The sequence below is a fragment of the Centropristis striata genome, chromosome 13 (assembly GCF_030273125.1).
Source record: "Centropristis striata isolate RG_2023a ecotype Rhode Island chromosome 13, C.striata_1.0, whole genome shotgun sequence".
In the NCBI taxonomy this organism is placed as follows: Eukaryota; Metazoa; Chordata; class Actinopteri; order Perciformes; family Serranidae; genus Centropristis; species Centropristis striata.
The window spans coordinates 4,002,694-4,066,192 of record NC_081529.1 but is presented as its reverse complement, the minus strand read 5'-3'; the positions used below and the strand labels follow the sequence as shown (position 1 = coordinate 4,066,192).

At 39.1% G+C, this 63,499-nt stretch overlaps 2 protein-coding genes, 2 long non-coding RNA genes and 4 other non-coding genes across 11 annotated transcripts; 6 read left to right on the top strand and 2 right to left on the bottom strand.

Moving 5' to 3' along the window:
• Positions 1-15,121: 15,121 nt before the first annotated feature.
• LOC131982902 (sphingosine kinase 1-like) lies at positions 15,122-38,067 on the bottom strand. Its single transcript, XM_059347495.1, has 5 exons — positions 37,435-38,067; positions 25,986-26,135; positions 20,575-20,669; positions 19,452-19,567; positions 15,122-17,901 (listed from the first exon to the last, which is right to left on the bottom strand). The coding sequence occupies exons 1-5, from the start codon at positions 37,859-37,861 to the stop codon at positions 16,992-16,994; spliced, it is 1,698 nt and encodes a 565-aa protein (XP_059203478.1). The 5' UTR covers positions 37,862-38,067; the 3' UTR covers positions 15,122-16,991.
• A 3,125-nt stretch (positions 38,068-41,192) lies between these two features.
• On the top strand, positions 41,193-43,139 carry LOC131982904 (uncharacterized). Of its 2 annotated transcripts, none has more exons than XR_009395431.1 (5): positions 41,193-41,343; positions 41,951-42,022; positions 42,201-42,252; positions 42,448-42,508; positions 42,706-43,139. It is a non-coding gene; the product is annotated as an uncharacterized LOC131982904 (long non-coding RNA). The 2 variants fall into 2 exon arrangements; XR_009395432.1 differs by having other exon boundaries at positions 42,445-42,508.
• On the top strand, positions 42,294-42,370 carry LOC131984197 (small nucleolar RNA SNORD49). The gene has a single exon (XR_009395542.1). It is a non-coding gene; the product is annotated as a small nucleolar RNA SNORD49 (small nucleolar RNA).
• Positions 42,540-42,609, top strand: LOC131984194 (small nucleolar RNA R38). The gene has a single exon (XR_009395539.1). It is a non-coding gene; the product is annotated as a small nucleolar RNA R38 (small nucleolar RNA).
• LOC131982891 (fas-binding factor 1 homolog) lies at positions 42,796-60,415 on the bottom strand. Of its 2 annotated transcripts, XM_059347479.1 has the most exons (32): positions 59,934-60,415; positions 59,817-59,847; positions 59,032-59,079; positions 58,894-58,939; positions 58,742-58,811; positions 58,041-58,091; positions 57,807-57,951; positions 57,604-57,687; positions 57,455-57,502; positions 55,937-56,080; positions 55,706-55,838; positions 55,322-55,476; positions 54,265-54,358; positions 53,718-54,176; positions 53,560-53,625; positions 53,435-53,478; positions 51,791-51,958; positions 51,637-51,689; positions 51,502-51,549; positions 51,265-51,396; positions 50,496-50,596; positions 50,175-50,381; positions 49,221-49,328; positions 48,925-49,064; positions 48,666-48,784; positions 47,341-47,463; positions 46,651-46,827; positions 45,446-45,622; positions 44,558-44,695; positions 44,348-44,447; positions 44,133-44,263; positions 42,796-42,975 (listed from the first exon to the last, which is right to left on the bottom strand). In XM_059347479.1, exons 1-32 carry the CDS (start codon positions 59,934-59,936, stop codon positions 42,892-42,894), a joined length of 3,627 nt encoding a protein of 1,208 aa, XP_059203462.1. In that variant the 5' UTR covers positions 59,937-60,415; the 3' UTR covers positions 42,796-42,891. The 2 variants fall into 2 exon arrangements, with proteins under 2 accessions (XP_059203462.1, XP_059203464.1); XM_059347481.1 differs by lacking the exon at positions 57,455-57,502 and having other exon boundaries at positions 57,831-57,951; positions 59,934-60,414.
• Positions 60,416-61,583: 1,168 nt separating this feature from the next.
• Positions 61,584-63,116, top strand: LOC131982905 (uncharacterized). Of its 2 annotated transcripts, none has more exons than XR_009395433.1 (5): positions 61,584-61,731; positions 62,134-62,214; positions 62,389-62,440; positions 62,633-62,696; positions 62,893-63,116. It is a non-coding gene; the product is annotated as an uncharacterized LOC131982905 (long non-coding RNA). The 2 variants fall into 2 exon arrangements; XR_009395434.1 differs by having other exon boundaries at positions 61,585-61,731; positions 62,636-62,696.
• On the top strand, positions 62,482-62,558 carry LOC131984195 (small nucleolar RNA SNORD49). Its single transcript, XR_009395540.1, has one exon. It is a non-coding gene; the product is annotated as a small nucleolar RNA SNORD49 (small nucleolar RNA).
• LOC131984193 (small nucleolar RNA R38) lies at positions 62,728-62,797 on the top strand. Its single transcript, XR_009395538.1, has one exon. It is a non-coding gene; the product is annotated as a small nucleolar RNA R38 (small nucleolar RNA).
• Positions 63,117-63,499: the final 383 nt, after the last annotated feature.

The window sequence follows — 63,499 nt, the reverse complement described above, 5'->3', positions numbered from 1 at the left end:
AACATTGTGTAGTTAAAAAGTAAGGGCAGTAGAGTAGAGCAGATAAGTGTTAAAGTTAAGAGTACGCTTCAGTAAACAATAGTGTTTTTAGTCCTTGGTTAGAAGAGACCCAAGAACTGCAAAAGTTTTATTTAGGATGAATATTTTGCATATGCCAAAAAACTAAATATGCTATATGAATATTGTATCACTAAGGAAGTAACGTGTTAATGTGGTTTCTTCCTCTCCTGTAAGACACAAGTGTGACAGATGGTGGAATAAAACTAAATTCATATAGTCATATAGACATCAGATGAAATATGCTTTATGAATAGTTTTCTGGGTCACACATCCAGATTTAGAATGAGTCAGACACTGTCGAACACACACACACACACACACACACACACACTGATATCACACAAGGAGGATACGAGGGGAGCAGTGATTGAGATGCAGGAAGCAGAGCGATAGAGGAGAGAGAGAAACAGAAATCCCTCCTTATCTGAAGTGACTGAGAGGAAAAAGGCGAGGAACAGAAAGGAACTGCGAATAAAGCATGAGGTGGGAGAAGATGGAGAGACAGATATACAACAAGAGACACAGGAACATGAAATTTGCAAAATAGACTGTTGACTTCAGCATCCGCAGACTGGCTCCTTCACAAGTTTACCTTTCAGCTTTCCTATTTAGACTTGCTATGCAACAATCAATAAGTAACCCTCACAGTACCTTCTGCCTGTGGCTGTCAGGCCCAACGCCACCTGAAGATGTAAATCTTAATGTCAGAAATATATAGTTTCATTTTAAAAAATGTAAGGAATAATGATTTCTTAAAACAGCTGGGCACTGTAGGTTTCATTGAAAGCTCTTCGAAATGGAGCCAGTTAACATTTGATGGGGACTATAGTTTCAGTGAAAGCTCTCAAAATCGAAGCCATGTTACATTTGATGCAAACTATTTTTCAACTGTGAATGAATACATACTTGGAAATCTCATGTTTGTACTTGTACCAAGTAGAAGTAATTCATTAATTTGAATAGTAAATTTAAATGTATATTTAAGATAAGCATAGTTTCTTATGGAAGTAGTTGTAGTTATTCAACTAAAAACATTTACCACAACAGTGGTAGTTTCCTTTTTTCTTCTTTTTTTTATTTAAAAAAAAAAAGCTAAATTATTTGTTAAATCCGACGGGCACTGTAGTTTCAGTGAAAGCTCTTATAATTGGAGGATTAAATGGGAACTTTTTTTTGCTGTGGATGAATACACACTCAGGAAGTTGTTCTCATTCACAAAGAAGTGTAATATAATTTGCAGGTTTTTCACCAAGTTGACCTCCTGCAAGGCCAAAGCAAAGTTTTTTTGTTTGAAAAAAAAGTATTATTAAGATAACTACTACATCACATGGCTAGGTAAGGAAGTAGTTGTAGGTAATAAAAGGAAAACCAGTATCTTTTTTCTAAACCTAATCAAGTAGTTCCATTTTCACAACTTTAAGCATGTGTTTAAATCAGCAAATGATTTGGAAAGTTAATAAAAAAACTTAAAAAATGTCCTATTTCATAAGACATCATATGAAGAGTTGTATGAGGGTTTGTTGCATTTTTAGTGGTATTTGCAGCAGGAGGGACTGTGTATGTGAGACTATGTTTATGGTAATGAAAGAACATGTACCAATTAACTGGTTTTGGAAAAATATGGAACATCACCAATCCTATAATGCTTTGTACAGTTTCTAAAAGCTGACATGCTTGTGAACACAAAACCCTGGGTAATAAAAGCATGGCTGACTTAATTAACAGCAGCAGCAACAAGAAAAACATTCACAAACATTTTCTGATTGTAAAGAAAGACACGTGTAACATCTGTCATTTCACCGGCTGTTAAAGCTCCGTGTACCTGCCTGGAGCTTGTCTTTACTGCTTGCTGTAATCTTATCTTATTATTATCTCGGGTGGAGCTTCAATGGTATTTAGGTGGGACAGACAAGCAGCAACCTGAAGGGAAGAAAAAAAGAAGCCATCTGTAGCGTGAACGTGTGCCAGACGCAGGTAACCTGTTCTGTCAAACCTGTACAGTCAGCGAGTGGTGCCGGAACTCAGCAGCAACACACTGCGACACTTCATTACCTCACCTGCTCAAACATCATGCAAATCCCTGTACCAGTGAGACACACACACACTCGAGGCCATGGTAGTCTTGTGATGATGGCTTTTTTGTGTGTGGGGATGATTGGACTGTATGATAGTGGTGGCTCAGTCCCAGAATAGCACACCACACACATACAAACAGTCACATTTAAATAGAAACCATCCCCTCTCCCTCAGGCCATTTATATGGAGATGAGAGAGTTGGTTACCACAGAACACACACACACACACACACACACACACACACACACACACTGTGGCTCGTAGGGCTCATCGTAACATCATCCGTTCAGCTGAGCCCTCCAAGCTCATCATAAATGATAATGCCAGACTTCCACTCAGCCTCAGGGGTCACAATACAGACAAGGATGACACAATGAGCTCACACACACACTGACACGCCACACACACACACACACACAAAGCGGTGACTCAGCCATCTTTTGGGTCTCTGCTTTGTGGACAGCCCTTTGGGTCCCTCAACTGCCAAGCAACTCATGCACTTATGGCGGACACACACAATATAAATATAGGCACTGGTTGCCTTGCCGATGGATGCACAGACATAAGAGATTTGTGTGTATGTGTGTGTGTGTGTAATAAGTGAAGGTGTACTGGGGGTTTAGTCAAGACGTCCTCTGATGTCAACAATTTCCGACACAAGACGTGAGTCATTCTCTAATTAGCGTGTTTTAATGCTCACTTGGTCCTCTGGGTAATGAAGTGTCCCATTAGCCTGTGTGGACTTGATTAAAGATACACACGTGTCTGTTCAAATGTCTTAATGTGACATTGGGCGGTGATAGAAGATGAAGATATTAAGTGTCATGTTCATTCTTTGGATGGATGATTTGTGTGACCAGAGACTGATAAAAAACAGAGACCAGCTACACTAAATCTCTCCCAACTCATCACAGACGCTTCGTCAGGAGCCCCTGATGTCACTTTCTAACGCACAGGGTTTCCCTTTAGTGTTGTCCCACAGCGTGCAGGGCTGTCTAATGTATTGAGATAATGTAGTATAAAGAGTGCGTGTGACGTCAAAGGTCCCTGAGTGACGAGTTGGGTTGTCAATGAGTCAATTATGACTTTGCTGCTGGGTTTGCCCTTGGTTTAGTTCTGTTGTCTGATAGAAAGGCTAAACACATCCATGTGTTATTATCTGGTGTGTTTTACCTTTGCTTAGTGGTTTTTACCCCTTTGTCACAACTCACCCCAGAAAGTAGATAGACGTGTGACTAAGATATGATCCCTCACTGGCTTCCCACCTGTGAACATTTGCTAGTTATAAGAGGCCAGAAACCAATTATTCCACATTTACCCCTTTTCCTTTTCATTTCCGTTCCACATAATTCTTTTTGAGCATTTGGACCTAATAGAAATTGTTGTGGAGCCTGAAAAGTTGCTTCCCAGCTGGAACAAAAAAAAATAGCAGGCTTTTCCTGACCTGTACTTCCAACTGTGATGACATTGGTGGACTTGCCAAATTCTACAGGCTGGACAGAGAGGGCGGGGAAAGCAACAGTAGAGTCCAGTGAGAAAATGTCCAAGAAATCTGAATGGAACTAACTGAATAACCTCAGCTCATTTGGTGGGAAAATGGTAAATGAGGAGATGCAAAATTCACCAATATTACATATTTATCATTTGAGAGAAGTGTCGAAAATATCAAAGAAAGTAGTACATACAGAGTTGATAATCACTATATTATCAAATCCCTTGTATCTTGGCGTCTCCATTGGAGAATTAAGTTTGAGGAGTTGCAGCATGCTCATATTTCTTTTTCAATTTTTGAAAATGTTGAAAATATGTTTGTTTTGCTTCACTTGATGTAAAAGTATGACCATACATATTATTATACGTCTTGATTTTTTTCTATTATTATTTTTTTTATTATTTATCTCCTGTATTGCTGTTTTTTTTTTTCTATTGTGAAGTATTTTAGATGTCTAATGGACTCTGAGTTTGCTGATAAAGAAATACAATAAAATACAATATTATGAAGTACTGATAACACACAGAAATGAAAGACTGGATAGAAAAGTGAGTTATTTACTCTCTGGATCTTAAACCAACAAAAGCATGTAGGCTCCAGTTTTAAAGAATTCACACACAGACAGCTTGCAGTGAACAATAATTGAGGTAAAATATTGAATACATGTATATAATAATAGAACAGCTTTGAAAATTAAATAAATAAATTGATCATTGGTTGTTGCAATCTGGCGAGAGTAGCAAAGAAACCACTGAAGCAGCAAATTTTAGCATCTTGGTGGAAAACCAAGTGGCTAAAATGTGATGGTGTCAGCTTGCAGGAGCTGCAGGGCTCGCCCTGTTACACAAGTGTACTGCTGTACAATAGTGTGATCACCTGCTGTGGGTGCAGTTTGTCTGCTTTCCTCTGGGAGCAACAAGCACAAAGCAGAGTGGATTCAAATGCTAACTGCACAGACTTTGTGAGAAACAACTCTCTCACGGTCTCATGTTCTCTGGAGGCCTTACAGTTCATAATACCAGCTGACAGGGTGTCCAATAGAATTAGAGAGGGAATACATATGTGGCATTGGATCAGACAAAAAAAAAGAGAGACAACAGTCCCTGCAGCGATAATAAAATGGATTTTAAGCAGTGTGACTGAGCTGCTCCTCACTCAGGTGAATTATGTCTGGATCTGCAGGGAGGAAGAATGTGAGAGGCAGTTTACATATTTCACAGGGCACTCAGGTGCACAGGCTTGTTTGTGGCCTTCTAAAGAAGTGTGTCAGAGTGTGGCGCCAGCTACGCTTGTTTGACTTTTAAATGTCATATGTAATGAATGATTATCTGTTTTATTGTTGTTTTACAGGAGGAGAATTCCATTTAACTATTGGAATAACAACCATTAAGACACTGAATTCTGATGAAATGAACCTCAACAAACAGAAAACAGGAGCCAGCAGTATGGTGACAACCAATTTAATTTAATTTGAGTAAGAATAGCCCCTTCTTTAAACAAAAGAAAATTAACTATAGGCTAATTGTGACGGCACCTTGGTACTTTAGTGTAACCAAATATCATTTTTAAAAAGTAACACTTTATTTTCACTTTAAGTCATACTGTCCATGGCTGCTGCACCTTTATTCATTCTCTGTCTGAGACACTCGCCGTTGCACTTTAAGCTCCTACCAGCAGAATGCTACACTGCAAAAAAGCCAACTTGTATTTTTTGGCCTAAAACAGTGATTTAATTTGGTAAAACTTGGAAATATAAATAACTGACATTTAGGGCAATAATGTAAGTTAGCACAACAAAGGAAGCCAGTTGTCTGCTCAAAAACAAGTTTGTGAGTTGTTGTTACTTATATCTTTAAGTTGGGATTCAAAACAAGGGACAATAGTTCTGCTAACTCCTATTTCTTTGTTAAGAAATTTGGTCATTAGCGAAAGCTAGCGGCTAACTGATGCTAGCGGCTAACTGATGCTAGCGGCGCTGCTTGTTACAGCTACAAGAGTAGCCATTAGCGTATCAATGCTAACTCAAAATTGTGGTCACAACACTAGCTGACATTTCATAGCGGCGTTACAATCGTGCCAGAGAAATTCAGAGTTGAGCAAACTCAAAAACAAAACTTAAAATATTCAGTTTAATTGTCCAACTTAAAATTTTATCGAAGTTTGTTGCCTTGAAATTTTGAGTTCACCCAACTTTTCTTTTTTTGCAGTGTACTCTGTTATTATTGTTTAGTATTTCCAGGTCTTCTGCATCTGTGCTCTTGGTGTTAGTGACTGTATGAAGAGAAATGGATACAGCGTTGGAGGGAGGGCCCCATTCATTTCTAGGAAAGTTGCTTAGAGGCAAACAAAGCAAAAAAATTTCAGCTTCCATGCAAAAATGACCCCAGAGAGTATACTCTTAATTTATTAAGGTAAAATAAATCTCTTCCACACTTTACAAAATTATCAGACAGCAAATGTATCAAATTGAAACAGATTGAAACATGTCATTTTATAGGAGTTGTGACGCTCCAAAAATGTGTCCACTAATTAACTGACGTCTCTTTCACAATGTCAGTTGGCACATAACAAACCTGGAAGTTGTAATTCCAAAGTTTGGCCACTATGTTATGTGTTATGTTCTTCAAAGCCAGGTGTAGCATTGATGATGTCATTTTTATGTTCAAAAATCATGATGAGCTTTTGACCTTTGACCCAAAAAATGTAGTTATTGCACTCTGATTTTGTATCGCTGTAAAAGGTTCTAATAGTAATGATAAACACAGTGCAGTAACTACAATGTTAATGTCTTCTTTCAGCTTTTATATTTTGTTTTCAGTTAATAAACATTTTCAAATTGATTTTCTTATGAGTGTATTTAAGTCTTAAACAAACCTTTTTTAAAGAGTTGTGTGTTTTAGACTTAATATTATAATGTAATGTTATATTTTCATCTTAATATAATTATACCTTACTTTTTTACTTCATCGCTATCTAGATACGAATTTCCTTAACAAATAAACTTATAATTTCTATTATTCTAGTCTTCACTATTCAACACAATGAAGAAATACAAGGCTACACTGTATCAGACCGCTTGCTTTGTTTTTATGTTTAAATTTGTGTGTGTGTATATATATATATATATATATATATATATATCCAAAGCAGGTGGTGGTAAGTGCAATTACTGCTGTCTGCTTTGGTTTTGAGTTGGATTTTGATATCACTATTTCTCTGTAATAAAGCAAAATTGAAACCTAAAACTTTGTCACAAGATAAAACAGACATCAAGGAGTTCATTTTTAGTTATAACTCAATTGCGACCAAAATTATAGTTACTGCAGTCAGGTTTTGTAGTGTAGTACAGTCTGGGCTAGTCCAGAATATAAGTATATGGTGGGCTAACCCACTTTAACCTCGGGTATAGTCTGGGAGGGTGTATATTTTGGGCCGTTACACCAGAACTCTTCCTAGGGGCTTCTCGTGTACTTCTGCCGATTTGTCACAGCTCTCATTGTGCGAGTCACTTTTTATTTTTCACATTATACATATGACAAAAAATAAACTGGTACTGGGGTTAAGTAGCTTAAATAAATGTAAAAGTTTTAAAAAACAAGTCCTGGTTCAAATTTGGCGCAACACAATGTATTATTTAAACATGATTTATTGTATCTTAGAGATTATTGTTGAAACTCCAGGCTTTGATTTTTAGAATAGAGCCATTGAATGACTGACACGTCAGCCCTGAGCTGCATAAAGTCACACTGGCACTTTGTAGACACACCTGGTTTTACAGGATGGAGAGTATTAAGCCTGCTCTGACATCTAGAGACTGGCTCAGGGCAAACTGGCAAATTTTGAAAGACACTTGTGATTATCTTTATTGTTGTTTCATTCAAAGTGTGATGTTGTTAAAGGATATTTCAGCCTCAGTCTCACAGCAGATGGGACACCGGAGCTCTGCAGGCTGCCCTGCAACCAATCAGGGAAGACACGGAGACAGAGACAGACTGTGGGTTTGGATGTGTTGAGGCAGAGCAGCAGGGAGGGTCCTGGAAAAGAAAAAAAAGAGCTTAAGGTCACACACACACACACACACACACACATACAGACACACAGACCATCATCAGACCCACTCCCTCCTCTGGCATGCAGCTGATTGTTGGAGTGGCATTTAATTAATCCTGTCAGAAAAGGTTAAGGAAAAGAAGTAAGAAAGGAGAGAAGAAAATTAAAGACACTGACACTGAAAAACACAATTTCACTGAAGCAATTGAGTTTGTCTCCAATTGAATTTGGTACACCTGAACACTCATTTGGCTTAATTTGAACTTTGTTTGCACGCCAAAGAAGAAGGCTGGTGAGGGGTAAATGATGGAAATGCTATAAACTCTCAGACGTGCTATTAATCTGCAGCATATCATTAAAAGTGACATTCACGTCCTGGGTTTCTCGTTACAGGTCGCTGCTTCAAATCCAGGTGGAACCCCTCCTTCTGCAGCTATTATCCAGCCCTTGAGCAAGGTATTCAACCCCTGCAGAGAGGCACAGGAGGAGACTTGTTGTAGGTGTGAAGATATGTCACAAGTTGTTTTATGGAAGGAAAAGTTTCATGCACTGTGAATGAAGACATTTTACTGCTCTGCAACATCTGGAGATGATAAGGTCATTGATTTACTCATCAGGACCTAAGCGTTCTGTCTTTTAACTGAGTTCAGGAGCTGCATCAGGAGACATTTGAGCTAAAGGCAGCTCTAAGTGGTACCAAGTGGGGGGCCACCCTAACTAAACTGTCTTTCAGAGGCTGTAGCAGGTTCAGTCTTAACACTGCAGGGAAGATACTGATCTCATAAGAAACTAGAATGGCAAATGGTAAATGGAGTGCACTTGCTTTTCTAGTCTTATCGAGCATTCAAAGCACTTTAAAATTACAGATTTCGCTTAACTCAAAATCCGTGGAATAGCCACGGAATCGCTCAAATTTCCGTGAAACTGACACGGATTTCGCTACAATGCAAGTTAAAGACAGTCATATCCCGTGGCTATTGGTTTGTTCCAAGTCACGTGACTTTCAAGGTCCCGACGGTCAGAACAAAAAACATGGCGGACAGTTCTCTCATTTTAGTGAAAAAAGGTTCTGCATAAAAATGGATTTTGATCACATTTCTAGCGAGAAATATATGTTTTATTTTCTAAATATTCACTCAGTGAATGTACATAATCACTTTGTATGTTGGAATAGCCACGGGATATGACTGTCATTAACTTGCATTGTAGCGAAATCCGTGTCAGTTTCACGGAAATTTGAGCGATTCCGTGGCTATTCCACGGATTTTGAGTTAAGCGAAATCCGTGGCTATTTCACGGATTTCTGTGAGACCATGTTGCACATTCCTACTGGAAGCCGAGGCTATCCTACATGGTGCCACCTGCCACCATCAGGAATTCATCCACACATCGATGAACGCAGCATTGGGAGCAATTTGGGGTTCAGTATCTTACCCAACGATACTTTGACATGTTGGCTGCCATGGTCAGGGATCGAACCACCGACCTTCTGATCAGTGGCCGATTTTTCTGCCAGCTTTTCCGCCCCGGAAGAGAAGAATCCATTGGCCCCAACCCTGGCATGATATCTTGTCATGAAGTAATGAAAGACTGTTACAAATTTTGGCGAAGAAAAAATAGACATGGCCATGTTCATTGCGGCCCTTGACCTCTGACGTCAAGATATCTGAATGAAAATAGACATGCCCACTTTATGCTAATCCCATTCAGTTTGGGGAAAAAAAACATGCTGTTTTTTTTCATGCAGTATGTGTTTCTTTCGCCTATGTATTTCAATAATTCTGCAAACTGAGGTGCCTGGACAATGTTGGAATTGCATAAATTGGGCATGACTGGAAAGCTGAGACCTTTGTGGATTGCGTGCGGATTTTATTTGTATGTGTGATCATATTAGTCCCATAGTAGCATTTCATTGTCGTGAGACAATTTCTTGAATCTTGACCTCACTACATGAAATGACCTGCTGTGACCTCTAGGATAATCACAGCCTCAGGACACTTTATCACCTCAAACTAGTGACCTATGGTATTCAGATCATGCATGGCTTTCCAAGGTATATTGACAATAATTTGGTCCTCTAAAAATAATTTGAAATGGTCTAGAACCGCTCCTTGTGGCTGATTTGAGGCTGGGCGTCAAGACAAAACAGGAATAATAAAACAGCATTGCCATGACAGGCAGTTGTTTGCATTGGGATATATTACCTCTTCTGACACGCCAGTGATCTAATTATCCAAATCCAATGCAACTTCTTTGTTTACACAGTCTATTGTTTAAATCAATTCCAGGCTGCTGTCTTCAAGTGGGATAAAATGTGAAGGTGCAGCAGAGGTTAATAAAAGTCATAGATTACTTAGTTCTGCTAACACGTGTGCATAATGTGTTAAAAGTTGGCTTATACTGTATGCTGTTTACTGTATGCATTTGTATGTTTGAGACACAAGCAGCTTAGAGGTGACCTTAGCTGTGACTCATGCTTGTGGCTGTCAGGAGTCAGTGACAGCGGACGCAGAGCGAACACGGCGGAGACAAAGACAGGACACGCCACAATGCTCTGCGGCTTCCTGTGGAACAATACTTCTACAGCCTTTTCAACAACTGCACAGGGGCTCTAAATGAAATACCGGTACATAAGTCCCTGTTATCCCCTGCTCATGTTCAAACTTTTACTACTTAGACTGTAGTGCCCTCTGCAGGCCATCAAGTGGATGTTATGGCTGGAAATGTGTGTGAGTTGCCTGTTGATAAGAATTGGTAATTTAGTCAAACAGTCCTAAAAATCATAACTCCATGAATGGTCGAAGATTTGTTTTTTTGTTGAAACTGTTCATCGGTTTTAGGGTCAATTTAATTTTAGTATGCTAGTTGCTGTAGTTGCAAACAAAACTGCAGCCACCAAAATTGTGAACTTTACTAAGTAAACAATATTGTGCAAAACTGTACATTCACACACATAAGTATAAAGTCAGGAAGTGAATTTAGTGCACAAGATATTTATCTAGAATAATCCATATATTTTATAAAAAAAAGATTAATCACTCTATCTTTGCTCATGGTTTGACAACAGAAATGTTTTAAGTGTTTTAATCAATCAATCAATCAATCAATCAATCAATCAGGCATTTAAGCAAAATTAGTGTATAGAGAGGAAACAAAATTACATATTTTTGTAGGCCAGCCTAGAAGTAACATATCCATGGGGTCTACTGAGAATTATCCTATGGGATTTTTGCATTGGATTTTGGATCATTGCACACAAAAAACATGCTCTGTGGCAAACACGTTTCTAATGCTTACACGTTTTGTTCAGCAGGATAATCTTGACAAATGAACACCGCTTTTATGATGTTTGATGAAGCGTTAATGCATCCGACAGAAGTAAAAAGATAACTTTATGCTAGTGAACTACTCCACAGAAGCATGACTTCAACGTCACAGCCGTTCAGACAGTTTCCAACAAGCCAACCAGCATTTTTGACAAGCTAGCGAAACTGTAGCCAATTAAATAGTTTATTAACCTAATCTACAATCTACAAGAGTTTACAAGGGCAATGAAAAACAGGACTAGAGGCTGTAAGGTGAGAGAGTTCCTGTCTGTGTCCAGTGTGATGACGTTTAATGTCGCCGACAACCACTGGAGTCTCATTAAGCTACTTGTTAGCAACCGCCTTTTTAACGACGCATAAAAACTTTAAAATTCACAAGTGGGAGTATTTACTAACTGATTTTATGTTGTACATCTCTTCAGCTTGTAAGCTGAAGAGATGTACAACATAAAATCAGTATTAACCACAGACCTTATTTCAGGCATCTAACCACCAACCCATTAAATACCCTCATTGAGTTTGAGAGGTTAGAATGCTAAAATGCTTACTACCTGGTTTAAGAACTCATTTGTGTGTTTTACATACCCTATAAGGGTGAATGCATTGCTACGCTCAATAATGTTTCAAAGTTGTTTCAGTCATTTTTAGGTTGATATCCTTTGTTACACAGACCAGTACAGTGCCCATAGGAAATGTGTATTCGTATAGTGCAAGATTGTATTTTGTAGGTAATGCTAATGGCTCTTACTAGTGTAACCTTAAATAACACAGAAACGATATCTTTCTGTCCGTATTTTGCTTAGCTGTCAGTTGATAAAGTTTTATTTTTACTCTTTTCAATGGATCAAACATGCGGAAGAAAGGGCTTAAATCTCCGCTTAGCATGCTAATCATGAGATAGCACATTACGCAGTATGCTGCACTAAAAGTACATTAACATGAACCCAATTAGCTGATATACTATATTGCATGTAAATATCTCATATCAAACGATTATGGGCATTACGCTAAGCAACATGAAAGTCATCTCTGAATTACATAGTAATACAACATAAGCGAATAAAGCTAAATCTCCGTTTAGCATGCTAATCGCGCTATCACAACATCTGCAACGCCATAAAACACTTACTTTAAACAAGGTACTCACGCCATCCAGCACATACACATTGAACATTGATATTCGCTGGAAACTAATCAAATATTATTGGAAAATCGGATCTTGTAGCGTACTTTAAAACTCCAAAGAATAGGTAAGCTATATAGACGTACAGATGAGATGAGTCAGGGTGGAAATCCAGAGTGAATTGTGTTACTGACCAGGTGTAGGCCTATCACACAATGGGGCGGAGCTCCCCTGAAAGGCGTCTAATCGGAAACAGTGCAATGCCGCAACTCGTCCTACGTAAATAATGATATTTTGAAAAATGAATTCAAAAATCTTCAAAATCGAGGATGCACACTTTCGTGCCATGTGCAAGCCACAAACGAAATCTTAGGTCAGTCTGACTACCGGTCAGCGAGATATGCCCTAGACACACACACACACACACACACACACACACACACAAACGCTTCTTGCTTTTATAGATAGTTAATTGATAGAAGAAAATTAAGGGGTTAAACCTCTTACTTGTGGAAAAAGTAAAAAATAAAACAGATAGTACATCAGGAGTTCAGACACAGTCTGTGCCTCCATCTGGTGGAGGAAGAGCTGCACTACGATGACCACAACCTGATGTCCTCAGAGACATCTGTATCCAGGATGCACACTCTGCTCACACCTGCTCCTTTAAATTTGAGATTATTCCTCAGCTCCAGCGGTCAGTTATTTACCTGATCAGAATTTATTATATATGTGAATAATAAGGAGTTTTGACGCAGTCTCTTCCAGATGACCTCTGTGTTCAATATTATGAGCTTTGTATGGATATAGAGACCTGCTGCAAGGACTCATTTATTATGAATGTTAATGCCTCGTGTCTCTTAGTAGATGTATATTTATGTAGCAGTTATCAACTGCAGTTATAAACTACTGTACTTAAGTGTGTTACCATACTAGATATAGAACCCACATCAATCCTTTCAATATATCAGCACCATCATCTTTTTTGTTTTCATTAATCATCCAGATGTTGTTTTATTTTCCAGATGTTAAAGAATGGTGCCAACGCTCACATATGCCTCCAGATATACAGCATTATTAATAATCATCACAAAGAAGAACACGTTTTTTTCTATATGAATATCTTTATTGGTCGTTTTTTTAAAAAGTCTATAAACAAAGAATTACAAGAAAATAAAAGGAGATGATTGATGAATACCTGGTTGTCACCAGCCAGTTCAATGCATGTAATCACAACTTTATATGGATGTTAAATACTTTAAACCCAGTCAACCCCTTCTTCCAGAAAGCTTCACGGATCATACACAATACTGGATATAATAGAGAATCAGTGTAAACACTCAATTAGTTTCTCAAAGAAAATTGTTTTCTCTGTTTTCTTTTTTTTTTGTCTCTGTGCACCACCTATCTGCTGTCTTGGGTAATGGCTAAGGCACTCTGGAGAAACTTTTATCCTTATTTGCACTTACTTCAAAGTGAAAAGCTGCAAATACGTGGCACACAATTTACTTTTTTTTAAACTAACATGGACAGGATAACACATTCAACCATATCACGTGGATCCCCTGATCTACTGCACTAAATGAAATGAATAAAACATTCATATCTTATCTGTAAATCATGTTATCATTTCAGGCTTTTGAAAAGTGTGGATTCAACGGCAACTCAAGACATTTCAGGGTCTCACTTCAGTTCATACTCTGTGACACAACTTTCTTCAAGACAGTATTGACAAAGACAAGTATTAACAACATTTGTGTATAAAAAAATGCTGTTACATTAAAGCAGCCAGTGGAATAGACAATTTAACAGTATAGAACCATAAGTTAACAGTAGTGTAACAATGCAAGATCTTGACATTGATTATTATTTGCAGCTCTGTTTCTATGCAAGTATCAATTACATTTCTCTGATTATAAATTACAATAAGGTGGATGTTGGCTTCTTTTTTTTTAAAAGATTTGTATGACGAATGAAACGTCTCCTGCAGCTGAGCTTATCCATTCATAACTGTAAATATAAGAAGGAGAAAGAACAGATTGCATTGTATGACATAAGAATATATTTCTGGATAAAATGTTGTTTAATGAGTGTATATGAGTGGTCCAGCAGAGGGCCCTCTCACTCCAGATATCTGCAGCCGTGACAAGGCATTTGCATAGCTTATGAGATGTACTTTATACATTTAGTAATGAAATGTGCATGTGAGCAGCTGCAGGTTCATGAGTGCAGCCTGCAGAACATGATAATGCATTTAAAACACCTGGATAACTTGGCTGAGGATACAGTAATGGTACAGTATGTTGGACACAAGTTGCAGTTATGACTATCACACAGTATATGTAAATGTCTCAGAATGTAAAATCAAGTCATAGGCAAAAAAACGTCGGCACTGCAGTAAAGATGGAGGATGGAAGAGGTCAACAATGTTCAAGTATGTTAGGGTTCATTGAGGGACTGTACAAAAATTATTTTCAGGGTCAAAAGGGTGTTTCAGGGTCTGTGCACGCTGTGATGTAGGGCTGGGTGATTTATAAATATATCGAATTTATTCAATTAATTAGAAATTTTGCTTCTGCACAATGTGGAAAAAGTGTAATTCATGATATGTGTAGTATAACTGTTCATTAAATGTATGCTAAACAGTTTATTTTAGTGAGTGTGAGTGGTCAGTGTGCAGATTCTACTTTATTATACTTTATAACGCCAAACTATCTTTGCCAAACCATGTAGTTTTGTTTCCAAAAACTAACCAAATTGCGATTATATGTTTAAAACGGTGACCGTTATGTTAAGGCATTAAGACATGTTGATCAATTGGAGTAAGGCTTATAAAAATAAAAAATCAAGATTTTACTTTTTGGCAATATCGCCCAACCCTAAATTTTGCCTAAAAAGAAAGTTCAGCTATTTTTTTCCTTAATCGCTCAACACAGAGTATAACCTATATAACCTAATGTTCAACCTGCTCGAAACCATTATAATTTTCATACAGTCCCTAAAATAACCTCCCTTTGCTTTGCATTTTGTGAAGAATTTTTCATATTTACACTTCTTCCAGCGGAAGCCAAACACTTTCCTTGTTCACAAGCTCCAGCAGGAAAATAATGTGCGCTATCAGCTCACTGCATTGACTGTATTGAGCTCAGAATGACAGTGATGTACTCATCAAAACCCAAAAGCTTATAATCAGCAGTTCTTTCAACACCATTAGCCTGTCAGCTTTTCACTTTTATCATGAGAGGTGATTTTGTTGTTAGCAGATGCATCAGCATTCATACAGTAATGTCTCCTTTACCCTGTTGACTTCCTGTTTCTTTATTTTTTTCTAATAATTGAAGAATATGATTTTTGTTTTTAAGGTCATGAAAGATAGCTCATTCTCTAAGTGATGATATGCAGCTGCTACATACCTGTGGGTCATCATGACCTGAAATAAACTGGTGTGTGTGAGAGAGAATGTGTGTGTGTGTGGGGGGGTGGCTGATGATAATGCTAACATATGCACTCTCCTCTGCTCCGGTGCACTAATGCTCATCACCGCAGCACTGGCAACCAGCGAAAAGGCCACACAGCGGAGCAGAGCACTTGACTCCCTCCAGCTCACATTGATCGCATGCCTCTCAATATGCAACGCTGACCGACCCGGTGTGAAAACCCTGCTCTCTCCACTTCAGTGAGCTTCCACCAGTCTGATAAGTGTTAAGCGCTGAAACTCACTTAAAAGCTTCCGTGTGATTAAAAAACTCTATTTCGCACGCCTTTGCAGATGTAAAGCTTCGTATTAAGGACACATTAGGTGCTGATGGCTCATTAACCAAAAGGAGGGAGGGAGAGTACAATCTTGAGATGGAAAGAGGAGAGGGGATCATATGCACAGTAGCAGACCATGCCCCTCCCCCTCGCTAAGTGCTGCAGAGATGCAAGGGAATGTGTGTGTATGAGTGTATGTGAGGAGCTGTGCATAGGAGGCGGGGGGATGGGGAAAAGAAAGTGTGTTTATGTGTGAGTGGAGGCGTTTTCTACAGTTTGATGATGGTTGCAGATGAAAAAGGGTAAGAGAGCGGACAGTGGTGTAACCTCAGCTGGCCAGGTTTCACTTCATGTACAAACAGCTGGAGGAAGTTTCCACAAACAGAAAGGAGAAAGGCAGGTTGATTTCACTGCTTATTGTGACTGTTTCTGGTATTATTATTTGAGTTTATATAAGCTACGCAAAGATTAAAGATTTTTCAACATCAAATCCCTGTGGGATTTATATCTCCTCGGTAAGAAAGCTCCTCTTTACCAGGCTGAGGGGGGGGGAGGCGGCGCTGTCACAGCGGCTGCCCAGGAGGGAGATTGTCGGCCTGGGGTAGTACAGTGGGACAAGAGGCGTGGTTTCTCCACAAGCCTCTCAGGACGGGAAAAATGTGCTTCTCTTCACGTGTGTCATGCTTATGAGGTCCGACAGCAGAGTGCACAATGCACTCCTCAGCCACTGCACCGCTATGTGCCAAAGCTCCTCATGCACACATTCACACAACTGCACACAAACAGACATAAATATCTGTCTAAGGTTATGCACACACACACTCACACACACAAAATCTCTATGCATTTCTCTAAGCTGGGACCAGCCAGCAGCATAACAACCATCCATGGCTTTGACCCTGAATCAAACATTGAGAGAAAGAAGGGACGGCGGTGGGGGTCCATAAAAATAGGACAAGTTGTTTCTGTAGAAAAATAGAGGAATTTCCAGAGGCTGATAAAACGTCTTTGGCACTTCTGAAAACAGCATATAGAAAGAAATCGACACAGAGGATAAAAGGCCAAACTAGAAAAAGCTCTAGAGCCAGAAAAAGATTAAGATAATCCAAGTTCATCCACAAATGAGTCTGGCCAGTCCGGGGTGGATTTGCGCTTGAACAGGCCCGTACTCCACCATCTCCCCGTCCACAGTGATCATGCCTTGTGGCGATACGGGCTCCAGCCGCAGGGCCTTCACCTTCTCGTACACCAGGTGGGGGCAGCCGCACGCCAAGTGGCCGCCCTTCTCCATGGCGAGGAAAAGGCGCAGGAGGGCCGGACGGGAGATTCCTGCTGTCACGTAGAAGAGATGAATCACCCCGTCGTCTGCCATGGCGCCAGGGGCTGTCCACAGGTCCTCAGCCAGGTGGGACTGGTAAATAGCCAGCACCAAGACAAAGTCCTCCTCCTTGACTACTGTCCAGCTCTCTGGGACTGGCTGGTCCAGGCCAGGAAGCAGAGAGTCCTCCGGTGCTCTGGTCTTGCCGTCACTTTGGGTCTCAGGTCTCTTGGTGGTGATGGTGTTGTTGGAGGAGTTGGTGATTGTGTTGTGGTTGGAATTTGTGCTGATGTGATTGTGGCGAGAGTTCTGGTTCGGGGAGGTGTTGGGGATGAGGCGGCAGGGAAGGGAGGAGCAGAGCGAGGGGTGCTGCGGTGTGGAGGGAGGGTGTTTAGTCTTGATGCTCCCTTTTGGAAGTTTTGGCGCCTCCTTAACAGGCAGATACGCCAACCTGCCCTGGTAGACTCTGAGGGAGGCCAAACGCACCAGAGTGCCCATCAGGAAGCGGATTGCTCCAACATGGCGGTACTTCTCGCTCTCGATGTCGACGTCAGCTACGAAGCCCCATGTCAGGGAGAGGAAGGAGAAGAGGCGCTGCCGGGAGGCCAAGTGGATCGACACCAGGTCCATGGAGCCAACCAGACCTTTGCATAGCATGAAGCCACAGCTCAATAAAAGCTCCTCGTTCCAGGCTGGAGGCGACCTGAGAGATGGTCACATACATTAAGAGTTAGAAATAATCAGACCATGGCACAACATCACATATTATTCTTTACTGTTGCTGTGGTAATGATTTGGTGTAGGAAACAACTACTGGGGATATGAGGGGCACATGGGGCGGCTGTGGCTCAGTTGGTAAAGTCGGTTGCCCCCCAACCGAAGGGTTGGTGGTTTGATCCCTGACCGTCGCAGCCTACATATTGAAGTATTCTTGAGCAAGATACTGAACCCCAAATTGCTCCCGATGCTGCGTTCATCGGTGTGTGAATGAATTCCCAATGGTGGCAGGTGGCACCATTTAGGGTAGCCTCTGCCACCAGTATGAATGTGTGTGTGAAAGGGTGAGTGAGCGCAGTCTGTAGTGTTTTGAGTGGTGGCAAAGCGACTAGAAAAGCGCTATATAAGTGCAGGTCCATTTACCATTTACCATGGAAACATGTCTCAAGTATTCTAAAAATCATGGCCACAGGCATTTATATACCTGGGAAAAAACGCAAAAAAATTAAGCCAAACAAATATTCTCATTCCATTTAAAATGTCTGTCCTACCATTACACAATCACTGATTCATTATTTATTTTACTGTAATAAATCGACACTGAACAATGTGGTCACACTTCCTAAGAGTGGCGCCAAAGAAACATGTTAATGTAACAAGCTGGACAACTGGTTGTCATCCTTCATAAAGATGGACGCTGCGTCGCCACTCCCTCCCAATATACAAAACTGATGCCAAAATGTTCTGGAAAATGGGCACTGCCATCTTGCACTGGTGACATCATTTGGAGCCAGAGTCTGCAAAGTAGTGATTGGGCACTGGAGCTTTGGTATCAAGGTGCCGCCCATACACCAGCTTGACTAATCGTGAGTCAGCTGTCAATCAAATCACACACACTTTTATAGAATCAAATGACTAATTAAAAGCAAAGTTATGAGAATAATGAATACATCAGTGCAGTAAAAAAAAAAAGGCAAGAACCATCTTTAGGAAAAATGTATTTCACATGTACTTTTCCATCCCAGGGGGCTGAATTTATGACCTACAGCACAGCTGGCCACCAGGGGGCAAGAGGTTATATTGGCTTTACTTTTGGGGCGCTGTCATGTCTCAATCTATAAACAGTCTATGGGTCCACACCTTGCAGGAGAGCACAAGTAAACACCTGGAGGTAGAAAATATATTTTTTCTTTGATGTTGTGCCTACAGCCAACCAGCAGATGGAGATGACACCCTGGACGTGCTTGGGCGACTGCTTCCACTTCTGCACTCCGGACTATAATCACTCATAATGTGCGAGTTTCAAAAGCCATTACATCATTCCTTTGGGAGTTATCAGCCGCCTGAAATGACCTCTGTCGCACAGCAGAGCAGTTCCAGTTTGTCTCTCCACCCTCCTGAGGAATGATGTGCCCAGTCAGCCTTTGGCATAATTACACCGAAAGGAGATAAATCGTTCTTTTTTAGGCTGAGGAAGGTTCTTCTTCTGTACTGTTGGTCCATGCATTTAAATGACTCATTAATGGACTGACTCACTGTGAGTAGTGGTGGACAGAGGCGGCCAGGGCGTTGCCTGAGCCACCTGGTAGAATACCCAGAGGGGTCTGGATGGCCTCTTGCCAGTCCTCTCGGTCCATCAGACCATTTATCACCTGAATGAACAAGAACAAATACAGAAACAGAATCAGATCACAGTCCTAAATAGAAAGTAGTGTCTGTGTGTGAGCAAAAGTTTCAATAAAATGTGTTTCTTTGACAGCTCCACCTGCTCTGAGTCAAGTGTGGTGCAGCAAGGGAACCTAGAGCAGAGCACTAAGCAGGAAAAAGCACCTACACAATGACCTAGGTTTTAAATATTGTCTGTCATCATTGGAAAAAAAATAAAAACAGAGAAAGCATCCACAGAACAAAAATAAGGAATAATAATAATACAAATTAGACTTTTACAGGCCTGTGCTAAGAATAGATAGAAACAGGGGTGAGACGGTTCATACGATTTTCATCTGGCACTGATTTAAAATTACCAAAGAGAACAAAGAAATACGGTAAAATACAATCCACATTCTTGTACTGTATGTATTTGCTTTTTATGTAAAATATGATATGTATCATGATATGCCTGTGTATTTGTTAAGCTTCTTTTTTAAACCCCTGTATGAATACTTGACAAAGAATGAGTGCTATCTCATTTAATTAAAAACGCATGTAAAAATTAACCTTTTTAAGATAAATTATAGAGGGAAAAATATTTACAGCTATATACTGACTATGTTTAAATGCAAACAGTAATCAGATTAAGATAATAGTTTGATTTATCCACGTTGGGGCATTCCCATAAAGCTGAACGAATGAATAAAGAATATCTTGCACACTAGTGTTGAAAACACTACTCACAATTTATTTAAACCAATATTTCAGCACCAAGTGGACCTTTAAACTGATAATAATTACATACTAACTCAAATAATAATAATGGAGAATAATGTGTAGGAAGTGGAATTGTGTTTCATGATACCGCAATATTAAATTTTATCACGATACGATTCCATTGAAAGATGATAAATATCCACATTTGATTATTACCCCATCTCAAGGTTGAAGATTTGTTATTTTAACATATGTATTTATATCACAATAGTCTTATTCAGAGTCAAAGCACCTCAAACAGCAGCCCATCTCCAGACATGATAACCAGAGCGTCACATTGCGACAGATCCGCCTTCCTCACCAGCTCCCGTGCGTGGTTCTGGTGCTCTGAAGCAAAGACAATTTGAGGAGAGAGAAAAAGACAAAACTGAAAATATGTAGGACAAACTGACAAAATAAAAACAACTGCAAGGGCAGAGAAAGAGACTCGCTGCCTTCATCGCCAGCCTCTGGGGCAGGATCAGGGAGATTAGGCAGAAAAGAGATTCAATTTCCCCTTATCAGGCCAAACATATCACATTAGCCCATCCAGTGGCCACTCAACAGCTCCAAGGCAGCTTAGTCGCCCTGCAAACATCTGTGACTGACAAATATCTGCATGTGTGTGTGTGTGTGTGTGTGTTTGTGTGCATTCAGTGGATGCATGTGCTCAGCATGTGTGCATGTGTTGGTTAATGTGCCGGCGGAGGACTCAGCTATTTGTTCAGCCTAGTTTTATTGGCAGCGTCCTTGAGTGGGTCCCACTGCAGGGGCTCTCTGTGGGCTCATCCCGCCAGCATTAAAGTCTACAGTCCTACCAGCCGAGACTCCCCAGAGTGCTCGCGTGTGTTTGTGTGTGTGTGTTTAGATGAGGGAGAGAGAGAGGAAGCCAGACAGCAAAGAAGTTAGCCAGTATCGATGCACTGCCATCATGAAGGAAATATTTTTCTGCTCCAGCGAAAGTATTGATCGAGGACAGAACTGAAATAATAACAACTGCCCTCTACTTCCCTTTCACTTTGCTCAACCTCTAGCTGTCCCCCCCTCCCAACTCTCTCCTGGGCCCTACTCCCCCCCCCCCCCCCCCCCCCCCCCCCCGCGTGCTCCTGCTGTTTGTTTGCCGTGTGCTGGGAAAGCTGTAGGCGGTGATGCAGTGCCGGGCTGACAGACAGAGGCAGTTAGGGAGTAACTGCACTGTACAGCTGACTCAGCACTTTAAACCTGCCGGGGCTCGAGCTGATGCTTTACTTCACAGCCACTTCCTTATTCAAGGGGTCAAAGCCTAACACAAACACACACATCAACCTGATGATGGGGCCGGCTTGTGGTTTTCATGTAATCCAATTGTTACGTGCACTCTTGAGTCTTCTTTGAGCTGCGCAAGTTATGGCTATTAATTACACTCTGTTCAGGCAATACATAAATATACACATGGAATCCTGTTGTTTCAGTTTAAAGGGATAGTTTTCAAATATAATGTGGTGTAAGTGTAAGTTGGACTTGTTGGTCATTATAATCAAGCCCCTGACGTAAGTGGTTTGTGGTACAAGACCAGTCCAGTAAAGATTTAGTGCCGATCTGGGACCAGTTTTCCAGTTTTCCTTCTTTGGCAAACAAAACTTTTTCAAAATTAGGCACCTGCTCCAAAGCGGCCCTGGAACTGCTTTGGTCGAAAAGGGGTATTTAAGCATAAACTAGAATGTTCAAACCACTTTACCTTGCAGTCAAACAGCCTTAAAATGGGACCATCATTTACAAGATTAACACCATGATGTACTGAAGAAGACAACTAATGCTAAGAAAACTAGCAATTGAGACCATAAGTGAGAAGTAGGGTCACTTTCTCATAGACTTTTAAACAATCTGGGAGGAATTCACAAAGAATGGATTGCAGCCGCACATGAATTGTGCATCACTTCCCATCGCTATCCCCTGTCATGAGGACCTACTCACTAAAGATATAACGCTAATGATATTATGACCTAAACACGCCCATGAAGTTTTGAAGCTGAGCAGAATTTGCCTCCTGTTTACACATGATTGTAATTATCGAAGTGGCAGAGTATGAATTATTATTATTATTAGCGCTGATGTTTGTGAATTGGACTTTTCTGCAATGAGGCTCATTTGCATAGAAAGGGTCTGATTTTGCACATAATGCATATGTGCAAAATCATATTATTACCTTATTTGAATATGTGCAAACATAACCGGAGTACAAAGACGCAATTTGCTTGGCAGTATAGTTACGGGTGCAAATTACCCTTTGTGGTGCTTTGAAAAATATGTGTTTTGTTTTGCACATGTTTAACAGTCGCAAAAGCCTTGCAATCCTATTGTGAATTCACACTTCAGACTTCTTTTTGCAACCAGTTAGATTTGCGACCCTGCCGGAAGAATGCAGACTTAAGGCACATCCACACTGTTTTCACTTTCCAGGACCAGAGGTTGCTGCTTGATTTCATCACAGATGAGCTGTTTGGGTCAGACTTTCCGCAGTTTACGGAACAGACAATAGATACATAAAATGTCATTCTGACAGCATCAACGAAATGTCATTCAGCATGGAGACAAGAGGATACCTTTAAGAACCTGATTATACAGAAGAAGAACTTCTGCAGAGGGAGACTGAACGGCCAGAAGAGAGAGAGGGGAAACTTCTGAGAAAAATGGAGGCCAAGAAAGAGGCTGACAGCAAGGTAAAGCAATGATAATATTCTAAATATAGTGTAAACTGATAATGATATTTCAGGTGGACCTTTTTTTAGATGGCTACAAACCGCTTCCTACTACCCCGTCCACAGCAGTACATTGCTTAGCTTCCATATTGCATTTTGCTTCTCTAAACTGGTGGTGTGCAGACCTCCATCTCCTGTAGGTAATACACTGAATATGGATAAGTACCTCATACAACCCCACTTGAAAAGATCCAAACTATCCCTTTAAATGCAGCATTTTCCTCCTCATGTCACACTCTGCCGCCTTCTTCTGAGGTTAACCAGGGTAAAGATAAAGCTCGGTACACTGGATGCTTCATACAGTATGTAAAAGGTACATGCTGACACAAGAGGCGCTTCCACTGGTACGTGTCCTTCCTCGGGCAAAGGCTGTGTGATACATTCATCAAGGAAATGCGTGCTGGGTAAATGGGTTGTGTCAGTTAATCCACTCGTGGTCGCTTCTGACTGGCTACCATATCCGACCACTGAAGGCCCTCAGCAACCCGTACCCTCCCATACCCATTCTGCTCGGCCTGGGTCGACGTCAGTAATTACTCTGTCTTTTTTCATCACCATCCAGCTGCTGACCTTCCTTTAAGTCCCAGGAGACGCTACAAAGAGCCTGCATGCGCATCAGCACTCTTTCTCAAATAAACAAACACAGTTTCTATCTGCTTTTCTTCTGTCTTTGCTGTCATATTCGATCTCACTTTGAGATACATCAGATATTCAGCTGATGCACTGCCAAGCTGGAGCTGGAAGAGACTGCTAATTCTTACCTGTCAAATCCTGCCGAACAGGGCTGAGGTTGGAGTGCAGGGTGGATGAGAGTGAAAGGCTAAATGATGCACTGTGCATGATTTTTTCTTTCCTTTGGCATTAAAGCCTTACCCTGTTTTCCAGCATCTCCGTGGTATTCAGAGAGAGGTCACTTGAAGTTCAGAGCCTCTGATGACAGTAACCAACACATGGCACTGTTTAAGGTCACAAAAAGCCACCAGCAACTCATACAGAATGTGGAGCAGCTGGGGCGACTGAAACCAGAATTGAATGTGTATCAGTGCCCCAGTGCCTGCAGATGTGCCTTGTGAATTTGTGATCACACAAATAATGCATCATAACTGCAGAGTGGGACTGCTGCTGAAACTTAAAGTTTGTTTGTATGCTGGTTACGGAAAGTTCAGTGTGATTGTGTGTGTGTGTGTGTGTGTGTGTGTGTGTGTGTGTGTGTGTATGTGAGCTTTTAGCGTAATTGTCCCATGCTGGGGTTGAAGGTTTAATCCCTTCAACTCAATTTATGTCAGCATGGATAGATTACTGAATGTGTGAAAAGTGTTGGGGGCCCTCATCTTCTCCTACAAAATGTCACTCAAAGGTACAAGGTTGGCCATGACGTTGGAATAATTTTGTTTTCAGACACAATCTTCTGTTAATTGTGGTTTAATTTTCATTGTGATATGTTTTGGAGGAGTTTGATTGATAAAATTTTGAGAAGATATACACTTTATCTGTCAAGAATAAATCACAATGTCACAATCATTTCATGGAAAGACGTAAAAAAAATATTTTATTCCAACTTCATGAGCGACCGTGCCAACCTCGCCTGGTAACCAGTCAACTCTGCCGAGCTTGTGTTTGATTTGCTCTGGCAGATGCGTCTGGTAACCCATAAACCTCAGTCACACTGCCAAACTAAGCAGCGCTAATTAAATATGAATCAAGATTCTGTTACTATATTGCATATTTCTTACCTAAAATGTTTTGATTGGTTGCTCTAATTGGTCATAGGTCTATTTAGAGGCCTTTTAGACTGCGCTCGTCAATAACGCACCTCAAAATCAAAAATTAACTGAAAGGTCGCAGGCTAATACAAATTTGAGAGTAAGTCTGGTAGCAGCAGGAAGCTCAAAATGACCACAAAAAGAGATGCAAAACAGCTGCAAAAAACACACAAACAGACTCATAACAACTATGAAAAGGGGCAAAACAACCACTTAGAGACAAATAATGACTACAAAGAGAAAGAAATTGCAATAAATGAGACAAAGAGATATTAAATGACTACAACAAGGGGCAAACACTTACAAAGTGATACAAACAACTACAAAGAGACAGAAAATTATCATAAGCAAACACAGAGAGATGTGTAGTGACTACAAAGAGACACAAAGCCACACAAAAAGAAGTGGAATAACTATAAAGTCTGTTTGTTTTGCACCTAGAAGAGCTGGTGGGGCCTTTTGCATGTCTTTGCCCAGGGGCCCATTGTCTCATAATGTTTCCATCCCAGTGTCAGGGTGACCGTGAGCAGAGGTGGGTAGTAACGCGCTACATTTACTCCGTTACAAATACTTGAGTAACTTTTTGGATAAATTGTAATTTTAGGAGTAGTTTTTTTTAACCATACTTTTACTTTTACTTGAGTATATATTTGAAGAAGGAACAGTGCTTTTACGCCGTTCTATTTGGCTACGTGATGGTAGTTACTTTTTTTTTTTTTAAATCTTTTTTTTTTAATTACATGCGAGATCTATTTCTACGTCTTCAGCTTTCAACCAATAAAAAACATTAGAAAATGATCTTGCCAATCAAATGCAGCTACTTGGGTCAGATGACAAGTGTTGTCATGTTGGTCGTAGCCATAGCAACAGTGAACGCGCACTTTTTAACGGCCCGTCACCTGCCTTGACTCACATATGAACTAAAGTGACATCCCATTCTTAATCCATAGGGTTTAATATGAGTACTTGTACTCTTGAGTACTTGAGTAGTCTTTTCACTGCATACTTTTTTACTCTTACTTGAGTAATTATTTTTATGAGTACTTTTACTTTTACTTGAGTAATTATAATCTTAAGTAACAGTGCTTTTACTTGAGTACATTTTTTGGCTACTCTGCCCACCTCTGACAGTGAGGAGAGTGAACTCTATGAACTCTACTGACCTGTGATGACGAGTGTGTAGGGGACGGCGGCCTCAGTGAGCATGCCCTGTACGTGGCCGGTGAAGAGCTGGAGAGCCTGGCCCCGGCCGCTGTGAGGGTTCACCAGAATCATGACTCTGCAGGGCCGACGCACCTCCATATACGCCACACCTGAGACACACAGAGAGGTGGATGTGAGAAAAAGTGACTATAGAGATGATAATAATAATAATAATAATAATAATACATTAAATTTATATAGTGCTTTTAAAGGTACTCAAAGTCGCTTAACATGACAGGAAATTAGACACACACAAACACAAAATACAGAAGAAAACAACTAAACAGAGATGAGAGATTATGAGTTCAGGTATTGTAAGCTATTTTGAAAAGGTGGGTTTTGAGTTGGTTTTTGAAGGCGTGGAGGGAGTCGGAATTGCGGATGTGAGTAGGGAGGGAGATCCAGAGGGTTGGGGCAGCAGTGGAGAAGGCTCTGTCGCCAATGGTGCGGTGCTTGGTCCTGGTGATGGGGGTCAGTAGGTTGGCGTCTGAAGATCTGAGGTTGCGGGTGGGGGAGTGACGTTGGAGCAGATCCGCAGGGGCGGCTGTGGCTCAGTTGGGAGAATTGGTTGGCCCCCAACCGAAGGGTTGGTGGTTCGTTTAGGGTAGCCTCTGCCACCAGTATGAATGTGTGTGTGAAAGGGTGAATGAGCTGTAGTGTAAAGCGCTTTGAGTGGTCGCAAAGCGACTAGAAAAGCGCTATATAAGTGCAGATCCATTTACCATTTACCATCCATCTGTGAGGTATGGGGGAGCAAGGTTATTTAGGGCTTTGTAGGTGATGAGCAGGATCTTAAAGTGGATTCTGTGCTGGATAGGGAGCCAGTGAAGGTGCTGAAGGATGGGCGTGATGTGGTCTCTGGAGCGGGAGTGGGTGAGCAAACGGGCAGCTGAATTTTGGACATATTGTAGTTTTTGAAGGTTGGTGGAGGGGAGGCCGTAGAGAATGCTGTTGCAATAGTCCAGTCTGGAGGTTATAAAAGCATGAATCTGTGTTTCGGCAGCGGAGGAGGACAGGATTGGGCGAAGACGTGAGATGAAGAGGAGGTCTTCTTATGCATGATCAAATATTTAAAAGAATATATAAGGACAGGCTCGTCTCTGAGGGAGAATAAAGAGCATGAAACAGTCAAGTCAGAGGGTATGACAGCATTCAGATAGACGATGTTTAATGTTAACGTGCTACTTTGTTCAAGGAGAGGGCTTACAGGTGCTGCGCAGTCAGGATTATTAATAGCAATTCTGTGACATTTTATTAATCCCTGTGAGGAAGTCCTCCTGTTGCTTATGTCAAAAGATGTAAAGATATTATGAGAGAATAAAAGTCGAGGGGAGTCATTCCCTTGGTGTCTGCTAAAGGAGTAGTTTGATATTTTGGGAAATAGTTGCGTTCTTGCAGAGAATTGGTGAAGAAAAGCGAAAATGTCTCTGTACACACAAGTGTCCAGTCAGAAATAATCTTTCCATCTTTCTGTCCATATTACCACGCCTGAAAATGCATATCACATGACTATTCATGTACGTTTAGCACATGGTGTAAACAGGAAGCAGATTAACATTACTCTGCGACTGAAAAAACAGAAAATACCAAGGAGTGAGACAGCAATGTTGAAAAGTCAGACCAGAGATTAGAGATAAGAACCGTAACACAAAGTAAGGTGGTAAAGACAATGGAAACATAGAATGGGAGTCATTGCAAAACTGTAACATATTAGAGCGGTAATGGAGGATGCAGTGATAATGGAAAAGGACAATAACAAAAGGTATGTAGGCCAAGCTAACTGATAAGACTGACTGACAGTGAAGATCTAATCAAGAAGAGGGCTTGCCTCATTGTATGTAAAAGTTTCTGTTTCTGTGACCCCAGAATTTCAAACCAAAACGGAGTCAGTGGTGTTCTAAAAAGGTGGACACTAGGTGCAAAAGTAACATTTTAAAACTGAAACATTTCATAACCTAAAGATTAGCTAGCTACAGCCAGCAGCCAGTTAGCTAAGGTTAGCATAAAGACTGGAAACGGGAAAACTAGCAGCACCTCTAAAACTCAATAATTAGCATGTCATATCCCCTTTGTGTAATCTAGAAGCAGCTGTGAGGCAAACAGTGGAGACTCCAGGAAGTAAAGGGTCCCAGCCAGGAAATAGTCCTGCCCTTACCCCCATACAACAGCAAACGTGGTATTACATGTTAAAGTGAGCTTTATGTTGTTAGCTTTGGGCAGAGCAAGGCTAGCTGTTTCCCTCATTTCCTCTCTTTATGCTAAGCTAAGATAACCATCTGCTAGCTGTAGCTAATAACTCTCAGCTGGGTCATCCCTATGTTCCCCGGGACTGGGGAGCATAGGACCCTTTTTCTGAAAAAGGGTCCTATGTTCCCCACTGTTGCGGGGTTAGGGTTAGGGTTAGGGTTAGCTAGAGACCTGCAGGTTTGCCACCCCTGACCTAATCTTTCCGCCTATTTACATATGCACGTCAAATAGCCCGTAGGCCTCCATAGGCCAATTTGCCATGGAATTTGGCAGTAATGGTGGAAAAAGTATCGAACCGGGGAACATAGGACCCTTTTTGGGAAAAGCAGGGAAAAGGGTCCTATGTTCCCCGGTCTCATACAAAGAGGGGAACATAGACACGCCCCCCTCTCAGCAAGAATAGCCTCAGTGTATTTCCCAAAATGTTTAACTATTGCTTTAAGGGAAATGCGTGGCGAGAAAGATGTAGGCTAATATTAAATAAATGTCAGGTGAGGCTGTAGCTCAGCTGAGTAATGTATTGAAGATCAAATTACCCCATTGCATTGATAAGTATTACATTACTTTTGCCTTAATGAATAAGGAGTTACTTGTTCCGCCTCATAAAGTTCCTGTTCTCTTTCAATCTATATTTATGTGAGGATCAGGTTTAGCAGCTTAATTGTGATACTGGCTGCCAATAAAAAGGGTTTGTAGCTATTAAAGTGAATTCGGGGAGAGGCTTACTTTTTTCAGCTGATGCCCTTGACTTTTAAAGCAGACACAGACTCACCAGAGACCATATCAGATGATTCATAGAGGACAAAAAGTACAGGCCATTTCTGGGGGGTGTGGAGGTCAGAAACTTATCAATATCAATTTCCACCACAGTTATTTGGCTGCAGGTGATGCTGACTTTGGTTTTAGACAGACACAATTACCAGAAGCTCCTAATGCAACGGGTGTTTTAATTCCACCACCCCTTGCTTATCATGTAAATGAATCAGGAGATACTTTAAGATGCCAGTAAGATGCCTTGCTGTGACTCACTAACATCTGTCGGAGCTGTCGGAGCCTCAATTTCCAGTAGTGTGACCTCATTTGGCCCGCGATGACAGGACCCAGCGGAGGTACAAAAATATCTCAGAAAAAGAGGTGTAAACCCACCAGGAAGAGTGAAGAGGGAGTGCGAAAACACACATGCACATGCCAAACTGTGCCTCCATTCACCCACACAGGGTTACCATTGTTCTGTATCAGAGCACAATGAGGCTTTCTAACACAAAAGCTCCTCTCTGCACTTCCAGAACGTAGTAGAAACTGGCGTTTGATGGTGAAAGAGCTTTAGAATCAGGTTTTTCACTCAAGTGTGCTGAGTTGAATAGCTTAATAAACCCACATTGAAAAGGTCAAACCTGAACAAATACATTTCAGCATCTTCCTCTAGAAACTTTGACACTGTAATTCATGATGCCGAAAGCGAAAGATGAAGGTGAAGAAATGTTTTTTTTTAAGTCTTATCCAGCACCTTCAGTAGCTCTCTAAATCACAGCTCACATCTCTGATCATTTCAGCGATTCAAACAGAATAATGAATGAAGAAAAAAATGGTTGTTCAACACCTTCAGACCCATGCCATTTTATTCTGAAGGGCTGCTCTAAAATCACTTATTTAATCTGTTAATGTAAATAACTTAAAAGGTGAACATTTTGTGAGAACTAAAAATTAAGACACATAATCACAATATATTGTGACACCTAAAAATCAGGATGAGTGTGTTTTGAATGAGGTTGCATTTGGTACATTTCATGGAAATGTTCTGATTAATTTATCTGTGAGGGGACAGTTGATTATGAAACACTGATTAAGTCCAATTAGTTGCCAGTTTATTATCTAAAACAAAAAAATAATCCAACTATCAGTGGTGGAATGTAACTAGGTACATATACTTAAGTACAATTTTGAGGGTACTTGCATTATACTTGAATAAGAGACCTTGGTGACATTAAAATGCTGCTTACATAAGTGCATCAATAATAATAATAATAATAATCTAATAATATATTTGTAATATATAAAACAATCTGCGTGGGTCCGTTCTGCACAACGAGTATTTTTACTTTTAATACTTTAAGTAGATTTTGATGCTGATACTTTAGTACTTTTTCTAAAGTAAATTTTGAATGCAAGACTTTACTTGTAGTGGAGTCATTTCACAGTGTGGAATTAGGACTTTTACTTAAGTCAGGGATCTGAAAACTTTTCCCACCACTGCTGACTATAAATCGTCCGACTAAAAGTCATGAATATGTCTCTAACTTCAAGTATGCCGTTTGATAAAATAGTTTGAAGATTACGTACTAAGTTTATTTGCAATCTTTTTTCTATCAAAATATAAAATATAAAGATAAAAAAAAATCTAACTGGGATTATTCATGATCACAACCTGGTACTTGAGATGCAGATTATAAACTGGATGTCAAAGAGCAAATGTTTCCTCTTGCATTGTCAAAGGTTACACTTTAAATGGGAGGTTCCCAGACACAAGATAAAACATATAAACATATCTCAAATGTTCCTCTAATCTTTGGCATTTTTCTAGTGAATCATTGAGTCATTTTTATCTGAGAACTGAACTGGTCATAATCAGACTAGTTTTAAGAAATCCCAATCCACTGGTTTAAATGATTTGAAGTCTTTACAACCAAAAAGACTCTCAATATTAGGGCAGCTCAATACTACACTTATAATTCATGATTCAGTGTCCATTATTTTTCAATCTGCTGCCCCCAATTTCTGTCTCCAAATATAGCTTTTCCCCAGACATTCCTCCTGGGCTGTGCCTGTATGAGTATGTGACAGGAAAATAGATGCCGAATATGAGGCTGGATGTGAAATCTGTGTGTGATGTGAAGTGAGATACCTGCAGGCACATCCTGCCCATCACACCGGCAAGCAAACTTTCAACTGCAGTGTGTGTATTTCACAGTTACAAGTGGGTAAACACACACACACACGGGCAGGCAGGCGACAGGCAGACTGGAAGTGACAGATGCTGAGCTGACAGAGCTCAGTTGGCATCTCGTTGCCACAAGTGTATCACGATGCTGATGGCTAAAAAACACGAAATAAAGACTATTTCAGTATGGCATACTTCAGCACAGGTGGGATTTGTTAAAGCATGACAGCGTTCAGGAAAACTGTTGGAGCAGAAACAAATATGTGGGCTATTCAGTGGAAGCCGTCTTGTTTGGGAGTAGCACTATACCAGGACCGGACTGCACTGCAAAAAAAGAAAAGTTGGGTGAACTCCAAATTTCAAAGCAACAAACTTCGATAAAATTTTAAGTAGGATAATTAAACTAAATATTTTAAGTTTTGTTTTTGAGTTTGCTCAACTCTGAATTCTGATTTTTTTTGTCAACTCAACTGTAAGTTGCACTAACTTATAATTTACATTGTAATAACTTGTCAGCTAATATTGCGACCACAATTTTGAGTTAGCATTGATACGCTAATGGCTACTCTTGTAGCTGTAACAAGCAGCGCCGCTAGCATCAGTTAGCAGCTAGCATCAGTTCGCCGCTAGCATCAGTTAGCCGCTAGCTTTCGTTAATGACCGAATTTCACCGCTTTCCCGCATTTCAAAACAAAGAAATAAGAGTTAGCAGAACTATTGTCCCTTGTTGTGAACCCCAACTTAAAGATATAAGTAACAACAACTCTTGTTTGAACTTTGAGCAGACAACTGGCTTCCTTTGTTGTGCTAACTTACATTATCGCCCTAAATGTCAATAATTTATATTTCCAAGTTTTACCAACTTAAATCACTGTTTTAGGCCACAAAATACAAGTTGGCTTTCTTGCAGTGTGACGTGTCCGCAAACAAGCTGCATTCCGAGGTTGGGTGCGTGTTTGCTGGAGAGGAGAGGAGGAGGTCTAAAGGCTACAAACACAACTGCCCACTGAGGCATCTCCAGGCTGGGAGGGAGGCGTTGACAGGCCATCAGCCGTGTGTCACGGAGCAGCAGACGAAGGCTCCGCAGGGACCGAGATGCTGGTCGGGGTGAGAGGTCGTCTGGTGACGCATTTTTAGCTCTTGTCTCCTTCACTGAGGAAGGCCATAACGTCTTCAGCAGAGCCTCCAGGGAGGAGAGATCACACACTGACAGACACACACCTGACCCCGCGGCTGCTGGAAAACAGTCGATTTTGTGGGAGCTGAACAGACCACAGCTCTCTCCTGCCTGCCTTCCTTTTCTTTTCCATGCTTCAACAGTTGCGAAAGAGAAGTGGAATTTGCGATTTTTTTAAGGGGGCACCAGGGTCAGACCATGGATGGATCGGGCCTACTGGGCACAGGCCCACAGCAAAACAATCACAAATACACACAAAATGACCACAAAGAGACTCAAAATGACCACAAAGAGACACAGAACAACTACAAAGGGATGCAAAACGACTACAATCACAAATCACAAAGAGTAACTACAAAAAAAAAACAATTACAAAGTGACTCGAAATTACTACAAATAGAACAAAGAAATGTGAAAATGACTACAAAGACACACAAAACAGCTGCAAAGACCACAAAGAGACTCATAAGGACTATGAAAACTGGAAAAACAACCACAAAGAGACACAAAACGACTACAAAGAAATACAAAAGGACTCCAAAAACTGGCAAAACAATCACAGACAAAGAGTAAAGACCAAAAAGAGACACAAAATAGCTGCACAGAGACACTAGGAGACCAAAAAGAGACTATGAAAATGGGGAAAACAAGCAAAGAGAGACACTATATTACTACAAAAAGACTCAAAGTGACCACAAAGAGGCAAAAAGCAACTGCAAAGAGGCACAAAATGACTACAAAAAGACAACTATAATCCCTGTACTGTGTGTCTTGCTCATTTGAATACATGTTAAATCTGTAACTGGCCTCCTACCAGCTGCTTGGAAAGCAGAAAAGGATACAGCCAGTAGAAACGAAAAGTCAAAGCCAGTAATCATCATCTCATTCCTTTGCATGCAATGTCCCTGTGGATCCTCTAAGCAGAGGAAATACTTTAGCAGACCATTAGCGTGTGCAGGACTGTATCATAGCGCATGCACTTCATTATTTACGGCTCATTCATTCCAATGAACCTGCAGTGAGAGTAAAAACCCTGTGAGTATTGGTGCCATCACCCAAACTACTGAAGTAAATGAGTTGAGTTACAACCTCACTGTAAACTACACCATCACGTGTTCGATTCCAGGTTTATCCACTCTCACTGAAAGTGCGTCACTCTGACTAAATACCAATCTTGCGCCGCAATTGCACTTTTAATCCAACCTTTCCATCTGCAATACCAGATGAGATGACACGCAATTAACTCAGGAGGTAAATAAGGGATTAGTGAATCACATTGACCTTCACACAGCCTCTCTGACAAGGCAGTAACACAGCGATTCTGCCGCCTCTATTGCCACATTACTCATTTAAATCACATATCATATTCTGTTAAATACTGTATTATTGGCTGGCCTGGATCTGGAACGCTAAAACAACCTTATAAATTAATGATATGATCGCATCATCGCTGAGACGCTATGTTCAAAAGAGGCAAAAAAAAAATCTGGGATGAGAGACCATGCATGTTAGGGAAACTGTTAGATGTCTGAGCTGGTTCATTAGTATGTGTGATTTGGAAAAACCTCCCAAGCTGGAGCTCTTTGATGAGTCCAGTGAGAGGACAGTGACAGGGGGAGGAGGGGGCGCCTGGGTATCTCTCAGGTTACCATCTGCTTTCCTGCCTGGCATAAAGAGCTGAAACCCAAACTCCTGCTGGCTGCAGACCACAGAGACGTGAAGCTCCCCACTCTCTCTTTCTCTTTATTTACCTGCTTGCAGTGTACACCTGGAGGCGTATTCCTTATCCCGCTGTAACACTTGCTTCCATCTCCAGCAGTGGCGGTTCTAGACTAATTTTACTGTGGGGGCCAAGCAGGGGCCAGTGTTTAATCAGAGGGGCACATTAAAAAACGAATCAAAAGATTATATTTAGGCATTCAAAACCTTTATTGGTAACACTTTACAATGACCATCATTTATAAATGGTAAACAGATAGTTTATTAATGTTTAATCGTCATTTATAAACCGTGTATAGACCAATTAGAATGGATACAGACATAATTTATTAATGTAAAATGACTACATCATCCATAAATGACAAAAAGATGGTATATTAATGTAAGTTTATAGTTACTTTACCATTAACAAACAATTAAATTATAATTAATAGTTTATCAGTAGTTTTAGTTGCACTCATTTTAACATTTTAACACCATATTAAGTATATTAATGATTTTGAAATGATTCATAGAACTTTAAGAAATTGTTTTAAAACATTTAAAGGTTAAATATGTATAGCATTTGATGTAAATGGTTAATAATTGGTCTATAAACCATCTATAAACATTACTTAGTTGGTTATTGTAAAGTGTTACCCCTTTATTTTAGCTCATTTAAAAATCTCATTTAAGTGTATTTGGAAGATGCAAATACACTGCTTGAAACAATGAGACTTACCAACAAGAATTATTTTTGCACAACAATTAAATTTCTCATTTTTGTGCACAATTACTTTTATTTTTATTTTGAAAGTGCAGTATAGTGAGAATGATCTTTTTTTTAATATATATACATATATACACAAGCTTTTATTGCACAATTAAACTATTATACAATGTACACATTCTGGGTTCCTTTTATGCACAATGAGATATCGTTTGAACAAAAAATAGGTAAGAATTGTTCCGTCGTTCATCATTATAAATTGATCATTTTATTATTAATTTGACACAGGGGCCACAGCAGGGGCCAAAGGCTTCTTCACAGGGGCAGTGGCCCCTGGAGGCCCCTGTGTAGAACCGCCACTGATCTCCAGCATTCCAAATTAGTCACTGTCAAGTCAAATATCCGCTGCCCAGAAGAGCATGCCTGCTTTATATTTTAAATATGTCTATATGAGGAAAAGGATATTACCTGACCTGACATGCTGAATTTGTTCCCCGATGATAAACCATACTGGGACCCAAAAACAGCTTTGTCTCATCATCAGAAAGTATCACCACTTCCTCCCAAATGAGTGATAGGGGTAATTAGCTGCATAAACACTTCTCATATAGTATTCATGTTAATGACTGTCTCATTGTATACAGAGATGGAGCGCAGAGCAGCTAATGAGATTGGAAGACAAAGGAACCTGAGGACAGTCTGCATTTTAAACAGAGCGAGACATGACGAGACCTAATTAGATGCTGCAAAAGAAAGCGGGTTGGAAAGAAAAACAGCCTTTGTTTTGATGTGATTTCTCCACCCGTCAACAATAAACTCTCAGTGGGAATTTAGTGAGCGGGAATAATGAAGCCTGAGCAGCAGATACACACTCTCTGCTGACAGAGGATCATAGGAAATCTAACTACTTAAGTGATCAGTTGTGTGTGTGTGTGTGTATATGTGTGTGTGTTCATAGCACAAGAGCATGGGCTCTTTGGATGAATGAGGCATCTGTAATTGCTGCTGGCAGGTGGATCACCTTTCACTGCAGGTAGAGCAGGTTACTGAGAGCAGGTGGAATGTGTGCATCGTCCCTGCCAAACCTGTTTCTGGCATGATGAATAGTTTAGATTTCATGTGGGGCTTTTTGAGTCTACTTAGCCTAATTTCAATTCCTGCAAAGACTTTTGCCATATAAAAAGAAAAGTGAAGATCATCAGGATCTCCATGCACCACTGAGCTCATGATCTCCACATCAAAATAATATTTCATAGTTTTTTTCCCCTATTGTAACATATATGATGAATATTTTAGATTTCATGTGGGGCTTTTTGAGTCAACTTAGCCTAATTTCAATTCCTGCAAAGACTTTTGCCATTTACAAGAAAAGTGAAGATCATCAGGATCTCCATGCACCACTGAACTTATGATTTCCACATCAAAATAATATTTCATAGTTTTTTTCCCCCTATTGTAACATATATGATGAATAGTTTAGATTTCATGTGGGGCTTTTTGAGTCTACTTAGCCTAATTTCAATTCCTGCAAAGACTTTTGCCATATAAAAAGAAAAGTGAAGATCATCAGGATCTCCATGCACTACTGAGCTTATGATCTCCACATCAAAATAATATTTCATAGTTTTTTCCCCTATTGTAACATATATGATGAATATTTTAGATTTCATGTGGGGCTTTTTGAGTCAACTTAGCCTAATTTCAATTCCTGCAAAGACTTTTGCCATTTACAAGAAAAGTGAAGATCATCAGGATCTCCATGCACCACTGAACTTATGATTTCCACATCAAAATAATATTTCATAGTTTTTTTCCCCCTATTGTAACATATATGATGAATAGTTTAGATTTCATGTGGGGCTTTTTGAGTCTACTTAGCCTAATTTCAATTCCTGCAAAGACTTTTGCCATATAAAAAGAAAAGTGAAGATCATCAGGATCTCCATGCACCACTGAGCTTATGATCTCCACATCAAAATAATATTTCATAGTTTTTTTTCCCCCTATTGTAACATATATGATGATTAGTTTAGATTTCATGTGGGGCTTTTTGAGTCTACTTAGCCTAATTTCAATTCCTGCAAAGACTTTTGCCATATAAAAAGAAAAGTGAAGATCATCAGGATCTCCATGCACCACTGAGCTTATGATCTCCACATCAAAATAATATTTCATAGTTTTTTTTCCCCCTATTGTAACATATATGATGAATAGTTTAGATTTCATGTGGGGCTTTTTGAGTCTACTTAGCCTAATTTCAATTCCTGCAAAGACTTTTGCCATATGAAAAGAAAAGTGAGGATCATCAGGATCTCCATGCACCACTGAGCTTATGATCTCCACATCAAAATAATATTTCATAGTTTCTTCCCCCCTATTGTAACATATATGATGAATAGTTTAGATTTCATGTGGGGCTTTTGCCTAATTTCAATTCCTGCAAAGACTTTTGCCATATAAAAAGAAAAGTGAAGATCATCAGGATCTCCATGCACCAGTGAGCTTATGATCTCCACATCAAAATAATATTTCATAGTTTTTTTCCCCCTATTGTAACATATATGCATGTAGTTATTTGCAAGATAAAGTTACACAATCTTCAAACCGTGGGCTCCTCACCGTCTCTCCGGGGCGCCTGCAGCACCGAGGCGTCTCTGATGGCACAAGCCCACCTCTCAGCCTCCTGGAGGTTTGCGAGCGGGTCCTGGACCAGCGCGACCCGAAAGCACTGCTCCACTCTCTGCCGGGCCACTCCGGCGCTCATCCAGCGCCTCTTGAACGGGTAGAAATAGGCTGTAAAGTAGGCGCCGACGTCCGCGCTGTCCGGCCCTCTGTGCGCCCGGCAGCCCACACAGTCGGTCAAGTTAAAAACCACCTTAGTCCGGCCGGGTGACGAGGAGATCCTCTGGATGGTCAGGGAGCTCTCCGTCAAGCTCACCGAGTACCGGACCCCGTCGTTGAGCGTGTCGGTGAACTCCCCGTACAGCACGCCCACGACCCCGTTCCGCTGGCGGGATGGGTCCGGTTCAGAGGCGTCTTTCTCCATCCCGGACGGAGAGAGAGCGACGCGTCCCGCAGGCCGGTGTGCGGATGGCGGTGCGGTGCAGACTCTGCTCCTGTCAGCCTGCTGTGGGACTCTTTGAGGGTGATAACAGCAGCTTCCCCAGTTCGGAGTCTCTCCCTAGTGACTGAAAGCGGAATGGCAGTGATGGATGGAGCAGGAGGAGCGCTCAGCTGACGGTCCTGGCTCCATCACTCCTACAGGAAACAACATCTGACAACTGGATCTGACAAGTTTGACACCTTCAAGTCTCTGCTTAGCACTATTTTTTAAAACATTTTTTTATTAATTTAGACAAAACACAACACAAATCACCAATGAACAAACACAGAGAGAAAAACAAAAACAAAACAAAAAAGCACAACAACAAAATCACGAAACCAACCCTAATAAATAAATAAATAAAACCACAATAATAAACAAGAACCTTAACACATCAAAACTAAACAAGACACAAACAAACATCAAACATAATTACCACATAAAACATACAGTATATCAGCCTAAGAGATAACCTAAGAGAAAATAAAAAAGGGTTAGCACTATTTACAAGACAACAGTTGATCAAATAGGCCCGTGCAATTAAATCAATTACAAATTGAACTACAAAAAAAGAAAGAAGAAAAAAAAGAAAAACAATAAACAGTCTGGCAGCAAAAGTTGCCAAACAGTAGTTTGGCAACTATAGTTATTTTACAGATAATTTATTTGAAAATACAAATAATATACAGTAAATATATATATAATGTATATATACATTTTACATATATTTCTTTTATTTATTTTACTACTTTTAACTGCGTCTTTTATTTTATTTTACTATGTTTATCTGTTTGATTGTATTGTCTTATTTATGGCATCATTTTATATTTATACACTTATTATTTATTGCTGATTGGTATATGGATTGGTATTTTTGATTTTATGTACAGCACTTTGGAGACGTTTGTGTTGTTTAAATGTGCTATACAAATAAAGTGGATTGGATTGGATTGGATATATATATATATATATATATATATATATATATTAATCTTTAGAATAACTTACTTTTTTTACTTTATTATGACACTAAGTGTTTGGTAAGTTTTGCTGCCAGACTTTTTGTTGTTTTTTGTTTTTTTAACGATTTGTTTTTACATTTAGGGCTATTTGAACTTTCAATTTAATGTTTTGCCATAAAAAATATAAAGTTGCCTTAATTTCACATATAGCAATACGATGTGTATTTGTTTTATTTGTTGTTGGTTTTTTTACATAGACCTTGCTGTAATTTTATATTCAAGACCAATAAGCAATTGAATAACAATAATAATCCTTCAAATTAAATTTTAGTAATTTTGTAATAAAAGTAACTTACTTATTTTAATAACATTTACAATTAATGTAGAAACATCAAGAAAACCCTGTGAAATAATACAGTACATTTCTGTAAAATACCACCACCTCCCTACTTCTTGTCTGTGTAAGTTACATGGCAGACAATATTTATAAACTCCAAACTATGATGAACATCTAGTTTTGGATATCTTTACAATAGGCTACATTATGGGCATGAAACAACATCCATGATCAAAACAATCTTAGCTCAACATCTATTTACTAGCTTCCTCTCGAGCTTTTCACCTTCACCCATAAACATAAAAGATGTGGTAGAAAGAGACCCTGGGTGAATACTTGTAAAACTCTGTCTAGGCTTTGCCAATCTCTATCTAAAATTCCATCATATAATTAACCTATTAAATATTTAGCTACACTGACAGTGTGTACCCCCTAAATGCCCTCCGGAAGAGATTTTCAAGTAATTTGTTGAATGTGATCCCAATTAGCATATCCCCAAAAAATGAAGTTACTGCACTCTGGTTTTGCATTGATGTAAAAGGTTCTATTACTAATGCACAAACAGAGTTCAGTAACAACAATGTTGTCTTCTTCTTTCAGCTTTTATATTTTGTTTCCAGTCAATAAACATTCTCAAATTGATTTTGTTGTGTAGCATATGTAGTGAAGTATATTTAAAAGTGTTTAACAACTCTTTTTAAAGATTTGTGTATTTTCGACATCATATTATAAAGTAATGTTATATTTTAGTCTTAATATAATTTTATCTCACTTTTTTTTTTACAATATAATAAAATTCCTATCAAATAAAGTTAAATAGGAATTTTGAGGTCTGCTTTGGTTTTATGTTTAAATTCATTATATATATATATATATATATATATATATATTCAAAGCAGAACGTGGTTAGTGCAATTACTGCTGTCTGATGTGGTTTTGAGTTTGTAGTAACTGTAATCTTTATACAATAATTTATCTGTAATAAAATAAATTGAAATCTAAAAACTTTGTCACAAGATAAAACCGACATCAAGGAGTTCATTTATAGTTATAACTCAATTTCGTCCAAAAATGTAGTTACTGCAGTGAGGCTTTATAGGGCAGTATAGTTTGTTGAATACGGAGCCAAGCAAACACACAATCAAAATGTTTTTCACTATTCTACTATCTTTCTAAGAAGATACAATAAAAGGTACAGTAGTGTGACTGTAGGCTACTGTTAACCCTATGAAGCCTAAACCACTAAATAATTGCCAGAAAATTCTTCTTTTTTTAAACTGGAGTGTTTCTTGAACCTGCTGACAGGTAATTTAAAAAAAAAATCCAAAAACAATAGGGATATATGATTCTAATTTGTATCATATTTGATACATCAGTTCTTTTTGTGCAATTTGTTGCTCACAGTTTGTTTTTCTTGAACTAACAAAAACATATAAAACCCAACATTTTAACCTTTTAAGGCTTTACTTTCTTTTAACATTTTCCTCAAACATGCAAAATATGTTTTTCCATATAACACAACATCATACATCTGCTGATATGAAGTTTTCACGCAGCAATGACTGATCCATTCGTGGAACCTGCATATACATTTTTGCTATATCTTGTATTTTTGTGCAATTTGTTGCTCAAACAACAGGTTTTTCAGGAAAAAAATATCACACTGATGTATAGGTCTCAAAAACTTGTGTATCAAATATGATACACTTGGCTTTATAGGGTTAATGTTATTCTTCTCACATTAAGTTGCCATTTTTGGTGTATATCTGTCGTATTGTTATAATTACAGTTTTTACAATTATACAGAGTTGTTGTTAAATTATAGCTAAAGAAGTAAAGTTAATTTGTGGAATAGTTCGTTTCTTTCTGTTATCAGAAATATAGTATATTAAGACCGATGGTAATGGATGCGTAAAACCAGAAGGAGGCAGTAATGCAACTGAATGGAGGCCAACTGCCGGAAAACACCAACGAAGAAGAAGAAGACTACTTCCGTTCTGGATCTCTTTCACCGGCACCGTGGTAGAGTAGAGCTGCTGTGCTTCAGCTCATCAGCATGCCGTCTGTAATTATCTCACTTTTCTGTCTAATTCTGGAGTTGACTGCCGAAGATCCGCCGTGAGCAGGTAATATTTTAATATGAGTTAATGAGATATGAGTATGTGGGAGTGTGGAGGTGGTTTTATATGACTTGTGCTAGCTTGTTAGCTATCCTTAAGTTAGGCTAACACGTGCTGGAAGACCACGTTGGGCAAAAGCTAGAATAAGTGTTTATAATTAGGTCATTGTGGATAATTGAACATGCATTAAACCCACTAGTGTGTAAAATAACGTGAAGAAATTATTAAATGTTAATTATCAATATTTAACTCGAGGGAGAAAAGAACGTGGCCTTTTCTCTTATGGCTTATGGCTCGATGTCTTTAATTAGTTATATATGTAATATAAATTGTTTATAGTATATATATATATATATATATATATTTATAATTGTATGTGACTATACTGATTATTCATATATGTATGTATATACTGACCCGTTAAGGGGTAGGACTAGATAAGTTTTTTTACTTCTTCCTACCCCCTTTCGAGCTTGCAGAAAGTGTTTCTTTTCAATTTTTTTGCTTTTTTTTTTTATTCATCTATTAATATTTAAACTATTTTTTTTTATTGCCTGCATGTTCGAAATAAAGACAATCAATCAATATGTAATGTCTCATTTTTCCTTTACAGGAAGCTTTGGCTGATCTGAAATGAGGCTAATCTTCGTGCCAATAAAGACGATGTTCTTCATCGCAATGAAAGGTAAAACTGACAATAAATTGTGTTTTTATTCCTCTATTCCTTTGCAGTCCATGTGATGAGTTTGTTATCCCTGTCTGAAAAAACAAGTGTGGAAACCATTGGTATCTGACTAGCTGCAGACTGATGTATGGAGCCACATGCTGCTCATTAACTATCACTAATCAAAGTCTCCTGACAGGTTCTTCCGTCTCACTTGACACTGACTGAGAATGAGGCCGGCTGCTGAAAAGGTGTGTACCACCCTGCTTCTTGTGATCCACGTTGCCTCTGATTCAGTGATGAAAACTGCTGCATAGGAAGTGCCGTCTGATGCGACAACTGACGATGGCAAATACAGCTGTTCTGAGAAATGCTGTCGGACATCTTGCTTCTGGTGTGCATAATGTGAACAGTTGGTGATCTAAATGTAAAATTTCTCCCAGCAGGTGTTGAGAATCTGCAAAGAACGACTAAGATGAAACATTGGTGCAGAGGAAAGTTGATCAGGTAAATATTGTAAGACAACTGATAATTAAAGTCAAGCCAGTGATGAAACATGTTATCCCTGTCTGAACTAAAGTGTGGATTCATGGTAACCTGAGGCTTGACTGCAGATACAGGACTAATATAGCTTTTGCTGATGAAGCAGTTTGTATTATGTTAGTGAAAAAATATTAATGTCCCTTTTTTTTTCTGACTTGCAGGTGAAATCAGTGGGGAATTGGACACAGCACTAGTATGGGATTGATCCGGAAGTCTTATGTCACCGGATAAGAAATGTACAAGTTACCATGTTTGATCTAAAACCTCTTTAATGAAAGCTGTATAAAAATTCAAGTATGACACATTTAAAGTAACAAATCTTAATGCGAGCACCCAGCATGTCACGGTCAATCTGTGTTGAAAGTTGTTCTGTAAGATCTCTTCTTCAAATTCTCTAAGAAGATCTTCTCCTCTTCGAGGAATTCACGGTCCTGTGGGGAGGAAGAGGAAGTTATTGGGAAAAGAAACTTTAAAGTGCTTCAAGAAAATTGTTAATCTATCATTGCAGCTAATCAAATGTGATTGTGAGCCATAACCAGTTATAAAAACCCTGTTTCAGTTTCTGATTGACATTGAATAAAAACAGTAACTATCTCCTTTTGTTCATTTGAATTATTTGTGTATTTCAGGAATCTGAAGTTATAATTGTCTAATAAGAACCATCTATCGTGTAGTTAATGCTCCTTACAGTTGGCTAGTTGCAGAATTTTTGATAAGTCTTGTATGATTTAAGAAGTTTAAGAACCATTGTGACATGAGCTGATTATTCAGATGTCTTCATGTAGTAATGATTAGAGCAAAACGCTGCTCTACGATGACTGTTCGTGTGTATCTTTCACACTTCCAACCTTTAACAGCCTTTTAAAGGTTTGCCACCTTAAGTCCTAAATTATGCATCAAAGTGATCATGTGGCTGTTTTTTTGGAACATTGACAGTGTTTACATGCATAAACTATAGTTTTTTGTCCTTATTTACGAAGAACTGAAGCTGTGTGTTGTAAACTGCAGTAGAAACTCCAGTTGAGATGGATATTCCAAACATGCTGTACATATTAAACATCCTAAAACCCAAATATCCAACTGTTTGAGCAGAATATGCTGTTTACATTACCCGTATCAAATTCAGTGTAAAGCCATGATATTAGTGTGCATGTGAACATAGTCAGAGATGTTCTTAATCATAGTTAGAATATTACTTTAAACCTTCCCATTCCTTCAGCCTACAAATCAGATTCCAAAAAGTTGTGATGCTGTGGAAAAACGTATAAACTTTAAAAACAGATTGCAAAGTTTTGCAAATCCTTTGGGACCGACAATCAGTTAAATAAATGAAAAATACAGGACGGGCTCCATGGTGGTGTCGTGGTTAGCACTCTTGCTAACAGCAAGAGGGTCGCCGGTTCGACTCCGGCATGTTCTCCCTGTGTCAGCATGGGTTCTCATGAATGAAAAATACAGGATACTTCACACACAATCTGGGAAAGGGTTTTTTTTTTTTGTGACATTAATTTTGAATTTGATGCTTTATTTTTACACAGCATCCCAGGTTTTTTGGAATGGAGGTGTAAAATGTGTGTGCACTGGTTACCTTTTCAGCAGTGTATTTCCACAGAGCCAGACTGGCCTGGAGAGCCATGGACTGGGAGTTGGCAAATGAAGTAGCAGGAGGAATATTCAGGGTTGATGACAGCTCAGGGTTTGGCAACACTGAAGCTGCATCTACAGATAAAAAACAATAAAACCATGTTATATAATTCCTATTTTTCAACGTGTATGAGATTACTTTTTGTTGAATGACCTCACCTGGTAAAATGGGTGGAATCATTTGTGTGAATGATGAAGTTGAAGTGTCTAACGTCAGCCTCTCTGTGTCCTTCTGCAGGTGACTTAACCGCATTCGCTCCTGCAACAAGCGTTGGGTACAATACCCCCACAGTTACTATTTATGTGCATACTTTATGTAAAATAAAAGAAGAAAATTGGAAATCTAATGCACTGAGAGCTGTAATGCACCTGAAGGATTCGTTGTTCTTGCTGCCTCAGTCTCTCTGTCTGTGTGTGTATATTCCTGAGTCTTGCCTCGTGCTCGGCCTCCACACGTTTCGCCTCCTGCAGCGCTCGTTCTCCGTCCTCATACTTCTCTGCAGCGAGCTGTAAAAAGCACAGTGTGGTCGAAACTCAAGATATTACATGTTAACTAGGATGACCATATTTTGATTTCCAAAAAAGAGGACAATCGGCACAACCTCGAGACACAAATTCAGACAGGCTTCACGGAGGTTGATGAACATGCTTTATTATGCTTCAATGGTGCAAAATTAACTTCTGTAATAAAATAAAATGAAATCTGTAAAAACTTGTAACAAAATAATAGCTCTCGTAGACTATTTTCAAATAAATTATATGAAATATATGAAATAATGTTCTAAATATGAACTTTTCTGTTAGAAAATCTAGCTTCAACAATATATCTCTTAATAACTGCAATAAGATAAATAATAGAAGAGTCTCACAAAGATCACAAAGAGCTTTGAGATCTCCAGCACCTTTATTAGACACTGAGACATATGTGCCAGCTTTGCACACGGTGCACTCCGCCTCCCACCTGTCCCGACCGGGGCGGTACGTCAGAAAAAATTTTTTGCGGCACTGACCCGCCCACAAGGCAGCCTCTTGGTAATTACATCTCGCAAAATTGTGTGCAAAGCGCCGGTCAATTTACGTGCACGTGTACTGGTCCTATGAAAAACAGTGAACACCGGACATTTTCGGGAATTTATAAAACCCGGCCGGACGCCCCGGACAGAACGTAAAAAGTGGACATGTCCGGGCAAAAGAGGACGCTTGGTCACCCTAATGTTAACTGCTCTTCATGTTGGGGTTTGTGTGGTGTGAACTTACCTTGCTGAAGGCCTCAACCTCTTGGACTCGTGTCTTGAGTCTCAGCGCTGTGCTGCTTATTCTCTCTTTCTCTCTGTCCAGTTCTTCTCGTAGTCGCTCCACATTCTCTCTCTCGTGGGCCATGGCCGTCTCCTTTTGTTTCAGCTCTGCGGTGTGAAGCTTTAAGTCTGCTTGTTCCTGCAACACAAACAGAAAATTAGATTTAATTTGTCCTTCTGGGTCAGGATCCGGGCGGGCTATATTCCATGATATGTAGTGATGTATACAGGCACAGCATCATTTCTACTTAACCCATTGACGTCGGGAAAGCATTACCGCATTTCTACCATTGAAACCGGGAGCGCTGTTGCGTCTCTCTACCATTAAGGCCGGGACAGCGGATACGTCATTTTGTAGTACTTGTATTTTTTCCGACTATAGCGGAGGAGCTCAGCAGTAAGTGACGGAAGAGATCTGATGAAAACAGCACCGATGATTTAATTGCTGATCCGGACTTTGAACCCTCGGAACCAATCGACCGGCATTTATGGATGAGGAATATGTTTTTAGACGACATATTTTCACCGAAGAACAGACAGATTTGTGGCCATCTGGAGATAATAATAATATTATTAGTAATATATTAATATTAATAATAATAATAATAATAGGCTAATTGATTGTGATGATGATATAAGAAATCATGACTGTTTATGTCTTATATTACTTTATGCGTCGTTGAGTACCCTGAAAAGTGCAATATATAAAATGTATTATTATTATTTATTATTATTATTATGATAATTATTTATTTTTTTATTACAGTAGGCTACTGAGAACTATGTCTTGTTCTTCCAGTGGTCATATCATGTTTGCATCTTGCTAATGGGCATGTATTAGTATTATGCATAGGATTTTTTATTCAGTCAAATGTAACATTTGCTGAGTTTGTTGATTTTTAAAAAAAACTTTATTGAAGGTTTGGACAAATAAACTCAACTTCGTATGAAAGCCACGGGTATAAGCTCTCAAATACTTTTTGAATTTCATTTTTATCTGCTACAGAGGCTGAAAAATCTATTATTTAGTAGGTGTTGAATTTCCAGAAAAACTTCAGGTTTTAGGGGGTCATTTGAAAATCGCCCAGAGGTTTTCCAGGCATTTTTTTCCAGGCGCTTTAGGCCTTAATGGGTTAAAAGATGATGAATTCCACAATGCTAACTCACCTGTGCCAGGCTGATGATGGAGCCCTCTCTCTTCTCCAGCAGACTGCTGACCTCGCGCTCAGCTCTCTCGTGCCTCTGCTTCTCCATGGTGTGGAAGTGTGCCCACTCAGCTGCCAGCTTCCTCCTCTCTTCTGCACAATGCTGCATCACTGACTTCTGCTCCTCCAGCAGTGAACTCTGATGGAAACAGAGACAAGCAGGGCCCGGATTCACAAAGCATTCTTTAGAAAAAAATGCTCCTTAAGTGCCACTTTTTTCTTTACTTTGCTCTTAAGACAAAATTGAAGAATATTTGGTATTCATGAAGAAATTCTTATCTTTTCTTTAGTTTTTTTCTTAACTTTCTTCTACAAATGAGATTCTTGGAAACAAAGTTCTTAGATTTCTTCTCATATTTCTTCACAACTTTAAGAGAAGCCCTCAGCGGTCTGAAAACAGCTACAGTGGAAAGGAAAGTCTTGATATGTATTTACTTGAACAAATCTGTAAGACATTTATTTGATTTGTTTCATATTTAGTTTAGCCCTACACAATGTGTTCACAAATTTTGTTCAATAAAGTTGGTCAGGGTAGTTTTTTTGTGTAAATGTATCACATAAAGCTTATTCTGGCAGTTTTCTGGTTATTCTGTTATTCTAGTATTTTGAAGGGAGGGCAGGGCCCAGCACTGATGTGGACATTTAGCCTCACCTTGGCTCTCTCCAGCTCCTCTCTCTCCATGTTGATCTGCATGCTAAGTGCATGTCTCTCTCCCTCCAGGCCTCTCTGGGTGGACTCTGCCTTGGCCTGCTCTGCTGTCATCTTCCAGCGTTCCTATGGCAGACAAAACATGGTATCTTCAGTCTTTTAGGGTAAAAGCATCAGTCCTTATTGTATGTTTGGACGTGTGGTTTACTGCAAGGTTATTATAGTTAACGAAAACTAACAAAATAACGAAAACTAATATTGAAAAAACATTTTCGTTAACTGAAATAAAAGTAAAAACAAGAGTTTTTTTAAAAAACGATAACTAACTGAAACTGTATTGTGTGGTTACAAAACTAACTAAAACTAACTAAAATTATAGTGAAAATGTCCTTCGTTTTCGTCTTTGTCAACTTTTTTCATTCATAATTCAGTGTTTCTATTTCAACATGCAGGAACACATGGTGAATATGTTTACTGAGACTGGGATGTCTACACTTCAACCAAAATTCAAAACACCCAGAACTGTAAGAGTTAATAACCTTATTGGGGCTGAGATGATAAACCAAAGGAAATGAAGGCACATACCCATTACAAAAAAACTAAAACTAACACTAAAACTAATAAAAACTAAACTAAAACTAAGCATTTTCAAAAAATAAAAACTAAACTAAAACTAGCAAACTCACTCTAAAAACGTAGGGGTGTGTACATAACTGGTAAAGCATTATATAGATATAAATATATATATAAACAAAGAGAGAGTGTAGGTGACAAGTTGTATGCTGCCTGTCTAAATGAGAGCTGTTAACTCTTTTTGTGACGACTTGTGATATATTGTCATGATAAAGAGTCCCCTCTGTGGTCTTCATTCAACTAAATCTACATTAATCTAAAGGTTTCACAAACCACTTTTGGATTGTGGGTTCAAGTAAAGCACAGATGTTGGATTTTAACTGTTGGGTACTGCTGGGCTTTGACAGTGGCTCTTGACGGCCCTTTATATTTTTTCTAACGTTATAGTTTTGTTTATATCATCTTCAGAGACAGAGATGATTTTTAAAAGCAGCAGCGCAACTTAAGAGACATTTTGAACATTAAAGGAATAGTTCACACCCAAAATAGTCATTTTTATGTCAATTAGTCAGCAACTGTTATCTTAAATTCTTGAAGACTAAACAACTAAAACTAACTGAATTTGAAAACAAAAATTCACAACGAAATTAAAACTAAAACTAATGAAAAATCCAAAACTATTATAACCTTGGTTTACTGCCTTGCCAAGTAAAGCAAATGCAGCTTTCCTATAAATAGTCTGGTTGTCCCCTGACCTTCTCAAGCTGTCTCTGCTGCTCATTGAGCTGAGTGTCCATCCTGGAAATGATTTCCTTGAGGTACGCTCTCTCCTCCGTCATGGCTTTCTGCTGCTGGCTCAGACGCTCCTGCAGCACTGAAAAAAGGGGCATTAAGAGAATGACCTTGACCCACTTGCAAAGCGATACCACCCACAGTATGCGATTATACAACTTGACCTATTTGCACAAACTGTGCGCATCCATGAGTGTGAATGTGTGTGTCTGTCTGAGGTACTTCGGAGCTGCTCGTCTCTGTGCCGTGCCCCCTGCTCCAGGCCCTGAGCCGTGTGTTCATGTGTGCTCTCCACCCGAGTAGAAAGATCCCCCAGCCGAGAGGAAAACTGCTCCATCTGCTCAATCAGCACTGTAAGAGATCTGGACAGAAAAAACAACAGAACGTTACAGAAGCTGCAGAAATGTTACCACTGAAATGTCCACAAACGATTCACACAACAGATACACATTCTTTTTGTTGACGTTGTGAGATCGGACTGGTGGAGGTCTGTGCTTTGTGCTGTGATAACATCTTACCTGGTCTGAGATGTTGCACTTGTAACTGCGTCAATCTCTTCGTCCTTTAACTTCTTCAGTCTGTGGACCTGGTCCTCATGGTCCTTCTTCATCTCCAAGATAGATTTCCTTGACAGCAAAGACGCACAAATACATGGTAAACTTCAATGTTTAAGGTTATTTATTTAGGATAAAATCAGGGCTGTACCGAACAGTTCATTTTTTTTTTTTTACTTTCTTTTTATTGAACATTTTAACAAACATTTTGCATACATCTGGTCTACATAAATCAAACCCCTCCAATAATACATCTTCAGATTACACTTGCCATCTTTCATCTTGGATCAGATATAAATTAACTTTACATTTTTATTCACTCCAATAAAATTGTTCAACTGAAATAGTAGTCTGTACCGAACAGTTCAAAGTTCAATTCATAACAGTGAAGGGAAGGTGCCAAAGGAACCATTATTTTTACCCAATTCTTACTCTTTTTTTAATGTACAGTCATGGAAAAAATATGAGACGCCCCTTGTTTTCTTCAATTTTTTGTTCATCTTAATGCCTGGTATAACTAAAGGTAATGATAACAACAAAAATTGCTCATAAGAGTTTAATTTAAGAGCTGATATCTAACCATTTTCCATGGTTTTCTTGATAATGATTTTGGTTATTATCAAGAAAACCATGGAAAATGTCTAGATATCAGCTCTTAAATTAAACTCTTATGAACTACTTTGGTTGTTATCATTATATCGTTCAAACACACGTACCTTTAGTTGTACCAGGCATTAAAATGAACAAGAAAATGAAGGAAACAAAGGTGGTCGAATATTTTTTTCCAAGGCTGTATATTACCTCAGAAATGCCTTTCCAGTTAGCATGCGTTGACAACTGTTGATTAAATATCCTAATAGAGTATTTGCTATTGTTAGAAAATGAATCTGCTACTAATGAAAAGGTTTCCTGGTGTACCTTTGGAGGTCTCTGAGTCTGTCCACCTCGCGGTCTCTGTCTTGCTGGGCCTGGGCCAGTTTGCGCTGGTACTGGGCCTGCAGCTCGGAGCGGTCCTGCTCAGCGGATCGTGTTGCTGTCGCCAGGCGTTCCATCAGGTCCTCACACTCCTGCCGTGCATGTGTCTCCCTCTGGGCTGCTGATTCCTCAAGCAGCTTCACACGAGCCCTGAAATAACGGGCACAGTGTTCAGCATACAGACACACACAGTCATGTATAATGTATGTTAAACATGTACACAGCCGCTGCACATATTGTGTATGGTTGAGGAATTAAGAGTACTTGTGTGTGTTCTCCATGATTTCCACATCCTGTTTATGGCGCTGCTGGACACACTCGAGGAACATTTGACTTTGCTCTCGCTCCAGCTGCAGCGTCTTCACCTGGATAATAAAACACAGGACGTTTAGGCTGTACAGGTAAGGCAAGGCAAGTTTATTTGTATAGCACAATTCAACACATGGTAATTCAAAGTGCTTTACATACACATTAACCCATTGACGCCTAAAACGCCTGTAAAACCTCTGGGCGATTTTAAAATAAGCCCTTAAAACCTGAAGTTTTTCTGGAAATTCAACAGAAGTGTCAACGCTTCTACTAAATAATAGATTTTTCAGCCTCTGTAGCAGATAGAAATTAAATTCAAAAAGTATTTGAGAGCTTATAGAAATACTACAAAACGACGTATCTGCTTTTCAGGCTTCAATGGGTTAAAACAGCAAGACACAATTGAAAACAGTAAAAACAGTCAATTAAAACAGGGAAATAGAAATAAAAATCTAAATAAGATAAAATAAGATACAGCAGGATAAGAAAAGAGATAAAATAATAAAAAGCACAAGTCAAACATTGCATAGTAAATAGTTAAAAGTAAGGGCAGTAGAGTAGAGCAGATAAGTGTTAAAGTTAAGAGTACGCTGCAGTAAACAATAGTGTTTTTAGTCCTGATTTAAAGGAGCTGACCTCAGATCTACAGGTACATAGAGCACACAGGGAGGGAAGCTGGGGCAGCAGGGAACAAGGTTATTATTCTATTCTCTCTCATTATTACCTGTCCTTCCAGCTGAATGATGCGAGTCTGTAAAGCCTGATAATCTCCAGGTTGCTGCTCTCTGTCTTTAAGTCTCTGCAGGAGTCCTGCATCCACACCACCACCTAGACCCAGCAGCTGAGACTGCATCATCTGGAAGATAAATAAATGTAACTAAGTCAAAACCAAGCCAGGCCATAATTGTGTGTGTCTTTTTTTTCTCCATAAATCGGTAGTAGAGAAGTTTACGTTTCCAACCTGCTGTTGTAGAAGCAGCTGCTGCAGACTGTCTGCTGAAAGCGTCAACTTTGCAGAAGAAATGAAAAGGATTAAAATAACGTATTATATGATCGCTCAAATCACCACAACAGTGTTACAGAGGAGCGCGCATACCTGTTGTTGGGCTGCACTTGGTGGATTTTGCATTTGGTTTTGTTGTGGAACAGCTGGAAAGAAAACAACCATGATCATATTGATCTGCTCACATTATCTTACAGCAATGTTGAATACTGTATCTAAAACTACTTATTTCCCCAAGATTACCTACACCTCATTGAGCCAGGCGCTATAGTAGAGACAGGGTTGAGCAGCTGCAGCTGTTGCAGGGTTTCTTCAGCTGCCTGACTGGATGCTTTGTGGGATAGTAGCAGTTGAGTTTGAAGCTGGGGTTGGGTGTGGCTAACGCTAGCAGCAGAGACTGGCAAAGGAGGGCAATCTGAGGGATGAGACAAATTTAGAGTTTGTCCGAGGTCTACTTCAGCATGGAGGACAGTTGCTGGGGAGGATGTTAAGTTTGAGGGGAGGGAAGGTTGGGTGGTGGGTGTAACAGAAGGAGAGGATTGTGGTGGAGTGGAGGGGTGAGCAGGAGAGGGATCTGTTTGAGAGGAGGAGCAGAATGTGAGTTGATAAAGTAGAATGAGGTGTCAGACGATATCATGCTGGATAATGTGATTATACAGCAATGTTGTGTTTTCAGTTCGGTTTGTTTGTTTGTCTGTTTGTCAGCGTGATTATGGAAAAAATGCTGACCTGATTTTTATGAAACTCAGTGGAAGAGTGAAGCATGAACCAAGGAAGAATCCAACTCAATCAAAACAATAAAATAAGCTGGAATTAAGCAACACAGTAAAGCGAGGGATCAGAAGAGTTGTTGTCTTCATCACCATTGCCCTAATTACAGTTAGCTTCTCCTGTTAAGATTCCTCAAGTGTTCTAGAGGTTTTTATGGGCCGCAGAATTATCTGCAGAGGTTCCCTCCTCTCCAAAACAAACGGACCAAGAGATTAATTGTGGCAAAAACACTGAATAAAGCAGTTTTAAGTTAAAAAATAGTGTTTCTCTGAAGGGTGAAAACCGACCTGCTGCTGATGTTTTGCTCAGCTAGTTTGTCAGATCCAGATGTTGGCTGACAAAACACTTTCATATAGTTAGATGATATAATATACAAAAACATTCAGGATCTAAAAGTTAAATGCGGTTTGAAATTGAGTAAAAAGTAAATTTGTGACATGTTCAGGGGAAATCGAAGTACATAACTCAACAAAATACACAACATAGAACACGTGTTTTAAACGCTTCAATATGAAAAACTTCATAATATACCTTAACATTTTGGAGCGAATGCTTTTTTCCCTTTCACGAATATTGCGAGATAGGACACGGCCTTGTCACCTGGGCTCTCTCAGTGCCCTTCTAGTTATAAAATGTAACTATAGTAGTTACTGCAATTGCACTTTATAATGACTCCCCTTTTAGTAAGGACAGAAGAATATTTATTTAATATTTATTTAAATTTTAGCTTAGCTGCTTATACGGTATTTACCAAACTGTATTTTTGCACATGTTTTTTGCACATGTATATTTGCACACATGTCTATTTATTTACACACCTGTATATTTGCACACTTGCTGTAACTGTAAGTTAAGTTATTGTTTGTGTGTAAGGCTACTTGTTATTATTCAAATGTATTGTGTTCATGAGTATGAGTAACAGCTACTAATACACATGGACCATCCATTCCACTTCCTCTATACTAGGCTATGTATTGTGGGCTCATGTTCTGTATAGGTGGAATATGTATGTATACATGTGTTGTGTGTATGTTGGCTGCTGGAACACCTACATTTCTCTGCTGGGATGAATAAAGTATTTCTTATCTTATTTCTTATCTTATCTTACTGAGATACATACCTTGCTTGGTCCTCGTATCTCTGACAGGAGTGGAATAAGCAGTGCTGCACAAAACAAAAGGAAAATGATGAAAAAAGCAAAAAGAATCACTGACAGTTTGTGGATTTATATAACAAATATTCTACCTAGTTTCCTTGACAGATGTAACAGTGTCCTCTCTGCCCCGGGGAGCTTGTGAAGGGAGTTGCTTACTGAAAAAAAGAGCAGGTTATCACTGAGTACGGAGAAACAAGCTTCATCTGTCATCGTATGTGTCACTCACTGTATTTCCTTTGTTGTGTACCTGACAGTGGGCTCCAGATCTTCTCCCAGGCCCAAAGCGTCTTCATGGGAGGTCTTTGTCTCAGACTTTGACACTGACAGAGCTTTCTTTCTGCTCAGGGCTCCTGCTAACCAATCCTCCTCCTCCTCCTCCTCTTCTTTCTGCTGGCTTTTAGAGAGCTCTGGTTTGGTTTGTTTGGTAACATTTTCCGTTACAATAGGGGTGTCTGCTGATATTTTTGGAGCAGATGTGGCTTGGCTTACAGTCAGAGAGGATTTTCTCTCTAATAAAGGAGAAAAAGGAGCCTTTGGAGACTCTATTAAAGCCTTGGTGTCTTTTGCATCATCCTCTAGGAAGACGAGGTCGTCGTTTGTCTTGAGGCCGAGCCAGTCAGCTGAGCCGCGGTGTCGTGAGGAGGTGGGGGTGGTGGGTTTTGGTTTCTTCTCTGGGGTAGAGGGACCGACATCTTCTGTAGAAAATCTGATGATAAGAAAAATGTTGAGCTTTAAATTTATCATGGCAGGTAAAAAGCCTCCTGTAAAACACCAGGATTGGTCTTCACACCCACCTGACAGACTGTCTGCGGGAAAGGCGCCCTTCAGGAGTGGAAGCCAGAGTGGGCTGATAGGAGCCAAACGTGAGCTCTTCTTCTGGAACTGGTTCTGATAAATGGGAACAAAGTTAGCATTAAATTATTTGTTTTCTTAACCCATTGAAGCCTAGAAAGCGGATACGTCGTTTTGTAGTATTTGTATAAGCTCTCAAATACTTTTTGAATTTCATTTCTATCTGCTACAGAGGCTGAAAAATCTATTATTTAGTAGAAGCGTTGACACTTCTGTTGAATTTCCAGAAAAACTTCAGGTTTTAGGGGCTTATTTTAAAATCACCCAGAGGTTTTACAGGAAGTTTTAGGCGTCAGTGGGTTAAAACAGGACTTGCTTGCTCATACTCATTATGATGGGTACTGCTCATTGGCCTGACAGCTCCTTCTTCAGAAACCCCAGCAGTCATAAAACCTACCATTAGTTCAACAGTGTGCCCTACTGATATGGGATATTTGAGACAAATGCCGATACTGATATAAGAGGGGAAAATTCATTGATAACCGATTTGTTGGCCGATATAGTATTTTTTTTTTAGCTGGAATGAAAATAGAACTTTTTTATGTGAATTTTGCCCTGATTTTGCACCACTTTACGTAGAGAGCTTACTTTCTCAAGTAACACTTTAAAAAAAAAAAATAAATACTATTAAAATTATTTACTATTACTATTTATGTTACATTTTTATACAATGCACAAACAATGTATTACATTGTCAGCAAATTGTATAAATGAAAACTGAAAAAAAGAAATAATATTGTGTAAAAAAAGTTTTCATAACAGCACATATCGGACAGCATATACACCAATACCGATAGGCCTTTGATAGGCCAATATCAGACGATAACATCTGTCAACCGATATCTGTCTATTGTACGCTAATTATCAAGGGCACCAAAAACTACAGGGAGAGTATGTATTTTCAGAACAATGGGCCCTTGGAGCAGTGGGCTTTTCTTTTCAGAATAATGAGCCCTCAGACAAATGGTTTGGTACCAGAAGATCAGGGTGCCGACTCACCTTTCACACTGAGCGTCTTCTCTTGTTGCTGCTTCTCTTGAGTGTGAGGCTGCTCCTTCCTCTCGCCTGTTGGAGGTCGCTCCAGAAGACGAGGTGAAGTCAAACTCTCCAGGATCTCATCGAGTTTGGTACGAGGTCTGTGATGGGTCTCACCCCTGAGATTACACACAGAACACAAACAAACAGTCAAAGTGAAGGAAAAACAAAAAAGAAAAGAATATACCATACGCCTGATGCTGAGAGATGTTGCTTTGTAAACCATTGTTAAAGTTTAGTTTTGTTTTTAGTGGCACCCCAAAGCACAAAGCACTTAAGCAGTAATTATTTATCGTTTGAGTGCTATAAATAAGGATGACAATAAGAGCGAGAACACAAAGCTGTTACCTTTCCTTGTTGGACCAAAGAGCGCTCTCTTTTTTCTTGGATTTGTTTTTATCACTTTCAAATCCGAGGGCATCCATGAGGTCGTCCTTATCATCATCAAATGTAAGATCGCTTCTTTGTTTCGCTGTCTTAGCTGAAGAACAAAGAATATACACAAAACAAATACAGTGCTGAACTGTTTGTTTGTTTCAAGTAAAATAAAGAGTTATGGGTCATTAAATGAAGGCTCACATGTTTCAGTCTTTAGGATAGGAGAGGCTGAAAGAGATGGCGCAGATTTTTCAGGTTTAGCCTGCTGTGTTCTGGATTTAGGTTCCGGCTTGGTTTCATCTGAAAGCAAGTCATCAAGTAGATCATCCAGGGGGTCGTCCACATCTGGAATAGAAATAATACGTTTTTGGAAAGTTTTCCGGACAGTAAAGCAGTAAATTGTAATGATGCGTCATGTATGTATAGACGACATTGTGAATATCAGATACTACCATATGTTCAAACATATTTAGGTACATATTGAGGCCTGAAACGCCTGTAAAACCTCTGGGCGATTTTAAAATAAGCCCCTAAAACCTGAAGTTTTTCTGGAAATTCAACAGAAGTGTCAACTCTTCTACTAAATAATAGATTTTTCAGCCTCTGTAGCAGATAGAAATGAAATTCAAAAAGTATTTGAGAGCTTATACAAATACTACAAAACGACGTATCCGCTTTCCAGGCTTCAATGGGTTAAATTAATTAATTAACAGCATATACTGTGTTTTTATACATACTTAATGTACATAAACAAGCAGGACAAAATATTGGAAGCTCAACACATATGGGATTTATTGGAGGGCTGTTGCATTCAATGCATTAGATTACACAGGTGCATTAAAGAAACTGGATCTCACTATATGGCACTACATTGATTGTATGTGTTTCTTACTCCCCATTTGTCCATTTGTGTGTGATATCCAACTATTGGGGGTGGGAAGGCGAGGAACAGCATAGTATCACAATGCTTTGCGTGGTAGTATTGTATCCTACGACGAATATTTTATTATATAAATTATTAACATTTCAAATACAGAATAATAGAATTAATTGCTTTTCAGTCCACTAGATGGTGCTGCTTTGAGCTGTTTTATTAATGCAACTCAACTAATTTGATTTCGATCGATCCATTTAGATAGATAGATAGATAGATAGATAGATAGATAGATAGATAGACAGACACATACATTGAACATACACTATACATACAGTAAACATTAACTTAACCTATGAATAATAAACCTATGATAAATCTGAATTTAATTAAAATATTGGCTAAAATATTAAACATTTGCTGAAATTAGACTTTAACTGAGGAATTAAACATTGCAGGAAATTTAATAATGTGCAGATAAATTAAACATTTGCAAAGATGACCAGGAAAGAATAGTGCAAAACAGAGAATGAAATGATTTAACAGTAATTTACCTTCTAATTCCCTAGCTGCTGAAGGGGCTACAAACTTTTTTTTGTAAAAGTTGCATTGTTTGCAAAACCTGTACAGTAGTCCACACACATTTGCATTTAGTTAAGTTGGACTATGTGGACATGTCAGTTTGTCTGCTGCCTGTAGTTCTGATAGGGTTTTATGATAGTGGGCCAGCCTGTCTGCAATAAAAATGACTGTACTGGGATGAACAGACTGAGCACATACACCCACTGCACCTACCCACATTCAACTACAAGTAAAAGGCCAAAAAAATATCTGTAATAATGTACCTTTAGTGTGAGGAGTCTGACCAAGACCTTCATCCTCACCACCACTGTCTAATCAATGCAGCAGATTGAGGAAAAACAAAGCAAAGAATCAGCACTGTTGAGTTCTATGAAGCGCTGTGTCAGTGGATGGGGCAGGGAGGCTCACTCACCAGAGAAGGTGAACTTCTTGTAGTTATGTGCTGTAGACGAAGGTGCAGAGTTAGGCTTCCTCCCTCCTGTGGTGGTGGGTTCATCTGAGTGAACAGGGGGGAAGACACGGCTCTCTGTGATTGCTGCAAACTTCAAAGACGGTAATAATACGAGGCTAATAATGAGAAAATAATGTATGCAAGAACACTCTGTACTGAATTACTTGCTCCCTCCGGTTTTACTTTACTTTCTAACTTTGGAGAGTTTTTCCTTGGCCCTTCATCACCAAACGGCTTTGTTTGTGCTGCAGGAGCTGAACTGGGCTTTTTCTTTAATGCAAAAAGGTCTGCATCCATATCATCCATGTCCTGTATAATGATACAGGAAAAAAGATTTACAGACAAACACAAAGCTTAACACTGTACCTGCATTTTCACAGTTTGTAATACTTATTTACCTTCATGTTCTTCAGTATGTCATTAGGATCTGCTGCTGAGACGTCAGAGTCCTGGACAGGAAATACAATAATAACAGAAAGACAATAAAATAATACTGTATACATGCCATGTTTTACCATCTACACTACCGGTCAAAAGTTTTAGAACACCCCAATTTTTCCAGTTTTTTATTGAAATTCAAGCAGTTCAAGTCAAATGAACAGCTTGAAAGGGTACGAAGGTAAGTGGTGAACTGCCAGAGGTAAATAAAAAAAGGTAAAATATAACGTACATTTCAGAATTATACAAGTAGGCCTTTTTCAGGGAACAAGAAGTGGGTTAACAACTTAACTCTATTGAGTCTTGGGCTATTTTGTCCATTTTTTAATTCTTTTCATGTCTTTTTTGTCATTTTGTGTCTTTTTTTGGTCATTTTGTGTCTTTTTTTTTAGTCATTTAGTGTCTTTTGGTGTCTTTTTTGTCATTTTGTGTCTTTTTTTGGTCATTTTGTGTCTTTTTTTTAGTCCTTTAGTCCAACATAAAATGTGATTTTGAATCTTTTTTTACTTTCAAAACACTATCATGCTCAATAAAGAATTTTAAATGTTGCAAATTTCAGAGTACACTGAGACATTAAACTGCATCATTTTCAATTAAATTCTGGAAAAGTTGGTGTGTTCTAAAACTTTTGACCAGTAGTGTATGTCGAGTGTCTACATACCTCCGTGTCCCCGCCGTCTCTCCCTACCTCCTCTGCTAGCATACTGAAAATGTTATCCGTAGCAGAGGTGCTGCAGAAGAAAGAAAACATAACTCACAAACACTTGGGATTTATAATTATTGAAAGGGAACATTTGGCTTCCTCTAACTTACCGACTCAGTGGTCCACTGCGAGTCGCTTTCCCCCTCACTGGGAGTTCTGGTGAGAGAATATATTACAACAAACAAAACTCTTGCGTTGATAATACAATAATAATGACAATAGTGGTTGGTTCAAAAACACCTACTTACTGTTATCATCAAATAAGCTGTCGAGCAAATCTTCATCTCCAAATGAACCTTGGGAAAACACAAGATTAATGTGGAGAATATGTGAAGAATATGTGCCACCAGAAACTGAATTTGAATTATTTATATTAGAATTTGAATTGCTTAACTTGAATAATTGCATTAAAAAACTGAATTTGAATCACATAATTTGAATTTGTATTGTATAATTTGAATCATTGCATTGAAAAACTGAATCTGAATTGTAATTTGAAATTTAACTTATTAGTTTGGAACTGAACATTCAGTTCACAAAATTAAATTTAAATGTTCTGCGATGAACATCCAGGTAGTTGAGGCAGAGCAATCGAGCGCAGAACACGGATGCGCTGAGGTGCTGATTGGCCGAAGAGTCGATGTGTATCTGTGCTCGACTGCTCTGCCTCAACTACCCGGATGTTCGTCGCAGAAAATTGAAATTTAATTTTGTGATCTGAATTTGAATTGTGAGAACTGAATGTTCAGTTCCAAACTAATAAATTAAATTTCAAAATACAATTCAGAGTCAGTTTTTCCACTGCAATGACACAGATTATACAATATAAATTCAAATTATGTGATTCAAATTCAGTTTTTTAATTCAAACTGCCTTGGTGTTTATGTATACATAATTCCTTCTATATAACAGCACCTCAGATATGTTTTAGCTGTATTATGTTTATTAAGTACATTTGTAAATGTACTACTTGAGTTATTTAGTCATTAAGAAATGTACTTAGTTACTTTCCATCAGTGCAAATAACACTTACTTTTGGATGGTTTGCCCTTCAGCTTTGTAGCCTGTAAATAAAAGTGAAATGTAATCAGTTATTAAGGTGCGTTTGATAATTAATGAACATTTTGTTTGTGGCAGCAGTTTGACTCACCATGTTGAATCTCTCCTGGTAGCATTAAAGTTGAGAGTATTTTAGCTTAAGTTATCTTATGCTAGCTAAATCTGATTAGGCGTCTCCTGTCTCCAATAGTAACCACGCTACACCGGTGAGCGCCCATGCTAATGACACGATACACGACTGTAGTTAGCTAACATGCTAACACGTCCTTTTGTTTCGTGCTTTAATACAGCCACGCTAAGAGTTTTAAAATTAGCAAGTTTGCTTGACGCAAATTAACATTAAAAAGAATAATACCGCCGCTACACACTGCATCAAATACTGCTACACGGGCAAGGCTGTCCGTTAGCACAATTACGCGAATTCAGTCTTTTAACACAAACCTAATGTTTCACATTACAAAGCTTTGAGTTGCAAAATTCAAATCAGACATATCTGTTTGAGAGATTTACTGCAGCAAAAAAGATACTACAGACGCAACCGGCGCGACACATGCGCTTCCTGTTTACAGTTTGCAGTGCATTCTGGGTGGAGTAGTTCTTCTTCTTCTTCTTCTTTGTGTTGTTTTATGGCGGTTGACAAACAACTTTTTGGTGTATTACCGCCACCTACTGATATGGAGTGTGGACCGGGACTTTACACATTCCTGAGTTTAACTAAATAATAATAAAATAATAATAATAAAAATAAATTAATTAATTAATTAATTAAAAAAAAAAAAAAGAGAAAGTACATAAATGATATTCTCTCTATTAATCTTGTTCTCCTAAGATACTGTAACAAAAAGGAAAAACATTTCTCCTCTGAACTTCTTTGTAAAAGATCCCGTAAATCAAAGTTCAACTTAATTTCTTTAAGGTTCAATATCAGTTCCCTTCTCTCCTGATCATACTTCTGACAATAAAGCATCACATGTTCTAAATTTTCTTCTTCATTACAATATTGACTTCTTCCCGAATTGTGTTTTCCCATTTTAAATAGTGTACTGTTTAATGCTGTATGACCCAATCTTAATCTGGATATTATTGCTTCCTCTTTTCGTGTTCTCCCCACGCTTCTCATCACACCTACTTTTCTTTGAATTCTATATAACCATCTTCCTTTTCTCTCTTCTTCCCACTGCTTTTGCCACCTTTCTTTCAATTTGCACTTGATTATAGTTTTCACTTCTGTTTTACTAAATGGAACCGCGATATCAATATTATTCCTTTTTGTTGCTTCCTTTGCACATTTGTCCGCCAATTCATTTCCTTTGATTCCTATATGCGCTGGTATCCATACCATTATTATACTTATTCCCATCATTTGAATTCTGTATAATGTTTGTTGTATTTCTATTAAAACATCTGGCCTACCTTCTGATTTGTTATTTCTCACACTGATTAATGATGAACTGGAGTCAGAGCATACTACTGCTCTTAAAGGTCTCACCTCTTCTGGAGTAGTTCTTTTCTTCTTTCTTCTTCTTTGAAGTTTTCTCAACAAACACCAGCATGTTGAAAAAAATATATAAGGAATCCCCCTTTATTGTTATTACTTATTATTCATTTCCTTCTTTCTTTTTTTGTTGTTGTTAGTTTTGGAAATAGTGTAAAAAAAAAATAAAAAATCCTGCTCTATATACTCCGGTACGGTAGGTGGCGGTATGCGCCTTAAAGCTGGTATTGCACTCCGCTATAATACATAAAGAAGAAAATTTCCTTTTCTGCCCTCTTTTGTCGGCACCGTGGGAGAGCTACCACCTCCCAACTCTTCAGCATGCCGCACTCGCACGTAGCGGTGGATTTTTGTCTAATGAAGGAGTCTGCAGCCTATAAGCCGCCGTGAACAGGTAATATTTTAGGAGTAGTTAATGAGACATGAGTATGTGGGAGTCTGGAGGTGGTTTTATATGACTTGTGTTAATTGTTAGCTGCACTTATGTTAGGCTGACACGTGCTGGAAGACCACGTTGGGCAAAAGACAGTAAAGGGTTTATAAGTAGACGACTTTTGATAATTTGAGAACATACTTTTAACCAACTGGTGCGTAAAATAACATTATATGTTAGTTTGCAATATTTAACCCGAGATGAATGGGCTTTCTTCAGCACATGTTCTGATGTCTTTGAGTATCATTAGGAATATAGATTACATTACATTACATGTCATTTAGCAGACGCTTTTGTCCAAAGCAACTTACAATAAGTGCATTCAACATATATAATATAATGTCTCATATTTTAACTTTTCAGGAAGTTCTGGCAAATATGGAAGGAGGCTAATCAAGTCCTAAGAAAAACGAAGGCTGTCTTTCAACGCAATGAAATATAAAGGTGACTTTAAATGTTGTTTTTTTTATGATCTGGCTTTTTGCAGTGCATGTGATGAGTTTGTTATCCCTGTCTGAAAAAACAAGTGTGGAAATCATTGGTATCTGACTAGCTGCAGACTGATGTATGGAGCCTCATGCTGCTGATGAACTATCACTAATCAAAGTCTCCTGACAGGTTCTTCCGTCTCACTTGACACTGACTGAGAATGAGGCCGGCTGCTGAAAAGGTGTGTACCACCCTGCTTCTTGTGATCCACGTTGCCTCTGATTCAGTGATGAAAACTGCTGCATAGGAAGTGCCGTCTGATGCGACAACTGACGATGGCAAATATAGCTGTTCTGAGAAATGCTGTCAGACATCTTGCTTCTGGTGTGCATAATCTGAACAGTTGGTGATCTAAATGTAAAATTTCCCCCAGCAGGTGTTGAGAATCTGCAAAGAACGACTAAGATGGAACGTTGGTGCAGAGGAAAGTTGATCAGGTAAATATTGTAAGACAACTGATAATTAAAGTCAAGCCAGTGATGAAACATGTTATCCCTGTCTGAACTAAAGTGTGGATTCATGGTAACCTGAGGCTTGACTGCAGATACAGGACTAATATAGCTTTGGCTGACTACAGTAGTTAGAATTGCATTAGTTTTAACATCATTATGTCCCTTTTTTTTTCACCTGTAGATGACATCAGTGAAGTGGACACACTTACAGCTTGATCCAGAAGTCTGATTCCAGCAGGATGATAAATGCACAAGATTTGTTACACAAGACTATATGCTGGTATTTTGTTTGTTTTGATCCTTGCCAAGACAGTGTTCAACATTTGGAGCTGTTCATGCTGCAACTGTGTACTATATCACAATTGAAATAAGCCATTTGACTTAATAAAATCATTTTGAATCATATGTTTTTTAAAATGTATGCATTTGTATTCATGGGAGACAGCTTCCTTTTAAAAAAAATAATAATAAAATCAATTTGAATAGGGCTTCATCTTGGAGAAATACCACATCTGCATTCTGAGGTTTAAGGGAACTAATTTATTTTAATAGGATTTAAGAGACCATTGACACTTCATGTAATTATTTTTTAAGCTCTTAGCCATTATTGTTTCCCTGTTTTGTCTACCACCATGACAGTTTAATATGGAATATTATTCCAACAAGATAATATGCAAAAGCTTGTGTTGAATAATTACAATATAAAGCCTACATGCAACTCAAGTCTGCAATACCTATTCCCAAAAAGAAATCTGGAATAATGCATAATAGAAAACTATCGCCCTCCC

Coding starts and splice junctions, on each gene's coding strand:
- LOC131982902 (XM_059347495.1), bottom strand. CDS start 37,861: ATGGAGAAAGACGCCTCTGAACCGGACCCATCCCGCCAGCGGAACGGG. Junction 26,136..37,434: donor GCAGGCGCCCCGGAGAGACG/GTGAGGAGCCCA, acceptor TGTGTGTCTCAG/GTGTGGCGTATATGGAGGTG. Junction 17,902..19,451: donor TCTGTCCACCACTACTCACA/GTGAGTCAGTCC, acceptor ACCATCTCTCAG/GTCGCCTCCAGCCTGGAACG.
- LOC131982891 (XM_059347479.1), bottom strand. Junction 58,812..58,893: donor CGCAGTGGACCACTGAGTCG/GTAAGTTAGAGG, acceptor TTTCTTCTGCAG/CACCTCTGCTACGGATAACA. Junction 50,382..50,495: donor ATCATGGAGAACACACACAA/GTACTCTTAATT, acceptor CCGTTATTTCAG/GGCTCGTGTGAAGCTGCTTG.